This window comes from Gobio gobio, assembly GCF_949357685.1.
Source record: "Gobio gobio genome assembly, chromosome: 7".
NCBI classification, from domain to species: Eukaryota; Metazoa; Chordata; class Actinopteri; order Cypriniformes; family Gobionidae; genus Gobio; species Gobio gobio.
The window spans coordinates 4766128-4838216 of NC_137103.1; the positions used below are offsets into that span (position 1 = coordinate 4766128).

Here is a 72089-nt window from a genome sequence, read left to right on the forward strand (position 1 = left end):
ACTGTTGAAGACACTCTTTACAGAAACTGTGACTACAGGACAGAAGAACAGGAGCCTTGAAGATTTCATGACACACAGGACAAGAAAAATCATCTTCAGAGAGAGAAGCCATTTTCACTGTTTGACCTCCAGGAATATCAACTTTACTTTCACTTTCTGAACAACGGTTTCAGAAATGAATAACCACGAGAATCACAAAGATCTGCGGTCTGTTCATAAACAAACTCTTCAAAAATCCTTCCTGAACGCTTTTCTCTTTGTTCTTCATTGATAGCCGATCCTTTTGTTGCTTTTGTCGAGACAAAGTTAGCGAACAAAAGGAAGGAGAAAAAAAACAAGTCAGTCTCTTCCTGGCAAGTGTTGTAAGAGGGTGGAGTTTCGGAACATGTGTTTAAACAGGGCAAAGTACAACACAAGTAAAATTTGAGCTAAACGCGTTTAAACACTTTAGTATAATGATATAAAACCTGAAGTTCCAGTCATAACGTCTGCTCATCTCGCTGATTGTCAGAGAAACCTAAAAACTGAACTATAAACTATAAACTACGTTTTATTTATATTTTTTTCATCCAGAAGTGGAAGTATAAATGTTAATAATTACTTAAGTATGAGTAAAAAAGTAGACAATAGCCACGTTTACATGCACACTTTTTTGTCATTCCGATTAAAATCATTCTGATTGAAAGATTCGGTGGACTGTTTACATGAGACGTTATCTAAACCGATCTGGTGTTTACATGTGCTGACTTTCAGTAGGAATCATTTTGTGACATGCGCACACAGTTTGTCTGCCGCCTCAGATTCGTTACGTATCGTGGATCAATAGTTCTGTGTTGGTAATTTTTATATTTATTTATTTTTCTGTGGGCGGACATGCAGTTTAACCTAATTTATGTCCTATACAATGGCTATTTCAACAGCTGTGAATGATGAATGCGGAATCAAAAATTAATTCAATTCATTTATTTTGAAAAACACAAAATTAACAATAAAATGCACTCAAATTATTAATAAAAACATAGGAAATACGGTGAAACATGAATGAAGCATTAAAGACGTGCTCAGCATCATTACTAGTAGTACTAAACATACATATTTCAGATGATTAAGGAAAGATATCATAATCACAAAGGTATAAATATTAACAAAAGTAATTAAAGTAGACTGTGGGTAATGTTACTTAACCAATTTGAAGCAGTTGTTGATTCAATTTTTTTTTATAGCTAACTTAACTAACGAGAAACAGAGAGCAGCTTGAATGTTCCCCGTTGAAATGGCAGCTCTCAACGGCCACCAGGACTTGTAGAGTTTTATAAAAGCTATTTATTATTTGTCGTAAAGTGTAAGAATCACCTCAGAAAAAAAATGTATTCTGTCAGGCGCAGTTGAAGCCTCGGACAAACGCTGTCAAGATGAGATGCTGTAGCCAGGCTATGTCTGTGTCATTATTCCAACATCATGTTCATAACATGTTACGAAATAAAAAGTTTAATACCTCAGAAAAATGAACTTTCCTTTCTTGTCAACATTAGACTGGTGTGTTAGACATTAGACGCTCTTCAGTTGTGGAGGCGCGCGCTCTATATCACGTCACAGAAAGACGTGCACTCAAAGTAATCGGATCAGATCGTTTACATGGTGGAATTTTTCGTTTGATCGGTTCATGAAAAGGTTTATCCCACCCCTCTCAAACCGATTACAATTTCATTCGGTTTGGCCATTTTTATTCCGATTGAGGTGTTTATATGGAGTATTTTTATTCGGATTGGACTTTTAAACCGATTACAGTGCTCCATGTAAACGCACCTATTGACTAATCAAGAATCAGGTTATAAGTTCCTTCAGATAATGATGAGGGTGAATCAATGAATCATTTATAACAATATTAATGTTTTCTCCCTATAATCTCCAAGCATGAGAGATTGCGTGCCAAAATCTTGCTGTACTTTTTTAAAGTATGAGTTTCAGAAAGTTTGCAGTTGTGCAAGTGTGTTTGTTTGTTCCATCCTGTCAGATCCAGGGAAATATATATTTTTGAACTATACTATTTTCTAACGTTTAACAATGATTTATTATTATTTATTTTGTCATGCATTAGAACACTATTCTAATATTAATAATAATAATATGCTAATTCGTCTCTTCAGTTACGTCACGCCAGTAGTAATGTTATGTTCTTTTTCCTGCCAATATTCGGATTCAATTTCAACTAGAAGCGCCTTTTTGTTATTAAAAAAATGTCTAAACTGCCATTTATGACACATTTAAGAAAGAAACACGTCTTGACAAAGATGACAGGACGCCATAAAACTTTTGTCGTTTGAAAGTGAACTACCAGATAATTAGGATTATGATGATATTATCAACATCTTCAATTCAAAACCCAGCCAACTCCGACTTTAGAACAGACATCAGCCATACAAGGTAAGCTATGGGTAGGTTTTTAGTCTGGCCTGCCGTGGCATGGCTATGCAATATTTGCATGTAATATTTGTGAGCAAGTGGTTTTCTGAAATTCAATTCAATTCAATTCAAATTTATTTGTATAGCACTTTTCACAATACACATTGTTTCAAAGCAGCTTTACAGAAAGTGCATTTTATAAATGTACATTGAAAAATGTTAGAAAGAGAATGTTAAAGAAAAATGTTAGAATAAGTTAATCAATCATGTATTAATTTAGGCCATAACAACGCTGGCGTTGAGTCGTCTCTTCACAGGCGTCGAGTCGTCTCATCACAGGTGTTGGGGCATCTGAAGTCTCCATGAGAGGCTGGATACAAACTGGAGCTGACGAACTAGTTACCTCAGGACTAGTGTCCCCAGATAACAACAGAAAAGCAGATGGGAAATAATTAGCATAGCTGCTGTTCAGAATATTAATGCTTTTGATACGATTTAACTGTAGTATAAAAGGTAATTATAATGTGAATGCTTGGCTAAAGAGATGCGTCTTTAATCTAGTTTTAAACTGGGACAGCGAGTCTGAACCTCGAACAATATTAGGAAGACTATTCCAGAGTTTAGGAGCTAAATGTGAAAATGCCCTCCCTCCTTTAGTGGACTTAGATATCCTAGGAATGACCCGAAGCCTCGAGTTTAGTGATCTTAAAGAGCGCGATGGATTGTAGGGCGATAGAAGATCCGTTAAATACACTGGAGCTAAACCATTTAGGGCTTTATAGGTCAGTAGCAATACTTTGTAATTGATACGGAACTTCACAGGTAACCAGTGTAGAGATGATAAAATTGGTGTTATATGATCATATTTTCTTGACCTAGTAAGAACTCTAGCAGCTGCGTTTTGGACTAACTGTAGCTTTTTTATTGATGATGCAGGACAACCAGCTAATAAAGCATTACAGTAATCTAGTCTCGAGGTCATGAATGCATGAACTAACTTTTCTGCATCAGAAATAGATAGCATGTTACGTAGCTTAGCAATGTTTCTAAGGTGGAAAAATGCTGTTCTTGTAACATATGAAATATGATTTTCGAAAGACAAGTTGCGGTCTAATATAACACCCAGGTCTTTTACTGTAGTGGATAAATTGATAGGACATCCTTCCAAGTTAAAGTTGTATTGTGTGAGGTTTTGTGGGCAGTTTTTTGGACCAATAAGTAATACCTCCGTTTTATCTGAATTTAATTGCAGAAAATTACATGTCATCCAGTATTTAATATCTTCAACACACGCTGTCAGTTTAGATAATTTAGCGTTTTCATCTGGTCGTGATGAAATATATAATTGAGTGTCATCAGCATAACAGTGGAAATTAATTCCATGTTTTCTTATAATATTACCAAGTGGCAGCATATATATTGAGAATAGCAGAGGGCCTAGCACGGATCCTTGCGGCACCCCATAGTCTACTGACGTTATCTTTGATTTTTCCCCATTTAGACAGACAAAATGGTAGCGGTCTGATAAATACGATCTAAACCAGTTTAATGCCTGTCTCTGAACACCAGTGTAATTTTGAAGTTGATCTAAGAGTATTTTATGATCTATAGTATCGAACGCAGCACAAAGATCGAGTAGAACTAGTATTGAGATACAGCCTTGGTCAGAAGCTAGAAGTAAATCATTTGTGATTTTAACGAGCACGGTTTCTGTGCTGTGATGCGGCCTGAATCCTGATTGAAATTTTTCATAGATATCATTTTCTTGCAAGAAAGAGCACAATTGAGTGGACACAACTTTTTCTAGTATTTTAGACATGAATGGAAGATTTGAAATTGGTCTGTAATTTGCTAGGTTATTATGATCTAATCGTGGCTTCTTAATGAGAGGTTTTATGACTGCCAACTTGAATATTCTTGGAATATGACCTAAAGATAAAGACGAGTTAATAACATTGAGAAGAGGCTCTTCCACTACAGGTAACAACTCTTTCAGTAGTTTAGTGGGTATTGGATCTAATAAACATGTTGTTGGTTTAGATGCAATGATAAGTTTATTTAGCTCTTCCTGTCCTATAGCTGTAAAGCGGTGTAGTAGTTCTTGAGGGGCGATAATTGCGGTTGAATCATAAGACATTAAAGATTGTACATTTACAATTTTGTTTCTGATGCTTTCTATTTTCTCAGTGAAGAAATTCATAAAATCATTACTACTAAACTGTAACGGAATATTTTGCTCAGGCGATGCTTGTTTATTTGTTAGTCTAGCCACGGTGTTCAATAAAAACCTTGGATTATTTTGGTTATTTTCTATTAGTTTGCGGAGATGCTCAGCCCTGGCTGCTTTTAGGGCCTTTTTATAACGTGACATACTATCTTTCCACGCGATTCTAAAGACCTCTAAATTAGTTTGTTTCCATTTACGCTCTAAGTTACGAGTTTCTCTCTTGATAACATGTGTAGCACTGTTGTACCATGGTGCTTTAGTTTTCTCTCTAACCTTTTTTAATCTAATTGGTGCAACAATTTCTAATGTACTAGAGAAAATGGTGCTCATACTGCTAGTCATTTCCTCTAGTTCATCTGTTTGTTTGGGTTCACTGAGCAGCTGAGACAGATCAGGTAAGCTATTTGAGAATCTATCTATAGTGGTTGGAAGGATTGTTCTGCCTGGTCGATAACGTGGCGCAACATGACAGATTTCAGCAGTATGTGATTATGACGATGAGTGGGACCAGTGACGTTTTGCTTGCCCCCAAAGGAATTTAATAGATCTGTAAACGCAGCCCCTAACGCATCATTTGTGTTATCTACGTTTATGTTATCGCATTTCACAACCTGAAATGGCCACATGTACTGTATTAGCAATGGCAGGTTGTCGATACAGAACTCAGACATTGTGATTTCTCTTCGTAATATAGTTATCAGGACTCGGGTTGGATCTCTCTCCTGCTTTGTTTTTGTTTTAATTGTTTTCACGTTGCAGCCGCTCACACTTGATCGCACGGAGCTCAGTGCTAACAGTATTTTGTTTCTGAGACACTAGTAGCACTAGCGGAATTTAAAAAATAAAGCAACCTTGCGAATGGTCCTTCCGTACATCGCGCTCAAACATCACAAACACAGCTCATACAGGGGCTTGAGAAGGCATCAACATGTAGAAGTAGACTATATTAAAAGACAATAGACAATAAAAGGTCTAACACATGAGGAATACTTTAGCTGTGTTGCTATGTTTCAATCAGATTTTTCTTCCAAATTAAGGGGTAATGTGAATTATTCCTGCCCACCCACACTATTAGAGACCCACTCGTCATCCACTTTATGCCTACGCCACTGGTTTGTTACCGGCATTTCAGTGGCGAACGTTTTATACACAAGTCTCAGTTCGACGCTGGATTTATAGTTTGAAAATGAAAGATGGAGCGGTCACAGCGATAAAAGATCCCGGTCATGAGTGATACTGCATCAAATGTGTGTGTTTTGTTGGCAATCGGCGCATAACTACATATAATGTGAACAACACAAACGTATAGTGAATTGAGTGTTATCCAGGGATAATGCCATGATTTGCTTTAGCTCCGCCCACGGCACGCCGCCATGAGCTTGTTGAAAATGAGCGTTTGCACCGGCTTCCCGTTTCACAAGAGGAGGATAAAAGAGCCATTCAGAAGAGAAGGGGTGTGAAGTTCAGTTCAGTTCAGGTCGGGTCAAGGCAGGGTTGAGGTCGAGCTGGTGAAAGTCGACCGGTGTCCAGTTAATCAGCTGTTTGGCTGGGTCTCTGTCATTGTGTCTTGGGGTAGAAGATCTCCTGGGTGAGCGCTCACGTTGGACGCTGTCGTTTAGAGCTGCTTGGAGAATATTACTGGATTGAACGGCTGCTTGGATCTGTGCCAGAAGAGGAAGAGAGAAAGATAAGTGAATTAATTACATCGTTGAATCAAATGTAAAGCTGGAAGAAAAGACTGTGAATGTGAAATTTACTATTGAGGAGGACATCTGTTTCAGAGACGCTGGAGAAGAATTGAGAGTTGAATATCCCCATTCAAATGCATGGATGAAGCGAGGCTTCTGATCAGCCCTACTGTGTGAGTGATTTGCAGTTGTTTGCCTTACCTGATGCACGCTGAATTAATGCTGTGGATTTGTAGTGAACACGAGTGCTGTGTGATATGCTGAGAAGAGTCTCCCAACGCCTGCTTCCATTCTTGTGAGATGATCTACTTGTCTCCATCTAAATTCCAGAACGAGACAACTGAACTGGTGAAGTAACGCTTTGTATTATCCTCTCTTCCACTGAGTATTGTCGTGAAGTAATCCCTCATTGAAGGCTCCGGTTAACCCTCTCTCTCTCTGAAATTACAAGCCTCGTGAAGAACCGTATGGCTGTGGAAAAGTCTGAACTGTTATACGTATTGATGGAGCTCTGAAGATGTACAACATCGCTGGTAAGCTGCTTATTGAGTCTCTCGCTAATGTCTGATAAGAGAATCTGCTGTTAAGAGAAGAAACCTTACCTGGTACCTACCGTCTGAGTCCTGCAGATGCGCAGCAACGCTGTGAAGTGAGTTTTAAAGTCACAAATTCCCGTTCATGTTCTGATGAGAGAATCTGCTGTTGAGAGAAGAGACATTACCTGTTCCTTACTGTTTGAGTCCTGCAGATGTGCAGCAACGCTGTGAAGTGAGTTTTAAAGTCACCATTCCCCTCTCACGTCCTGATAAGAGAATCTGCTGTTAAGAGGAGAAGCCTTCCCTGGTACCTACCGTCTGAGTTCTGCAGATGTGCAGCAACGCTGTGAAGTGAGTTTTAAAGCCACCATTCCCCTCTCACGTCCTGATAAGAGAATCTGCTATTGAGAAAGTGAACATTACCTGTTACTTACTGTTTGGGTCCTGCAGATGAGCAGCAACGCCGTGGAGCAAGCCTTCCTAGCCACCATCGCTCTATTGTCCCCCGAAGACAGTGGAATATCGTTCCAGCGGCTACTCTGGTCCAATAGCCTGAGAAGACAGGAGTTGCTCATTCTTTCCTCAAGTTGATTATCATTCAATAAAGACTATTATTTTTTTAACTCAATTACTTGCCTCCTCCTTTGTCCGTTTGTTGCGTGCCTGTCGTGTCGGCTCCTCACGGTGGTGTCTGGAGTCAGGGGCGGCTGGGCATTCGAGTCCGCCCCGGCCTGCACCGGTGACACATATTCTGTAATTCTACTCTTGAAACAATACCACATTTGTTTTTTGAATGTGATTGAGAACATTTTCTTTTCCTGTCTCAAGTATTCTTCTGTGATTTATATATATCCCCTGTGATCTTTGTTCAATAAAAAAAAATCTGATTGCCGTCAAAACACAGCCCAGACTAAAACAAGGCAAAATATTGGCTGTCAGTGAAACAAAATAATGGCTAAAGGATTCTTTTCACTCAAATATAACGGGTTCTCATAAATGAAAATCCATCCAAATAAATTAAATATAAAAGGTTTTATTTAGAAAAACAACATAAACAACTTTAGACAACTTATTTCCACAAGCAGGGTTGCCATATTGGGCGGTTTCGCAATCTATTTTGCGGGCAAAAATGGGTTTGGGCGGGTGGATAAAAATTGGGCTGGTTTTGGATCAGTTCGGCGGGTTTTTTGTAGCCGAGATACCGGCACTTCAGACCCCTCTTCCTGCGACCCTCTGTTCAGCAGGCAGCAGTCTCACACACACACACACACACACACACACACACACACACACACACACACACACACACACACACACACACACACACACACACACACACACACACACACACACACACACAGCTCTGGGCTGGCTGACGTGCCCTGACATAAACTCACAACAGACACTCCCTCCCACTACCTTCAGCTCATATCGGTTCGTGGAATAAAGGCTATAGCTTTATGATATTAGGCCTAATTGTTCAAAATCACAGGTGTTAAACTCAAGTTTGCTATTATATTTAGCGTATGAAAATATTTTTTTGTGTAGAGATGGCCCGACATGCGCCAACGTTCTGCTTCTGCAAAGAGAGCACTGACACGTTCTATAACTAATATGTTCAACGCGATTTTCCTGTAATGTTATTCATGAATATGCATGTTTCATGTGGCTATTTGAAATAATTGAGTGGATATATGGACATACAAAATAACCCACTTTAACATTTCAATGTTTTTATGTTAGGCTGCTTTTGTTCCAAGCGACTTTTATTGACAATAAACAATAAACTGACTCATTGATCGCCTAAGTTGATCGCATTATTTTCCGTAACATAAGCTTACAGTTTCATAGTAGCCTATAATGGTCAGACTGAGGACGCTATTGCGTCCATTCCGTTTTCCTTTTTTAAACCAGAAATAAAATATGGAAACGCGGTTTCTTCTTTTTTTTTTTTTAACACTGATTAAAAGAATTAGCAGATACAAGGTAATTTTCCTAATACCTTATTATTTTATTAAAAATAATATAAGTGATTTATAACTTTTTTTTTTTTTTTATGTGTAAATATGCTCAATTTAATTTCTAGCGTTTTTGCGTCAATAGGCCTACACAGATTCTAAAAGTGCCCATAGCGGTGCCTTTTCTTCTGGAATCAATAGAATGTCTACGGACAGCACAGAAGGTCCGTGTACTTTTTTGTTCATTCATTATTCTATTTCGGAATGAAAGATGAAATTTAAAAAAGGGTGCAGCTTTGCTTTTTTTTGTTTAAAAGAAAAAAAGCAGAAATGGCTGTATTTTGTTTTCCAAATGTATTGTTGTCATCGTTTGACAACAACCGATCGTTTTTTAAGTTGTAATCATTATTTGTAAGTTTATTGTGTTTCATTTGACTGATCCTATCTTTACCAGGAAATAATTTTACAAAAGAACATTTGTAAATTGACATTTTTTATATGAATTCGTTTGTTTTTAGTTTATAAAAATGCAAAACGTAATTTAAAAAAATATTTTGTGTGCATGGAATTTGTGTATAGCCTACGTTTTGATTTAAATTGTTATTCAACATAGCATTTAAATACAACAACCATTCCATTTGTTTTTTGTTTCCATGGTTAAAAACAAAAATGGGCACAAAAGTACACAGACCATTGCGTTCATTTCATTGAATGTTGATTCTGAAATCGGATAGGCTAGTCGATAAATGGGTCATTTTAAAGCTTGTTAATGATTTCAAAGTATTTAAACGAGAAACAAGCCAAAAAAAATTGGGCGGTTTTTGGCGAAGTTTTGGGCTGGAAAACCCTGCTGGCATCTGGCAACCCTGTCCACAAGTACCTACAAAGTCAAAAAGTTATTCAAATAGAAATATGACCTCATAGTGTCGTTGTACTCCAGAGTGCATTCGACTTCATATACAGTCCTCTGTCGCCTTCTGTTCATTTCTCCATTCATCAAATAAAGTGTAAACTATCCCCATATTACATTGTTTGTGAAATATGAGTGGTGAATGCTGCTTTTGAAATATATTTCCCACTTGATATTTGATTAATTGAGAAATTAATGGAAGGCAGCTGAGTGCAGCATACAAAGTTAACTGTGCCCTGTTAGCACAGAACAGCATCATATAAACTGAATTCACAGTTAGGTCTGCAATGTCCTATTTTGTGGTGTAGACATTTGGGGGTCATCCAATGGAGTACCTAATTGAGAGATTATAAAAACATTTTTTCACTAATACACTATGTACACAAGGTTATGCTTTGAATAATATGCAATCAATTTACTAGTCATGTGAAACCATTATGTATGTATTTATATTTGCCACAAGTCTACTTACAAGGCTTTGAGGTAGGTGATGTTGCAAAAAGGTCCTCAGAAAAGTTCAGCTGGAACTAGCAAAATAATAAAATATTTAATCATAATAAAAGTTCTTCAAGCAAAGTGCTTTACAAAGAACCCCTGTCATTCACCCACTCACAATAAGAGCAGTTAAGCTTTAGGTCTGTATTGCTCAAGAACAGACATGTTTTGCCATTAGAGGGGATTGAACCAGCAATGCTCCTCCAGCTTTCCTTAGGGCAAAAAATTATAATAATGAAAAGACCAGTACAAGGAAGTGAACTCACCCTTTTTTGCATGGACATGTTACTTTTGACAGAAACCTGGCTGGTGCCCAATGACTTTTTCAACTTAATGTTGTAATAAACCAAAGATTGGATACCACCAGCCACTTTGAAGTATGCTCCTCCGCTTCTCTGGCCGCTCTGTGTCTGCGCTGTGGCTGCCTCCCCATTTCAAAAGATTTTGAAGTATGTTAGGATCCTTTTGGAAAATCTTGGTTTAATTGACGCGTGGAGAGATATTCACCCTCTAACCAGAGATTATACCCACTATTCATCACCACACAAAGTTTACTCACAAATTAATTATTTCTTAATAAGTAAAGAGAATCGACACAAAGTGAAAGAATGTAAAATTGGTGTAGCTGACTTATCTGATCATAATGCTATTCAATTAAAAATAGACATGAACATTCAGAAAAAGAACACTTTATGGAGGCTTAATGTAGGAATACTAAACTACAAAGAAATTGTGAAACAAATAAAAAAAAATATATAAAGCTACATATAGAGGAGAACGATACTGGGGAAGTTAACCTGATTTTCGTATGGGAATACTTATGTACATGTGATTTTTCGAATGATATTTAATACATTTGCAAAGATTTCAAACAAACTTCTTTCACATTGTCATTATGGGGTATTGTTTGTAGAATTGAGGGAAACATTTTTATTTAATAAATTTTGGAATAAGGCTGTAACACAACAAAATGTGGAAAAAGTGAAGCGATGTGAATACTTTCCGGATGCGCTGTAGTTACTAGAATGTATAAAGTGGACAATCAAAGTAGTGTAACCAAACAATTATCATAAAAGAAACCATATGAACTATTAATACCTTATGTTTGTTCTACAGGTGAATGTCAAAGCCAAATGCATTCAATTGCAAAGTGAAGGCCGTAACATTCTACAAGATGGCATTTTCCTCGAGAGAGAGAGAAAAAAAAAAGTTACGCACACAATCGCAGATACCACTGGGGTGGTAGAACTTACTGTTTGGGGATTGCAACACAATCTTAAAATTGAGTCTTGGTTCAACATGACAGACCTGTCGAACCTTCCAAGGTCAACAATTCCTGTCAACCACCAAAGACAACACATTTGTACCAATCACTTGCACAGACAGCACATTTCCTATGGAGCCAACCACATCTGAACACATCACAGCCAACATCCTATAAAACATCAACTGAAAGACATGCAGCGGAGTCCTATGTCCCAAATGCGACACATTCTACAAATCAGAAGTGATTTTTCTGTACACATATGTAAGACTCACAATAAAAACATCTGACAACATTAAAATTCTGAATATTGAAAATAAATGTCATTAGATCAACCATTGAAATACCACAAAGAGCCACTACAGACACAATTAGGGATTCACTTTTAGACCTCCCAACAATGACCTTCACACTTCACAACACCTACATCACCCAACTCACTTATCCAGAATCACATCCACATACCACTCCACTGATCACTTTCTCACCACCTACACAATCAGGTTCCCTTCCTCCAAATGATGAACTTGAAGAACAGAGGGCTATTGCACAAAGGTATTAAGAAATTAAGAAAGCCAGGATAACAGCAAAGGCGCAGCTTGACCTAGTTTAATGTTGGACGTTTGCTGAGCCAGGATGAGTATGTGCAGCTATGTCAAGCCAGGTGTAGATTAGAGGATGACACGGGAGTGGATTTTCACTCCTGTCCCGTCCCACTCCCATAGAAAGAAATCTTGTCCCGTCCCACTCCCAGACCAAAGTTAAAAAAATAATCCCATCCCATCCCGCTCCTGGTAAATTGACTCCCACTCCCATCCCGCTCCTGTTTAAACTGACTCCCGCTCCTGTACCGCTCCCATATATTTTTTTCTTCAATTAGTGTTTAGTTAATACATGGAATTTGATTTAATCTGCTCTCCATCCTGTTTTAGACCAGCTGCTGAGCCCCTGTTTGTAGATTTTCTCCAGACAATGGAAGACAGCAAATAAAAGAAAAACAGTACATAGTTCACACCATGTCTACAATAGTTTAATAAACCCAAACAGCACATAAAGCTGCATTTTACTCATTTATTGTTGAGTAAACAATACATTTATAGTTTTTTTTAAATTAAATGTTAACAATTTTCATCAATTATGCTTAATATTTCAGACTTTCCGACCAGTTCTGTGAACTTAATAGACATGTCATTACTTCTGACTTTGCGCTGTCAATCATTTTTTGCCACATCGACTTCTCCACGGCTGTTAGCTTCCTCCATCACTGCTCTTTGAATTCCGGCGGGAAGCCGTGACAAAAAGCACTGATGGCTTCTGGGACGGCTGGGTCGTGTAGTTATTTTTTAATTGCGTTACATTGTAGGCGCATTAAAAGGAAACTAGAAAATGGTGCATTTACTTTTTTTGTCGTCTTTGCTATTGGTTGATTCCCGCTCCCGTCTGCTCCCATTAACCATTTATCCTGTACCGTCCAAATCCCGTGATTAATAGCAAAGATGACTCCCATTCCTGAAAAAATGTCAGCCTCTAGTGTAGATAGCTGGGATAAGTGCACGTTCACGGCATTCTTAAACAAACCACAGAATCAATGATGCAAAAATGGATAAATCCCATGCGGTAGCCTATACTTCTAGCCAACTGAGCAACAGATTATAATGCAAACATATGAAGAGGTGAAACCTATAATATGTAAAAAGGGAAATACGGCTGCTATAATAAAACAAAAAGAAAAAGCCTGGCAGACAATAGGGGACCGACCGAATACCTAAGTAGTCCAAATAACCATTGCTGAAACCATCATAATTACAATTCAAGAAGTTACTTGTCATTTCCACAAATTAATAGTTGTACAATTTGCCTTAAATGTGACCAGTGGACATGCATATTACTCGGGAAAAATTATCATGAAGATTAATTGCAAACACTTATCCACTATGCACAGCTATTTTTATCTATTTAGTTTATTTTATGTCTATTTAATCTCTCATCTATCTACCCTTATTTATTTTTATTAAGGTTTTTTCTATCTAATGATTTGATCAAATTTTTTATCTATCTATTTTAATTATATTATCTATCTATCCTTATTAAAGAACAAACATGTGTGGCCAAAAAAGGAACTGGCAGCAAGTCAGGCTTAAGTACAAGAACATTTTGCAGGCTGGTAAGTGACTTGATTGCTGAAAAAAGTACAAATTAGGTGAATAGTGTCTGCTGACATATTTTATATTCTGTACTGATTTTAGCATTAAAAAAGGCTCATTTATCTGGCACGGGGGTGGCCCTCCAACCCAAGACTTCACCACAGCAGAGGAGTTGGCCCTGGAGTTGAATAAAGGGAAGCCAGTGATGGAAGGGATCCAGGGAGGGACAGCCACTGACTCTGGCCCAGCAAGAGAAACTGGCCTCTTCATACAAGGTACATTATTGCCGTACTACTGCACATGGAAAACAATCAAATAATTCGATTTTGTTATGTGGACTGTCTTGACTTTGTCTTACCTTGCAGTGTCTGGTAACACACTTACTCTTCTGGAGCCACTAGACTATGATCCGCCGGTGAGTACTCTTTATTAAAATCATAGACTTGACATGTCCTGTCAAAACTATCAATACAAGTTCTATTGAATATGGCAGAGGGAAGGCACATCTGCAGCAGTGGAGTGCACTTCTGCCAATGACGAGACTGTGTCGCTGGACTCCAGAAGGCTTGAGGTACCATGGCAGTTTTGTGGAAATATCCAAATGTTTTATCCATAATGGATAAGAAGTCAGCGATGTGGTGCTAATAGAACATATATTTGTAGCAGGATCCAGACACTGTGCAGCCTGATAAGCATCATGGTAACATAGTGAGTATTTCCTTAAGTAAATCTCATTATGCACAAATCCAGCTGTGCTAATTGATAGGTGTTTTACAGAATTCTTAAACTGTCAGACGTCTCTACACAAAGCATCTTAAGTGACAGATTGAGCTGGCAGAAGTCAAGATCGAAGCCATGGACCTTGAGATGGAAATGAAATGCAAGACATCGAGGAAACTGGACTTGGAAATCCAAAACCTAGAAGTGACTTCAGTTTACACTGTAACTATGACTGTAACACAATGTATTAATCATCTTTATTTTTTCTCTCCAAAGCTCCAAGCTGACAAGTGATGACAGCAAAATAAAATAAAAAAATAAAAAAATCATGTAATGTAATTCAAATAAGTAATGTAATTTTGAGCTTTCCTATAGATCAAACAGTAGAGCATGGCTCTAGCAACGCCCTAGCAACGCCAAGGTCATGGGTTCGATTCCCAGGGAAAGCAAGAATTGACAAAAAATGTAAAATGTGTACCTTGAATGCTATGTAAGTCGCTTTGGATAAAAGCGTCTGCCAAATGCGTAAATGTAAATACATAAAACTTACATTTAGACCAAAATATTTTTTTGAGTGTGGAGTGACTGTAAAACGCATTAATTTCTAGTCCTATTCATTTCAAGTAGGATTGACAGCAGAAGTAACAGATAAACTAGGAATAATCTTAGCCTGGTTGTTAGCCTGCTCTGGAGTGACAGTGAGCCCAAAAACCATATAGACACACAACCTGTGAATATATGTTTTATTTATTATACTGCTGCTAAAACATAAGTGTTATAGATTCACTTTTCTGTTATGAGGTTTAAAAACAAGTTTAATAATGTTATGAAAAAAAAAATTATATTATATATATATATATATATATATATATATATATATATATATATATATATATATATATATATATATATATATATATATATATATCCTGCAAGAAAGACTCAGATGCCAAACTTTGATTGCGTTTGGTTTACTCTAAGGAAGCACTGCAAAACTGAACTCACAAATAATCTTCATATAGAATCCAAGCTGTTGCTGGTGGTACATATCATTATTTTGGTGATGTTAAAGCTCTTTCCAAAACCTTGGAAAAAATCTTCTGTTCCAGATAAGTTTGAATTGAAAACTCAACTGAACATGGATGGCTTACCTCTGTTTAAATGTTCGTCATTGCAGTTTTGGCCCATTCTAGGGTTACTGCAGGATTATACAAAGAAACCAGTTGTTATTGCTCTGTTCTGTGGTAAATCAAAGCCAACATCATTAACAGACCATTTAAAAGATCTAGTAAGTGAATTGCAAGAGTTAAGCAATGGATTTGTCATGAATGGAAAACAATTTTTCCGAGAAGTCACATCTCTCATCTGTGATGCTCCAGCTAGAGCTTTCATAAAGGGAATTAAAGCACATACCGGTTAATCAGGTTGTGACAAGTGCATCCAATCTGGCGTGTACATTAACCATAGAATGACCTTTACTGAGGTCAACAGCCCATGTAGGAATGATGAGTCTTTCCTCAACATGTTGGATGAAGAACTTTTAAAAGATGTAGGAATTGGCATATCATGCTTTCCACATGATTACATGCACCTTGTATGTCTTGGTGTCATGTGAAAACTGCTGGATTTATGGCTTGATTCTGGGCCTTTATGCTGTCGTTTGTCAAAGTGTGACAATCTCAGATGCTCTCATTAGCTTGAGATGTTATATTCCTGTTGAATTTGCTAGGAAACTTAGGCAACTCTCAGAGAGACTGAGGTGGAAAGCAACAGAATTGCGGCAGTTTCTGTTATACACAGGTCCAGTGGTTCTTCACAATGTGCTGACAGAACCAGAGTACAACACTATTATGTTGTCATCTGTGGCTACTTTCATTTTCTCCAGTAAAACTCTGTGTATAAGTCTTAGTGACTTTGCTCACAGCTTGCTAGTGTCATTTGTAGAGCATTTTAGTGAGTTGGATGGTCCTGAATATGTTAGCTACAATGTACATGAGCTAACCCATCTTTCTGAGGACGACAAAAACATGGAAGACTAATATCTGGGTTTCCATTCGAAAACTTCTTGGGACAAATAAAGAGAAAAATCCCACACCATCCCCTATCACAGTGGACAAAATGACCCAATCCCCCCAGGTTTTAATGAAGTTAGTCAGTTTCAGGAAGTTGATATACGTAGCACCAGATTTAATCTGTCAAGTATTGGAGATGGCTGTGTCAAAATCAGAGACTGCCTTATGAACATGAACATGTGGAACCATTCTTTCACTATCCCATAAACTCTGTTCAGACCAGGGGCTATTTTGTAGATGACCTCTCACCTAGCCTGAAATACATGGAGCTGAATGGAAATGTAATGAAGTATGTGAGGTTACCATATCAAGGCCGATTTGTTGCAGTGCCTTTACTGCACATGGAGTGATGATGTAACTGAGAATAACACAGCACTGCAGCATAAAGATCATTAATTTGTTTAATTCATTATTTAAGATTAGACATGTACAAAGTGGTGGAGTTCTTAAAAACGAAAGGAGTGGAGTTGGTGCCAAGTGTTTGGATACAGAATGGAGTTTGCTTTTGGCCACATCTCAAGGGAATCTCCCTACACTCTGCAATCAAGCAGCAGGTCCTGGGAAATTAGAGCTGTTCATCACTGGTATGTTGGATATCTCTTCCATCATGTATTCTTAGGAATGTTTATAGTGATTTAAGGTTTAATTTATCTTTTATTTATTTAAACAGACAGCTATGAGGAAGGAAGAAGGAAGGTTCAGGAGGCTGAGGTTCAATCTGACCTTCAGTCAGAAGCAGAGGAGCCAGGCCGAAAAAAGCCAGGTGTAAAATGTAGGTGAAAAATGTTTGGTAGTATTTGTTTTCTATTGTCTCATAATAAAGTGGTTTCCACATTGTATGATTTGCTCAGTGCACTGAAGTGACATAAATTACTTTATTAATATTTTTAAATTATTTTAAAGGCCAAGCACTCGACTTTTGAGCTCTTTTGTGATGGACTCTTAAGATGATGCTTTACAGCAGGGTAGCACAGGCCTTCCTATTGCTCCACCAGTCTACCAGTCTGATCGACCCACACAGAGCGTGACCTTGAAGAGCATATCCTTTACGGAAATGCTGACTAGTAACCACGCCATCTATCCACCTGAGGATTTCACATGTGACCGTGAGTTCATACAGCATATGATTCTATATGAAATTTAGGATATATGTCAGAGATCTATTTGTTTTTTGTTTTTTTTACCTCTCAAGCTCCACAAGAGCCTGCAAGATCCTGGTTCCCAGAAATACCTCTCTGTGGAAACAGAGCTTCGCAGCCAAATTAACTTATTGCCAGTAAGTTGGTGTAGGCCAAAATGATGTCATATAAATTAATGAATGGTTTACATTTCTTTTCCTTAAGGTCCAAACCCAAAACCACCTCAACAGACTCCAGACGGATGCCAAAGGACTCATCAGACTCCTACTCCTGAAGTTATTGTCTGTAAGTATGTTTTTCTTAAGGTCCAAACCCAAAACCACCTCAACAGACTCCAGACGGATGCCAAAGAACTCATCAGACTCCTAATCCTGAAGTTATTGTCTGTAAGTATGTTTTTCTTAAGGTCCAAACCCAAAACCACCTCAACAGACTCCAGACAGATGCCAAAGAACTCATCAGACTCCTACACCTGAAGTTATTGTCTGTAAGTATGTTTTTCTTAAGGTCCAAACCCAAAACCACCTCAACAGACTCCAGACAGATGCCAAAGGACTCATCAGACTCCTAATCCTGAAGTTATTGTCTGTAAGTATGTTTTTCTTAAGATCCAAACCCAAAACCGCCTCAACAGACTCCAGACGGATGCCAAAGAACTCATCAGACTCCTACACCTGAAGTTATTGTCTGTAAGTTTGTTTTTCTTAAGATCCAAACCCAAAACCGCCTCAACAGACTCCAGACAGATGCCAAAGGACTCATCAGACTCCTACTCCTGAAGTTATTGTCTGTAAGTATGTTTTTCTTAAGGTCCAAACCCAAAACCACCTCAACAGACTCCAGACAGATGCCAAAGGACTCATCAGACTCCTAATCCTGAAGTTATTGTCTGTAAGTATGTTTTTCTTCAGGTCCAAACCCAAAACCACCTCAACAGACTCCAAACAGATGCCAAAGAACTCATCAGACTCCTAATCCTGAAGTTATTGTCTGTAAGTTTGTTTTTCTTAAGATCCAAACCCAAAACCACCTCAACAGACTCCAGACGGATGCCAAAGAACTCATCAGACTCCTAATCCTGAAGTTATTGTCTGTAAGTTTGTTTTTCTTAAGATCCAAACCCAAAACCGCCTCAACAGACTCCAGACAGATGCCAAAGGACTCACCAGACTCCTAATCCTGAAGTTATTGTCTGTAAGTTTGTTTTTCTTAAGATCCAAACCCAAAACCGCCTCAACAGACTCCAGACAGATGCCAAAGGACTCACCAGACTCCTAATCCTGAAGTTATTGTCTGTAAGTATGTTTTTGTTAAGGTCCAAACCCAAAACCGCCTCAACAGACTCCAGACGGATGCCAAAGGACTCATCAGACTCCTACTCCTGAAGTTATTGTCTGTAAGCTTAAAAAAGGCTACTTCAGTGTTAAAAGAAATATAACACAGAATTTAAAAATATCAAGACATATCAACATTTATTGTACACTGATGAGCCAGAACATTATGACCAGTCACAGGTGAATGAATATCATTGATCATGTCCTAACAAGGCCACATATTAAGGTCTGGGTAGATTAGATGGTAAACAAACAATCAGTTCTGGTAATCATTGTGTTGGATGCAGGAGAAATGGGCAGGAATAAAGTTCTAAGTGACAGTGCATCATACTCTTCTGCGAATGGTCTGCATAGAGAAGACCAGTCAAGAGTGCCTATGATGACCCCTGTCCACCTACATTGGGCGAGTGTCAGACATGGATCTTGGAGCAGTGGAAGAAGGTCACTTGGTCCGATGGGTCCCGTTTTCTTTAACATCATGTGGACGTGTGCGCCTTTTACTGTATCTGGGGAAGTGATGGCACCAGGATGCACTGTGGGACGAGGACAAGCCGGTGAAGGGAGTGTGATGCTCTGGACAATGTTCTGCTGGGAAACCTTAGGTCCGGCCATTCATGTGGACGCTATCCGAATCATGATTCGACTCGCTGATTTATAACGCTTCGAAGCTTCATGATGCAGTGTTTTGAAATCGGTCATCACTATATAAGTCGTTATTTAGGTTTTTTTTTGCGCACAAAAACTATTCTCGTCGCTTCATAAAGTTATTGTAGAACCTGCACTGTCTTTTATGGGTCTTGAGAGTGTAAAGTGCATTGAGCCAATGGAGTCCTTTCTGAGCCAATTTTCATTTTTGGGTGAACTAACCCTTTAAAAACAACACAAAGTCTGGAACTGACCCAGCACTAGGGTTGGGAACCGAACTCAGTACTTTTAAGGGCACCGACCGAATTACGTCGGTATTACAGATTCACATTAAATCAAGTGTCTGTGAATATTAAACATCAAACATCAAAAAGACAATTTAAATATGAATCCTGGATGTCTGTGCGAATGAATGTCGCAGACGTGCGGTTTAATTTACCTCACACACAAACACAATCGCGCATGACGGTCACATGTTTCCATCTCTGCCATCTCATATGAGGACATGAACGCACGAACGTCATCTCCAGAGCCACTGAAAGTCACTTTATGAGCATTTTACCATTTAATTTGAGAAAAACGAACCGTTATATCGTAAACACACAGAAACTCAAAGCTCTTCACAGCAACCCGTCAAAATAAAAGTTTGGTTTAACTTGACAAATATATTACTTAGATGTGTCTCAATGTAATAATAATACTAACCCTAATGAAATAATACATTATCAAAACGTTATTTTTTAAGTAATAAATTACACATTTTCTTCATGTTTAAATTTTTTTTTAAAAGGACCCATTTTCAGGTACCGGTACTGGTTAAAATGTGAATGGTACCCAACCCTACCCAGCACAGTCCTTACTTTTTCGAAATGGATGCGGTTTTAGGTAAGCAATTTTATGCATTTTTAATCGAGTAGTAACCTGATATACATTTTTATAGAAAGTGCTGTTAATAAATGATATGTGATGCATCATTTCACCAAACCCTGTGGAATTAGCAGCCAGCCTAAACATATTACACATTTGCGTACCTCTTCAATCATGACAGCTGTACAGATTTGTGCATTTCATTCAGAAATAACAGTGTCTTTTGCAGGGTGTCGTCCAATGAACAACCCGAGTCAAGGTCATTAGGATATATCCAGCTCTGATGATCAACAGCCCAGTAGGTTTATCTATTAATCATTACCTGAAACTTTTGTAAATACATTTATTTATTTTAAAGAAAATGTTGTGACGACAAGTTTGTAATTTACTCTGATACCCTGTATAGCACCAAGTGCCAGTGCAGTTGTGCCAGAAGACGGTGAGCAGGAGGAGGACAGCCCGACAGTGCTTCAGCAGCTCATGATGGTGTGATGTCTTCAAGACAAGGAGCACAAGAAATTGTATTCTTCTTAATTCAACTTTTTAATAACTGTTCTCAACGAGCGGGGTAATATGCACGCCCATGCTCAGCATTCTCTCACTCACTCACTTCACATGTATCAACTCAAGGAGCTGGAGTGCCATCTAGTGGTGCACTAATGTAAGGACATCACAGATGGTAATCTGCAGTCTTCAGAACAGCTCCAGTGATTTGGAATAATTTGTCTCAAAAAAACTTTTTTTAACGTAACTTAATAAAACTGAATGTAACTTTTTCAGAAACTATCAAAATTATGCCATTACAAAAGAAGAAAAACACAATGAAAAAAATGAACTCAGTCGCTCAAATTTAACAGCCTCTTCAAATATACTTCATTCTTTGTTTATGTTTTTCAAAGATTCGTTTTCGCAAATCATAGATTCCGAATGCATTGCCACAGATTTCGCTTGCATCTCTCAGTTTTTCGTTTGCTGTTTTGACACAAACCTCTCATGGGGGCGGGCTTAACATTGATCTACTCTGATTGGATAGTGAGGTTTTGATGGACAGGTGCTCTCTGGCCTGGAAGTACAGACGTCACTCAGTGGCGCGCATATTGGAAAGCTCTGGTGTGATTTGTGCGCAATATGTCGTGCTTTGTATTACTAAGTATGTAAATCATATTATATCAGTATTGAGAGGACCAGCACTGTTTTTCAGTATTTCCTCTGTGAACATGCACTAGATGGATGTCTGACAATTTTGTTGCTTTTTGCAGTTTTCAGATTTAAAAATGTTTAAAACGTCTAGAGATGAAGCACTGACAGGTGAGTAATAGTTAGGATGCGCTTATGTAACTTTACAGTGTTAAATAAAAAACCTTTTGTGCGCTCCGTCAGATGAAATGCAGTGTCACACACACAGAGAAATTGGCTATAGGCAAGCTACTGCATAATAACTTTTTAACAAGCAGAATAATAAAGCATCACGATACACACCTTTAGCTATGTTTAAAAAAAAAAAAACTATTATAGTATTTAGAAGGACAAAAACATGAACTTTAACTATTGGCTTTACATCATCAAGTCACCACTTTACTTTTGCGCGAGGCCCTGTGCGGTCGCACACTTGGCACAGCCCTTGCAATGGTACTGAGTAGAGAGTAAGGGCCAGTCTCTTTTGCACTGGAGATTTCATAACAGTATTTTGGTTTTGGATATTGGGACTGAGCCACAGAGATTCAGAAATGCATCTGAAGTTCTGATACCACTCACTATCTGTGACGTGTCTCCCAGAAAATGCTGCTTCTTTTCACTGGTGCCTCAGTCACAAGATTGTCAGCTGTAAAGAAAATGACAAATAATAAATTCATGTTTTGTTTTGTTTTTAAAAAAAAAACTTTTTTGTAAATGTAACATATAATAGGAAATAATAGATTTATGTTTTAATTCACATATCATATTTAATAATGGGAAGCATTATTGGTTTTATATGATTTTCTGTGCTCTCTCAAAATTATGGATGCCATTGTAAAAATGTGGAAACTAGCAGACACAATACAAAATACATGTTTATTTATTTATTTATTTATTTGACAGGGACAGTGTACATTAATTGACATTGCTGTAAATGCACCAGAGCATTTCATCCGTTGTCCCTGGACAGATCTTAAAATTGTCTACCTAAAAACACAATAAAAAAGATTACAGAGAACAATACAAATATAAAAAGCAGTAAAACAGATATAACTCTTCAAATCCTGTTGCTAAATACGGTGTACAAATTTACTATAAAACAGACATGTTGAAAAAAAGAGAAGAGAGAAAATAAAAAGAATTATTATTATTATTGTATGTTTTAAACTAGTATTACATACCTGTCGCTGCTATGATAATGGCCCATTTCAGATGTTTTCGTGTTTTTCTTCTGTTTTTTTTGTTCTGGTTTTATCAGCTCCCACTCGCTGTAGTGATGGCAGATTATTGATGTAAAAACTTTCCAGCATTACGGTTATGAATGTGCCCATTTTGAAGTGTACAGAAAGAAAGCCGCTTCTCTGACGCAAAATACCACGAATCGTTACCATACGGTGTATATCTTATGACCCCACGAGAAACAATTACCATCCCAATAGGGCTCAGGACACCAATTATGAAATTGAAGATGGACTTTTGCCTTTGAAAAATCTACAGAACCTCAAAACACTGGAGCAAAAATTGTGAAGAACAAGTGATTTCAAAGACAAACTGGTGAGTTTTTGTTTTCTCATGAAAAAGAGAAAGTTTGTGCAATTTCAATTAAATATTAAAACAAATAAAATAGTTATTTTGTGAAAAATACAAAATTAGACTGTGTTCAGATCGCCTAGTGTGTGTGAGTGGTAAATGAAACGGTGCGCATGACCCATTCATTCACACAGAGACAGAACATCCATATCTAAATAGTCTTTTATGGTTTAATGTTCACAGACACTGGTCTACATCACGATTTATTTAAGTGTCCTGGCCTGCTTTTTATTTATTCATCAAAATTTTTTGAAATTCCGCGTTATACAGTAAATTCTGTTTTTATGACTGGATTCCGCGTTTTGTCCGTGTTTTCTGCTCTACGATTGCCCTTCATTGTATGGACACAAACTCTGAAAACGCTCTTCAAATATCTTAATTTGTGTTCTTAAGATGAACAAGTCATAATGATTGAACCATCATGAGAGCTGATAACAGTATTTTAATTTTGATGTGGACTCTAGTTATCAGAAGTGTTATCAGTTCATGTCACGAAGATAATTGATGATAAGCTTATGTTTCCCTTAGATTAATAACCTTGGCCTGGTTGGAGGGTTCAATACAAAGGACACTGTGTGGCGAATAATGCAGAGAACAGTTTCAAATGATTGAGCCAAAAACATCAACTGGAAAGGGGTAAATGGAAAAATATCCCTGGCGGCCCTGCAACTAAAGGATGTTGTAATTGGTAGAGACACCATACATTTACAAATTTCAGAAAAATGGCTTAAATAAAGAACATGTTGAATGCACAGGGATTATCAGAAAGCCTTCACACTGTTTTTGCAGAGTTAAATCATGCCTTCATTTTATTTTAACAGTGCTACCCTGATGTTTGATTGTTCATGTTATAGCTTATGTTAATTATTAATACATGTTTATGTTATATTATATTTGTTAATTTTTAATAAAAGCCCTTAATCTTTTTTTTTTAATGTTTGAATTTGTGTTTTCCTGCTAAAATGAATTATATTTAGTAGCATCCACAGATCTGTCTTACAGTGTCTGGGCCACATTAACTGATAAGAGTCATTTTACAGGATGTGGGCCTCACCTGGGCCAAAGGAAAGTTTGTCCTCAAACCCAAAAATTGGCATTTTCAATATGGTACATTAAATGATCTGTGAGGAATTTTGATGTGAAACTTCACAGACACACTCTGGGGACACCTCAGACTTATTGCATCTTGCAAAAAGAGGCATAATAGGTGCCCTTTAACAATAGAACTTGTTGGCTAATTATGCTTTTGGGAAATGCACCCCAAGAAAAATACATGCACAATTGTTAGATCAGTTTTTTTTTAAAGTATGTAACCGTTTACCAAGAACAGTTTTGGAAAATAAGTCATTCTCTGTTATTGTTCTGGCCTCTCTGTTACAGCTCCGGTCATTGATGCAAACTAACAGGCCTGAGTGAATCTGTGAATGACTTGAACTGACTACATGTGTGCATGTCAGTCAGAGAGAGAGAGAGAGAGAGAGAGAGAGAGAGAGAGAGAGAGAGAGAGAGAGAGAGAGAGAGAGAGAGAGAGAGAGAGAGAGAGAGAGAGAGAGAGAGAGAGAGAGAGAGAGAGAGAGAGAGAGAGAGAGAGAGGGGTCTTATTACTCTTCGTCATCTGCCATCTGTTTAAAACACTCACAGTGACACTCACGTACATGTACAAGGGTTTGCTCCTCAGCTCAGACCGGTCTGGTTATTAGTGAGTTAAAGTTAATTCCCACATCTAATGCAAACATAAGCGTAACATGCTGTAGGACAACATCTCATCGGTGGAAAACTCACTGAAGACATCCGGTTATAGGAAAACAAATCATCATTAACAGGTATGTATATTTTCATCTTAGTTTAGGTCACATTCTTCACTCCTCTTATTGAGAATGTGTGCATTTATATGTGACAATATTGAAATATATTTGCTATACCCATCCTAGAAAACATCATATTTTGCTCTGTAACTCTGCCTGGTGAGAGATACTAATTTTGTTGGCCTCAGATAGTGTTTCCAGCCCAGAAATAGACATGTGAGTGTGTGTGTGAAATTAAATTGTTTAGTTGGTGTATATGATTGGACAAATATTCCATTAGGTTATGATGCATAAACTTCTACAACATGCTGTACTTGTTTGTTGTTTATTCAGTTATGGAAGAGCATTAAAAATTAATGTTCCTGTACAATCTGACGTTTCAGAAGCTGTGAGGGAAAACCACTTTTTATTGTGTATTGTAATGTAATGCTTACCAACTAACAATTACCACACATTTTAAGCCATTTTATGCACTTACAATTAAAATCAATTGAAAGCAGTATAAATAGCTGATACCTGTACGCCAGACTTTAGTCTCCTGTTATACAGTAAAGTTTTCCCTGATCACTTTCTAAAATATCAAAGTTACCGATAATTCAGGTGTGCAACAACTAAAAATAATAAAATATACCAGCCAGTATTTTGTGTAAATGTGTGGTGAACACATACATATAGAATAAACATGAATAAAAAACAGATTTGGTTTTAAGAAACTATTTGATGTTAACATGACTGATTTGAAATGTGCCTTTAAATATATTTGGTTATTTTACAGTATGTGCACGTACCTAAGAAAGTACTGGGTAATGTACACTTATCGCCTGAATGATAACTCAAATATATTTAACTCACAGCGCTCTACTGCTGGCCATATAAACATGTTTGATTTATCAATGATGATATTTCATGTCTGCTAAGCTTCAACAAAATTCAACCATACAACAATTTACATTACTTTTCTTTTATTAAATGCCACACACTGATTTAATTTATAAATAAATTAGCTGTGCTTTTACTCTGACTAAATCACATTAAAAAAAATGAAGCATCTGATAAAAATGACAAATTGGAATAAGAGACATACATGCTGTTATAGTTGGCAGCACTGCTTCTACATTTTACATATGGCTATATCCTAAATATATGCATTGATATTTTAACATACAGTGATGCTTGTCAATGAAGCAAATACAAAATAGAGATTCAAACATCTATTTAATAAATCATATGAAGGGATGATCCATGTGATCTCTCAGTCCTCTCTCAAACATTGCAGTTGTTTCATTAGTGGTGACAAACTTGATGTTGTTACTTTATTGAAAATAAGTAAACTGCACTTTTTTGAAAACGTTTTCTAATATATGCGCGGATTGATTCTGACACCTCGAGCTCGCAGCCCCATTGTCTGGACACCATTCATTGGCGAGAAAAATCCCTCGTCAGTTGCCCGGTAAACTTTTAATGAATGGCTGGATTTGAGAATGTGATATGGTTTAGTGCGAATATCTTATCTGACGTGCTGCATGTTTTGAACGGAGTATACTGTACAGCATAGCTTCCAGTTTCTGTTCACAGTAAATGCTTCTCTGCAAGTAATAAATGCAAAATTATAATTTGGGAATGAAGCAAACATCTTCCCAAATTCGTAATGAGAATCATTTATAAATCTGTTGACAACAAAAGTCTCTTCTCACCAAGGCTGCGTTTATTTGACCAAAAATACAGTAAAAACAGACAGTAATATTGTGAAATATTATTGCAATTTAAAACAGCAGTTTTCTATGAGAATATATAGTAAAGTGTAATATATTCCCGTGGTCAAAGCTGAATTTATCATCATTACTCCAGTCTTAAGTGTCACATGACCCTTCACAAATCATTCTCATATGAGGATTTGCTCATGAAACATTTCTGAGTATTATCAGTGTTGCAAAAGTTGTGTAAACGAACTGACAATAGTCAATCGTATTGGTGGCACCGAGGGGCCCCCCAAATAAAATTCTGCTTAGGGCACCATAAAGGCTTGGGCCGGCCCTGATCATACCCCTTCATGCACACACTGTATGAGAGATCAAACTGATATTACCTTACAATCAACTTGAAGATCTTCCTTTTCAACATTTTAATGGAAGTCTTTGGCCTGCTGTGCAATTTCCAATCCCGAGGGCCAACCCCCACTAGAGGAGGGATGATATGGTTCTCTCACAATGGCCCTCATTTATCAAAAGTGTGTACACCAAATTTCCAGCGTACACCTGGCGTACACCCAAAACCAGGATGACTTTGAGATTTATCAATATGGACGTTGGCGTACGGCACGCTCAAATCCTACGCCAGCTCAGGAGGTGGTGTACGCACGTTTTGAGTTAGTGCGAAAATGCGCAGAAAAACAATTCCTAACACCACAAAACGCACTGACAAAGATATGCTATATTATGACCCACTGTAAAAAAAAAAAAAAAAAAAAAAAAACAACAACAACAACAACAACAAATAAAGCCCTATTTGCACGGGATAAGTAGGCTAGGCTATTATCTGGGGACCTCGTGTGATTTAGAAATTACTCCCCCACATCTGAATTTTGCGTGGCGCATTCGCACGGGATAAGCTGTGATTTTACTCGAATTTACTGACTTATCTCCTGGATATGATGTTAGGCCTACTTGAAAATGTTTTTTCGTTATATAGCTGTATGAAATTATAAACAGTCGTATCGATATCATTTTGATTGTTTTATAGTAACACAAATAATTTCGTTCAGTTAGAGAACAGACGCAATTAAAAACGTAACTAAGCAATAGCCTATCCTATAATAACACGGCGGAAGATTCAGTTTCAAAGCTAAATGTAAAAGTGCCCATTTAAGCGAGTTGTCATTGTACTGTTCTGTTTTTGTGTTTTTCATTAAGAATAATATTAAACACACCATTCAAGCAATTTACTCCCAAATTGTGCTCATTCTAAAGTGAAAGTGGTAGCCTATAATCCGCGCGGCCGCTCATGAAGTCATAACGGTGCACATATGCAGTCTAGCGCCATTCTTCGTGAAAGATAAAGATAGAAATGCTCACAGGACACGAAAACCTTGCAAAAATTATATACGATCGGCCTGATATCCCGGCCAAATAGATGCCGATTCGCACGGGACTAATATTATCACCTCGGTGTTCGGCGAAATATGGTAATTTGCGGGGGAATTTTTACTTTAGGCCTACATATTACAGACATGGCCGATTCGCACGGGATTAAGATCACAGACATTATCTGCGATTATTAGCCTACAAATCACCAGAGCTCCCCGCATATACTAATAATCCCGTGCGAATAAGTAATTATAAACTTCAGTGTTTATTTTTGTGCAACATGAACTTCAATTTGTGTGACTTTACCAAAGCATTTGATTTGTAGGCATGTATTCGTCCAGTTGCGAGCCTGTGCGCTTTACCTGACGTTGGTTAGGCCCGGCAGCTGCGCACGGACTGGACTGAAAATAATTCAGACTGACAAAATAATAAAAATGACATTCTTCTTCTTTTAAATAATAATAAAATAAATAATAATAATGATAATAATGACATTCTTCTAAATAACAATAAGCGTCATTAATAATACAAATCATAATAATAAGAATCTTACAAATTGTCATGCAATTATATTAATGTGAATGAATGGTACTCCACATCACATCATCATCACTATTGTACACATAGGCCTATTATTTCTAAACACGTGCTGTAAAATAATGAATTGTGATAGGTAATTTCTCATCCAAAAAGCTATTTAAACTGGATTTCCACCGTACACCTTTTTGTGGGCACCTTTAATCCCACTCTTTAAACTCCCAAATAAAACAATTTTGTTTTTTTCCACTTCCCTGGTGATGGTCTCGATCTCTACTTCAGAGAAGTTTCGCTTCTTTGCCGTCTTCCGTATGTCCATGGCGTAAAATGAGGGCGTGGGGGAGGCGGAGACTTGAATATATAGGGGCGTGTTAATCTACTGACGATCGTTTTCAGCCGCGGCATTTATCAAGGGCAGGTTTTGCGTACGCCTGGATTTCAGAGGTGCGCACAGCTTCATAAATCAGGCGGTGAGAGGAGTGTAAGCATAATCTTACGCCAATATATACGCCCGTTTCTACGCAAGATTGATAAATGAGGGCCAATGTGTTTCTATGATATGAGATTGACGGTTCAAATATAAAATCAGCTAATGTGTCATGGTGTGTAGGTGCTGAACTGCGGCTGAAGAGGCTGTATTTATGGCTCAATATGACCAGTGAGTGTTCCCAAAGATTATTTCATCTTTCAGGAACATTATTAAAGTGTACAACCATCTAAATGCCGATTGTGTTTCAGACTCGAGGATAAAGACTCACTGGATATTCATGATAATCCTCCGGCGCCAGACAATGTCGTAAAGGAGGATGATAACACTGTACGTATGTCAGTTTCTCTCCACGTCTGTGTCATGTGCACACAACTCACTTCCTGTCCTCCTCAGGTGTATTTTGTGTATGATGAAGAGGTGGAGGAAGAAGAGGCTCCTCCTCCTCCAACCCCTGAGCCAGTGATCCAGATCAATGACAGGCCGCACAAATTTAAGGACCACTACTGCAAGAAGCCCAAGTTCTGTGACGTCTGCGCACGAATGATCGTTCGTAAGTCCTCAGTCCTCTCTTTGTTAGACCGCTCAAGCAGACCATCCTAACTAAATTAGCTTTTAAAACTTTTTGTCATCCTAACAACGAACAGAGCAGAGCATAATAAAGTGCAGCATCAAGAATTTCCAATACTGGGGGACCATTTGGCCATATCTGATTATTGATCTGTCATGGTTACGGTCCTGGAATGATGTGTTAGATAGTTACTAAACTATAATTATTAGTTTCTACCTTGATCAATGTACCTGTAATAGAGTGGTGCAGGTATGACGTCACTTTGTGGGCCAACCGGCATTTCGCATAGCACTGGTTCCCTCGAGAAAAACCCACTAGGATTTTCCCGTAGGCTTTTGGATTAGGGGAGAGTGGGGTAAAATGAGCAATTTGTTTTACTTATGTAGTCCTCAAGACAAGACAAACTAAGGCAGAAGTACAATGAAAGTATCTAAAGTAATTTCAGGATGTTTGCTATCATTTTTAAACTCTTTTTTTTAATGAAAAACTAAACCAGTTGTGTAACATTACATTGGAATTATACCAGTATATACTTCAAAGATTTAACTTAACTACAGTGCCTTATGATAAGTTAAAATGCTGGCTCAATTTACCCCATATCATTTGGCTCACTTTGCCCCATAGCTGCCATTTTGGATTAAACTAGCTAGCTTACCAATTCAGGCTAATATTTAGCTTTTATACATTACTAAATCACCAATATGGATCATAAATAGTTGAATAGACCTTAAATAGACCTGGACAAATTTGCTTTGATACAACAGCCATTACATCTGTTATGCTAAAATGTTACTTTGACAAGCCAACAACAGTTTTTACAGTAAATGTGTGCCTTCCATGTGCTTCTCATTTTCACAGTCTGGCAGAAATGATGAGTGGTTCCAAAATATATGGTCACACGACAATAAAGGTGTACCAAGATAAAGAGGGTGGGTGCACTTACCCACTGGCTCATCTTACCCCACTCTCCCCTATCGCTAAAAACAAGCTCTGTGATCAACAAAAGTGTATGATACTCACATGTTTCGTCCATCAAGATAATTATCACAGATGAACACAACTTTAATGAATTTTGAAGCTTAAATGCAGTCGCCAGAAGTAAAAAGTATAAAACGAACTGCGCCATGGTCGCTCGACTTCAACGTCACCATCACTAAGCTTCTGACAACTCCTTCCGTTTTTATCTCAAAACATTTTCCCATAAGGTTTGAGTTAGAATAGTTTATCAGAGCACAATTATAAGCATAAAGAGGCTGTAAAAGCGGACTGGGCTCACCTTCCTCGACTGTCTCTGTAGTCCCATTAAACACTTGTTAGCAACAGCTTCAAAAATCACGAGTGGGGTAGTGCTGATGTATTTTATGTCGTAGAATAAAACGTGAAAGTGTCTTGAGCTTATTTCAGCCATTTAAACAAAACCCCATTCAAAAAAACTCAAAAAAGTGCTAAAATGCTAACTCGCTTCCATGCTTTGGCCTACAATGTCGTCATACCTGCACTACTCTAAAGCCTGCTAGCCAAATTATAATCAACTTGTTTTACTTTATCTGATATGAATAACTATCATACACAACTTTTGTGATGTTATAAATGATGTTTAAAAAACAAAATACTGATTTCTTTTCCTTTACTTTCAGTCAATAATAAATTCGCCTTGCGCTGCAAAAACTGCAAGACCAACATTCACCACTCGTGCCAGTCGTATGTGCAGTTTCAGAGATGCTTTGGGAAAATAGTGAGCTGACATTCTATATGCATTATATTGAACAGTTATGATACAATCACACTGACAGCTTCACTGTTTTCATTAATATCCCTGTTCCCGTCAGCCTCCTGGATTTAGACGGGCATACAGTTCTCCTCTCTATGATCAAGAGATCAATAACCCCGGTGAGTATGATGTATTTATGAAAGTTCATTTTTAACAACATGAAAAGACTCTCGATTATAACTAATTAAACAAGCAGTGTTTAACAAAGAAGGGCGAAATAATCCAATCAAAGCATGTTGGGAATTTCAAGCATGTGCTGACCACAGAACTGACCCAGATAACAGGGAATATTCTCGGAATATGGGATAACGGTTCTCTCAACAATGAACAAATGCTCTTTCAGTAACGTTAATAGAAAGTTTGTTCAAATAATTGTTTTCTATTGTTTAGTGGGACGTTCATCTAACATTTTATAGGTGTTACTACTAGAGCCTGACCGATAGGGGTTTTTGGGGGCCGATATTCTTTATGTGTATATTATTGTACAGAACCAGCAAAAAGTTTGGACACACTTTCTCATTAATGTCCAAACTTTTGACTGGTACTGTATATATAATACATTATGTACACAATATAAATACATTGCACATAAAACAGAATAAACATACAAATGAAAAAGGTTTTCAGGTTTTTCAAAGGTCTAAACTAGATTTTCAGGTAGGCTACAGATATAGTAATCAAATGTAAAATATCACTTCATAGTCTTAACTGTATAAATATAGATGAACCATTATTAAAGTTATTCAGTCGAGCACTGGGTGATTTTTTTTTCTTGTCTTATGAGAAAACGATCCCCTGCCATTGATGATTTCTGTGTTTTCAGTGTTATATGGTAGGGGGGGGGGGGGGGGGGGCGCTATTACTCATCTCCTGAACGAGTACAGGATCTCCTGATCAAAACACAGGCGAAGAAGAAGCAGAAAAGAGCGATCTCATATAAGAAGATGCATATGAAAAATAACGCGATCATCAACATTAAACAGCATATAAATCAAAACAGCTATGATATCGAATGAAATGTCGACCCAGGACTGTGGCGTTTTGAGGTGTTGATGGACTCAGATGGAGTAACAGATGTCCATCAATACCTCAAAACGCCACAGCTGTTTAATTTTGATGGTCGCGTTATGTTTCATATGCATCATCTTATATGAGATTGCGTGTTTCTGCTTCTTCTTAGCCTGTGTTTTAATCAGGAGATTCTGCACTCGTTCAGAAGATGTGTAATAGCGCCCCCTACCATATAACACTGAAAACACAGAAATCATCAATGGCAGGGAAGCGTTTACTTAAGACATAACGGACATATGTTTACAATGATACTCGCCAAACCGGCATTTTGACTTAATTTTGTGTGAATATTCATGCGCTTGTCAGATGCGTGGACATGCTTGGGTGCGCGTTCATATCGGTGGCATATCTGCGTCATATACGCCGGTGCCGAAATATCTACGACAGGCTAATCTCGGCTGATAAAATCGGTCAGGCTCTAGTTACTACTATGATGAATGATGAAATGAATGATACTTACAGAATTTAAACTGCATGTGTGCAGGTCAGCAGAACCGCACCGATCCGGTGTTTGACACACTGAGAGTGGGTGTGATCATGGCCAATAAAGAGAGGAAGAAAGGGTCAGAGGACAAAAAGAATGTAAGTGACCTGCTTTTAAGAATTATCCGGCGTGTGACTGAGCTCTCTCCTCTATGAAGACTGTAATGAACATCCTTCCTTTCACAAGATGATGATGATGATGATGGAGGAAGAGGAAGCTCAACAACCGAAAGAGGATGAAGAGGTTGGGGAGGGTAAGTTATACCAGCATTTTCTCATTGTTTGTTGTCTCTACAGCTAAAATACAGTCATCTCATTAGGGATCCAAGCGACTGGGAATGACAAGTGAGGCGAACCATTTTCCCATGCGGATGTCGCATCAGATTCAACTTTGCTGACATTTTAACAAGCACATTTGGCAGAATATAGATACTTGGTTTTGAAATTACCTCAGTGATTTATGTATCACTACACTAATGAAACTTCCATACACAAAACTCAGAGCAACCCCATGGCCATGAACTCAGATGAATATGCTTATCATTCCTCTGCTGAAGGCTTAAACCTGTTCTAAGTTTAGTCATTTACAGGAGTGACAACTGCATATGTATCTGTGCTCGCTTTTATTACGTTGGTCAAAACATTACACACAACAGTCACAGCACTGGTCCATGAGTTCATAGATAAAAGGCAACAAAGCTGAAGTTTTCACTATGTATTGTGGGAATATACATGAACTGTAAGTGTAGACTGTAGGGTCCATGATGAGGTCAGAGGGTGTTATTGCCTGGGAAAGAGAGGACTGCGGTCAGGCAAGTACTTAACCAGGAGACTTTTATAGGTCTTCATGATAATTGAATGCAAAAATAAAGTACATATTAGGAATGTCATGGTTTACATTAATACATTTTATGGTTACACAGGTGATAACATGCATATGATCCTTTTTGTTGACTTTAGTTCAGAAATTGTGAATGTAAATGTGAATGATTTAAACTGTTTAACATCTGATTTAAACATTTAGATTAAATATGCCAGTTAATGCCATTAATGGAGTTAAGCACTGAAATTTAATGAAATCATTATCCAGAAGTTACAAAATGTTTTTATTTTTTTTTATTTACATATAAAAAATGTATTTATACATTTACATACATATATAGTGGATGCGCTATGTTTAAACACTTTTCCTGTGGCAAGCTGCGTTTTAATGTTTTAACTAGCGAGGAATGCATGGCGCTTGATAATTCCGCTTTGTAACTAAATTGTGTTCAGAACTCATGTTCTGTTCAAATATTTCTGCGCAATGATGCGCACGTACTCAGTCTAAGCAGATGGCTTAGCATCAGATGGCATAATGACAGACACCGAAGGACTCGCTCTGTGATTGAACGGTCCATTGGCTGGTTTGAATAAGTCCATTGACAGAGTAATGTACAACCTCTGCTGCATGCAGTAGCCGAATAACTATTTTCGTGCTCTACCCAATATTATGAAAAATAGTATTGTATTTAAAGGATAATTTTGAAGGAAACTGTACGATATGTATGTTTTGTTTTTTAATTGGTTTGTTAGTGACGCGCAGAGGAATTTTTATTTTATCAAATTTGTATTTATTATTCTAAAACAAGGCAAGGATATTGAATGATAATGTATGTGACGACATCCATAGGCCTATCTCATATTTCCATAATGTCTTGTACCGTTGAACATGGTGTCACGTGGATGGGAATATGCATGGAAATGATATGCAGATGAGGTTATGCATAGTAAAACTAGGCATTGTAAGCTCCATATATGGTGATTTCGGGGAGGAGAAGGGAATTTTGCACAGGTTCTGGTGTACGCATGTTTTTATAACTCTGAAAACCTTTGTGCATAAAGGTTTTCATAAAGGTGCATCATTTCTTTTATGATGAAATCTACAGAAAGTTTTATACATGAGGCTCCTGATGTTCTTCTCTGGTGCACCTCAAGCCTCTCTGCTATTTCCCTGGCATCAGAGTTAAATCCATAATTTTGAAATTCCTGAAGGAATTCTGTCAATGTCCTAATTTCTTACCTAAATATTTGGGACTATTCAGGATCAATGGTACTTACCTCAAAGGCCATCTCTGCAGCTACTGGCAGTTCCTTCCAATTCTTCACCAATATCTGCATCCCATTTCTCTGTGGCCTGCTTCTTTAGAGCAGTCAATACCTTCAGCTTTAATAGCTTCAACCCTACACCTGGTTGTTGGCAATACCTTCTCATATTCTGTGAGAATGGTCCAATGGAGTGGAAAAGTGTAAAGTCTGATAGATGTAATGTACTGCTCCGAGACACAAAGGCTGAGGATCCAAACACAGCTTTATTGAAGGGTAACCCAAAAAAGTTCACTACTGAATCATTTCCACAGATGAGTAGTACTTTATCCATGCACTGACACACAGTATTAGGAATCCAGTGTACAGTATATAAACTTTTGAACGGGGTCATTATTTTTTTAGCTGTTTGTCTTAGGAACTGCATATAAACTTCTTTTATTAGAAATTTCATGATCCCTCTTTTCTGTTAATTATTAAAGGGATAGTTTACCAAAAAATGACAGCATTTACTCATCCTAATGTCTACATCCTTAAGAATTTTGGTAATTTCCGAAATTCACTTTTAATGAAATCGAAATGATTTCTGTTCGCCCATAGAAATTCCATTCCAAAAAAAGTTCATAAATAAATACATCAAGCCATTTAACCCAAATCTCCTGAAGAGACACAATTGTTTTATATGATGAACACATTTAATTTAGGCTTTCCAAATTAAAACATTGATCGACTGAACACACTTGCATCTCATGCAAATAACAAACATCATTGGTTCTTGTGGAAGCTCAATGTGTACCAAAACAGAAAACAGCCAAAAGATGGCAACACTTCACCAGTGTAACCGCTTACTGATCTCTTGAACCTGACATCCTTCACACAATATGAGATTGGCCTGTTAATTCTGATATTTTGAGGGAAAGGCAGTTTACATGTGAATCAATCTACAGTATATTGGCAAAAGAAAAAGAAAAATGTTAAATGGACAAACTATCCTTTATTATTAGGAAAGCAAGATGGAGACAAGAAAGACAAAACCGCAGCAGATGACAAGGTAAAATACAGCTGTGCTAGTGTTCATGCGGTCAGAAAGATTGCATGGACTGGTTTGTCAACTTTATGCAGCATTTTCAATGTTTCTAGTTCCAGCTCTGTCCAGAAGATTGAATACGATTATTCTCTTATGAGTTTGGGTTTGTACGTGTGTGCCCTTGAGTTTGTCTTGTCATTTGGTGTTTGCTAGGTAATTTTTAGTTGTTGATTGTGGTGCTTGTTAAAGCATGTATCACTAATACTATTGGGCATATGATGGGTTAAGGATTTGAACACACCCCTAATACTGAACTATAGTGCATAACTTGACCTACAACATTTGTGCTATGGGCATGATTTATACCTCAAAATGTGTGGTTTGCTGAAAAGACTTTTGCCTAGCAGGTGATGAAGTGAGTGTAAAAATCCTATAAACTTGGAGCCGTATTCACAAAACATATTAAGGCTACTTAGGAACTGCAAGAGACATTGTTGAATGAACATGTGCTCTGGCATGTAGTGTACGCGCTTCAACAGGTGTAACAGCGTCTGAATCTGGTTTCTGATCTCTGATTGGCCCATAATAGAGGCAAATAAAACCCTCTAACAGTCTGTATTTGGTTTGCAGAACAAGAAGCAGCAGCAGACATTAAGTCAGTCTCACTTTTATATGGCTCTGTATCGCTTCAAAGCCATTGAGAAAGATGACCTGGACTTCCAGTGAGTCTATTCACATATTTGTTAATATTTCAATTAGTCATAGTCATAACCATCATAAATGATTTGTTAATTTGTTTAATTGCTAAATGTGATCAGGTGTGTGTTTGTGTTTCAGTCCAGGAGATCGCATCACAGTGCTGGATGACTCTAATGAGGAGTGGTGGAGGGTGAGTTCATTGTGGTGAAATCTAGAAGAAGTTAAGGTTAGTACAGGAGGACATGATCGAGTACAGTTTTTCCTCTTCCACACGTTTAATGCAGGGCTGGGCAACTCTGGTCCCCAAGATCCACTTTCCTCCAGAGTTCAACTCCAACATAGTTCAGGTTTCTTTATTTTATATTATATATAGGTAAATTAGTTTTCAGTGAACAAGTTCAGGGTGTTTCTCATACACATCATAGACAATGCAACATACAACACTATAAAAAACAACACTAAACACTAAATCATCATAAACCCATTACTTAATCTTGTACATTTGAAAAATCACGACAGGGACACAACTGTTCTTATACCATTTAGTTGTGTACTGCGGTACTCTAAACCATCGATTAGACGGAAGATGCTGGAACTCATGATGCAGGGGATGAAACACCCATTCGCTGTACCTCCCTGATATACAGTGAAGCAGGCTTAAGTAGTGGCTCCCCAATCAACCTACAGGACCATTTTACGATTTAGTTAACCTCTTAGCCCGCAGCGGCGCTTGGACGGGGGCGGGCTTGTTTGTACTTATATTTACTTTTGTTCTATAAAAAAAATTAAATCAACTATCACAAATTATGCATCATTCCACTCTTCAAAATGCTTCCCACTTTTTAATCCAAAACAACCTCCTTTGTTTGCATGAGCGTTTTGAGTTTGAGTAATTATTAATGTCCATTTTCAATTAAATATATCGATTCTAATCCATACTCTATCATTCTCGCCTGTACTTTGGACTCTTGCACTCAAGTTGAGCTCTCCCTCGTCTTTCTCCTTCAATCACAGGTGTTTGGGTAACCAATATATCCAGGAAGTGCATTAAAGGCTTTGTGAGGTGTCAATCATAGCACCCATGGTTTTCGTTGGATAAAGCCAGTCAATGCCTAGCCAATGCCCTGCCAGCAAAGTTTTGATTGATGGATGTAGTAACCAATGAAAAGGCGTCATCTTGTGCAATTTTTTGTAAACAGCTTCGTGAATACTACTAGTGCTGACATTTCAAATCACGCCAGCACGCGTCTCTGTCAGTTTACTCACACACCTTAGCGCAGCTCGCATACTGTAATGACAGACAGTTCTTATCAACTAAATTATTTAGTTTAGTAGTATTTAGAGCAAACGACAGACACAGTGGGTATGGTGTCAGGCAAGAGGCATTTATTAACACAAAGAAAAATAAAATGTTCAAAAATGGGAATAAAGGGACAAACAAAACAGGGGATCTGGTGTCCTCTGTGTGCCAGGGAATAGTGAAGGAAGGGTAGTGAACGGATAGGATGGGTCCAAGTAAGGGGCAGGGTCCGACGGCCTCACACGCTTCTCTTCGGTCCGAGGCGCGTATGTATGTTAACGTATGACTCATGAAGAACTAAACCACTTATTAATGATTACTGCATCAGCAACTAATAAACATTCTATATGATCAATAGATTAAATAATATATTAATTTCTATTAATTAAATGTGTCATAATGTGTTAATTCCCTAATAACTATATTATAATATAGTTAATTATATTAACTAATAGTGTACATTCATGTGTTAATTACCACAATGGGTCAAAGCCATGCATTTCAACTTCCAGTTGTCTGCTTTAATTAATCATTAACTAATGATTTGCAAAGGTATCATTATGCTACGACTTTACTTGTTGAGGCACATGACTATTAACCTCTTAACAAGCGCCCCATTTTTTAGGAATTCTTTGAAAACGATATACCCAAATGAAAATGTCTGCAGCTCTTAAACCCTATGGTCTATATTCATAAACCTGGTCTTATTTTAAACTAGACACTTGAAATATTGCTACCCAAGAGTCATAATAACTCAAAGTAATATGGGAACAGAGTAATATACATGTAAATATACATGTAAGTGACTCACGTTTTTTGTTTTTTGTTTTCACTTAGGGAAAAAAATATAATTTAATGTTAAGAGCCTGAAAATAACTTAAATATAAAACTGAATGTCTAATCATGTCATGATTCAAATATGAGGATGATTCTCTCAGTAATGTAGCTTCTGTGAGCTTTTATGTCAAGAAAAGTCTAGGCGTCATTTCAAAAAGGCCATTTATTTCAGAACATTTGCTATTGTAAAGAGTAGTTTTTCATTCAAATAAATCTGCAATAAACTGCAATATACTACTAATTAAAATGGATAAACAGTTACTGAAAAACTAAAGCAACTATTTACAGAGATTACAAAGTGTAAAAAACTAATTTAGCTGATGGGAAGCGTCAGTGAGAGACTGCGCGCTCCACTGCAGTTGCGCCATGGAGAACGCGCAGCCAGCGCACAAACAGTATTCACCAAAGCCTACTTACGCAAACTGCGCAAGATAATGCCTTTTGATTGGTTACTAAGTCCATCAATCAAACCTTTGTTGGAAAGGCATTGGCTGGGCACCGAGTGCCTTTATCCAAGGAAAACCATGGGCGCAATGATTGACAGCTCACCAAGCCTGTAAGGCACTTCCTCTATATGATGCATCCCAGAAGAGTCTCTGATTGAAGGAGAGAGACGAGGGTTGAACCATTGCACGTGGGAGAAGCTATTCTAGCAGGGGGAGTTTGCCAGACACGGAATAGAATCGATATTTCATTGAAAATGGACATGATTGATCACGCTAACTCAAAACTCTCTTGCAAACAACGGAGGATTTTTAGTTTTTTCCCTATTTTTTCGTTGTTTTGGATTAAAAAGTGGGATGCATTTTGAAGAATGGACTCTTACACAGAGATGTATGCGGGTGTTTATTGGATTCGTCCGATCTGATCTGACGACAGGAGATGAAAGATGAGTAACGCTGATATTATGCTAATGTTTACATGGACGGTCCTTTAGCATTTCATTTAACCCTTTCCTCTCTGGTGTATTTATTGCAAAAACAAGTTCAGAACATGAATCTTGAGTGTTTTAGCTTTCAAATGATGCATAGTTTGTGATAGTTGATTGAATATTTTGTTAACTAATTGTTAAGTAATATGTAATTGTGGTTATGGCTTTTGAATTAGTTAATATGTCATGTGCTTCAACAAGTAAAGTCATAACATAATGATACCTTTGCAAATAATTAGATAATGATTAATTAAATTCATCATTTTTACGGGCCAGACTAAGACCAGTTCACAAACCCATTATGAAGAAAATAAAATCAAGGACCGAGACGTCGCCCGGCATGGCACAGCCATGTGGGCTCACCACCTGCAGGAGGGATCGTAAGAGGCCGGTGCATAGTGGAATCGGGCAACAGTTGAAGGCGAGGCCCCCGACGACCGGATCTCTGGACACAGAAACTGGCTTTAGGGACGTGGAATGTCACCTCGCTGACGAAGAAGGAGCCTGAGCTTGTGCGGGAGGTCGAGAGGTACCGACTAGAGATAGTAAGGCTCACCTCCACACACAGCTTGGGCTCTGGAACCACATTTCTTGAGAGAGGCTGGACTCTTTACTACTCTGGAGTTGCCCATGGTGAGAGGCGGCGAGCTGAAGTTGGTTTGCGTATAGCCCCCTAGCTCAGCCGCCATGTGTTGGAATTCACCCCAGTGAACGAGAGGATCGCTTCCCTGCGCCATTGAGTCGGGGATAGGTCTCTCACTGTTGTGTGTGCCTACGGGCCGAACGGCAGTGCGGAGTACCCGGCCCTCTTGGAGTCTCTGGGAGGGGTACTGGAAAGTGCTCCGACTGGAGACTCCGTCATTCAACTTGGGGACTTCAACGCCGACGTGGGCAGTGACAGTGACACCTGGAGGGGCGTGATTGGGAGGGATGGCCCCCCTGATCAAAACCCGGGCGGTGTACAGTTATTGGATTTCTGTGCTAGTCACGGCTTGTCCATAATGAACACCATGTTCAAGCATAAGGGTGTCCATCAGTGCACGTGGCAGCAGTACACCCTAGACCGGAGGTCAATGATAGACTTTGTGGTTGTCTCATCTGACCTCCGGCCGTATGTCTTGAACAGTCGGGTGAAGAGAGGGGCAGAGCTTTCAACTGATCACCACTTGGTGGTGAGTTGGATCTGAAGGTGGGGGAGGAAGCTTGACAGACTCAGCAGACCCAAACGCACTGTGAGGGTCTGTTGGGAACGTTTGGCTGAGTCCCCTGTCAGAGAGATCTTCAACTCCCACCTCCTGCAGAGCTTCGACCGAATCTCGAGGGAGTCTGGAGGTACTGTGTCCGAGTGGACGGGTACGGCCAAGCGGACTGCAGCCCAGGTAGTTGTGGAGGCAAACAATCGGGCCTGTGAGGAGTTCAGTGAGGCCATGGAGAGATTCTGTCAAACCGCTAGATGCCTCAGGAGGGGGAAGCAGTGCCCTACCAACACTGTTTACAGTGGAGGTGGGCAGCTGTTGACCTCAACTGGGGATATCATCGGACGGTGGAAGGCATACTTCGAGGATCTCCTCAATCCCACCGACACGTCTTCCATTGAGGAAGCAGAGGCCGAGGGCTTGGAGGTGGACTTGTCCATCACCCAAGCTGAACTTACAGAGGTAGTTAAAAAGCTCCTCGGTGGAAGGCACCGGGGGTGGATGAGATCCGCCCTGAATACCTCAAGTCTCTGGATGTTGTGGGGCTGTCTTGGCTGACACACCTCTGCAGTTTCACATGGTGGTTGGGGACAGTGCCTCTGGACTGGCAGACCGGGGTGGTCGTCCCTCTTTTCAAGACGATGGGCCAGAGAGTGTGTTCCAGCTACAGGGGGAATCACACTTCTCAGTCTCCCTGGCAAAGTCTATGCTAGGATACTGGAGAGGAGAATTAGGCCGAGAGTGGAACCTCGAATTCAGGAGGAACAGTGTGGTTTTCGTCCCGGTCGTGGAACACTGGACCAGTGTCTATTAGGGGTGTAACGATTCATCTACTACATCGATGTATCGATTTATTTTCCTATGATCTAACTACATCGATCTGTGCTCGGCAAGATGGCCTTCCGGACGAAATATATCGATCTAACATCGTTTTAAAAGGTAATCAATCGATTGTATCGATCATGGGAAATAACGCATTGGATTTAAGCACGTCATTCATTATATGGATATTTTTTCTTAGCACTTTTAATGATAAAGCCGTTAAACGTTACTCGATTAAGTCTGCCTATCTGTGACATCATCGCAACGCACGCACCAGCAGCAGCGCTAAGAAAACAAAACATAGCATGGCGGATGACAGAGAAGCCAACGTGCGAGAAATTATCAAGCCACCAGGAGAAAGAGCTAAGTTAATAACGTTTTACCTGTCCTTTCAACCCTTGCTAAATGTTACCTGTGAATTCCTGACACCAGTTTGCCTACAGAGCGAGTTTTAGTACAGCTGGCGACATAGTGAACGCACAGAGAAGTGTTCTGCGGTCAGATCATGTTGATATTTTTGAAAAAGAAATCTGTAGAGTCATTGAAGAGTAGTTGGTTACATTTTATCTTTGTTAAATATTGTTTGTTTATTAAACTGAGAGTAGTAGCAGGTTCAGCCAGTTTATTCAACCTGAAGAAATGTTGGTTGCACTTTATTTTTGATATTAATATTGTATTTGTATTTTAATGTTGTAAAACAACAGCAAAAGTAGCAGGTAAACCTACTATTAATTAAACCTGAAGAGTAGTTAGTTGCACTTTATTTTTTATACTAATATTGTAATATTTTTATGTTGGAACACAAAAGCAGAAGTAGCGGGTTAACCTACTGTTGAAATGTTGGTTGCACTTACTGTGCTGTAGCAATTATGGGTGCAGACATAGTTAACGAATCTTCCAATGATTCGATCAAATTAACATCCTTTTCAACAAAGCACAATTCAGCTCCAGGAAATCGATCATCATCACGAGGGAGATGGGGGCTTGATTCTGCCCCTGAGCTACTAGTTCTGACTTCCTATGGACTCGCCACCAAACTCAGTTAAAAGAGGACAAAGGGCTCGTGGTTGTCACAAGACAAAGAAACAACCAGACCTCTGTCTTTGCAATGACCGGTAAATGAACTCCACGACACAGCTAAAACTCCAAGCAAGCTCACAGAAACTGTCACATATGGAGTGCAGCAAATCACGGATTATTGGACTTTTTCATTTCAAATAGCCTTCGACGTAGGCTATAGTTGTTTACAACTAATACACGTTAGTTAGACTATTAGGCATGTATATTACTCACAATTCATGCAATTATGTAACTATTGAATGAGTGGATGAAAAAGCATTGTGTTTGATACCGGTGTGTTCGTATGGGTATAATCCAACAGATGAGCTGAATGAAATCTTTATAGAATTGATCATGTCCTTATAGTAAGAAATTAGGTCTAAATTTACTCTCTGCTTAAGAGGAGGAAACTAAATTCTATAGATAACCCAATTTTGTGGGAGGGGTGGAGACACAGTCACCCCTGAAGCCTAATTGGCCAGAACCCATCCAGGGGATGGGCAAATGTTTGAGTTTAGTCTCAGAACACGAACGAAAAGTTTAGTTGTCTACAGTTCCGTGCAGTTCTGTACAGTTCAGACCAGAAGCAGTGCAGAGTTCAGCTCAAGTTCGGTTCCAGTTCGGTCCGAGCTGGTTCGCGGCCTGTTCGCAGTTCAGAGATGAGCTAAGTCCTAGCAGTTTGACCAGAGTGAGTTCTGAACGGAGCTCCCAGGAGACGGTCTGACTATCGTGACAGACCAACATCAGAGAAAATGGGTTAACAACGATTTCATTCAGGCCATCTGCTTTTCTCTCACTTTCCTTTCTTTTACTTAAAGTTTATTTTATTTCCGTTAAGTCTCGGGTTCTGTTAAGTTTCGCCGCAAAAGTCTCTCAACAACGAGTTTCTAACAGCGCGCTCCAACTTCAAACAACGCCCACAAGACTTCCATCCAGCCGCCAACACCCCACGTGGTTGGCTTCCCCAGACGTCAACCAGACCTTCAGCGAATCAAAGATCCGGGAAAATCCCTGTACAGCCAGGAAAAGGGAATTCCCCTTTTCAGACGACACGCGAAACCCAAACGCAAGTAACGCCTTTTTGATTCCAAGCTGAACTGGTGCATTAGATCAAATGTAATAACCCTGCCTAAGAAACGATAGGAGGTTAAATTACTGATCAATGGTTTCTTCAGGTCATGTTTCATAAATGCATAGATTGCTTAGGATTTCATAATTTCTCTCTCTTAGAACTTATTCTTTCCTCACCTTCTTCCTTGCTGCAACGTGTGAATGTGCGAGTGTGTGTGTTTATGTTAGATATTAGTTTGATGTGTTAGATTAATCAATAAAGTTCCGTTTGTATTCAAAGATAACTGTTCTTGTGTTATGTGCTTATCAATTTAATGTCTTGAACTGCCGATCTAAGTTACCTGGCTATTAAATAGTGTTTCACTATTGTTCGGATATTAATATCCGCTGCAGAGTGGATATTTACGGCCCGTTCAAATGAACGCTAGAAGAGTCATTTGCTCGGCTGTAAAATAGACTCTCAAAATTCCCTATGAATTCATTAATTCATTCATTTGAGCTAAATATACATGTTTCCCTTTAACAGAGCCCCCTTTAAGTTCTTACATATCGGCGGACAAATAAGTAAAAGGGTAAACATTAATTCTGAATTATTTATAATATATAGTGTCATTCGAGTCTTTCATTTTAATTCAGTTCCCCGTTGAGTTATTACTTTATCCAGGGGCGTAAATCATGGGGGGGACAGGGGGGACAGGACCCCCCCAATCTGAGGGCTGTCCCCCCCTAAAAACCAAGCTGAGTATTGTAAATAATATAATGATGTATACTTAAAATACATGTGTAAGTAGTAAAACAATACAAAAGCAAACAGGACAAAAAAAATGCGTTTAAGTTTAGAAAAATGTTGAGTTCCCCCCTCCCCCCTTGCCCCACAGTGGTTTGATCCACCGCGCACCTCAACTAACTTAACGTTACCCATGGAACGTAAAAAAAACTACAACACAAGTTTGTGGAGACAACAAGCCCTTCAGACAGCAGTTATGAAACTCCAGTAAGCTGTCAATACTATTTTATTCACTTTAAACATCAGATGAACTCTTTCGGACTCTTTTCTCTTTAATACAGATTAGGCAAAACACTGTTAACATCACTTGCCCACCGTCGTTTTCATTTTTATAGTAATAAAATAATTTTGTTTAATTAGAGAACAGACACAACAATTAAAAACTGAATGTGTCTGCTCAATACAGCACGAGCCGAACGAGAGTCAGATTTCATTAATCACCAGAGCAAACAGCTGACAGACAAGATGATCGCGGAACATTTGGTTTCAAAGCGACATGTAAAAGTGCCTATTTAAGGGAGTGTGTCATTGTCCTGTTTTCTTGCTGTGTTTTTCATTAAGAATAATAGGCTAATGAACCCATAATTCAAGCAACCCGAACCCGCCCTCGAATTGGTGCTAATTCTAAGTCTAAAGTATACGCGGACGGCCGCTCCGCCAGATCTGTGTTGGGCTTGCTGCAGTTGAATATCTAAAGATCTGAATATCATAGTATAAAATACTATGTGTAGGATACGAGATAATTTAATAATTATAATATGACTGCGTGGGGAACCTTACTCATATTTAAACAACTATCGCTTTGTGTTGTTGGTCAGATAAAATGACAGAGAAAAGAAAAACGGACATTAGATCATTTTTCAGTGCACCAAAACGCCAAATAAGCACAAAATGTTTTTTTTTTTTTTTTTAAATATTATTATATATATTTTTTGTGGTACACATATCCTTACAAGTACGATTTTGGCTGTATTATTTGTGTCCCCTTCAAAAATTGCTTTTGAGAAATTTCATGTTTATCGCCCCCCCCAACTGTTAGATGAAATTTACGCCCCTGACTTTATCTGACTCATAGTCGCTACAGTGCTTTTATTGAAAATGTATTGAAAATTGAAAATGAGAGCAGAAAAGGTTAACTTCCTTTTAATTCAACCTAAACTGTTGGTTGCACTTTATTCAAATAAAATTTTAATGCATTTGCCATTAATTGTTGTTTACTTGTTTGTTTATATCCATAATTAATTGATACCTGATTCCCTTACAAGAAACAACAGGAATCTAGGAAACTTCACCAGCATTGACCAGTATCCAGATATTTATTTCAGTCACACAATTTTTGGCTAAAAAGTTACTGAATCGATTTCAAGTCACTGAATCGTTTCGGATCGTATCGTTCTAAATGAACCCATATCGTCCTTGAATCGTATCGACAACCTCAAATCGTGATACGAATCGAATCGTTGTTAAAACGAATCGTTACACCCCTAGTGTCTATACTCTCTCCAGGGTGCTGGAGGGTTCATGGGAGTTTGCCCAACCAATCCACATGTGCTTTGTGGATTTGGAGAAGGCATTCGACTGTGTTCTTCGTGGCGTCCTGTGGAGGGTGCTCTGGGAGTATGGGGTCCGGGGCCCCCTGCTTAGGGCTTTTCGGTCCCTGTACGACACAGCAAAGGGCCGGGGAGTGTGCGGCTTGGGGACCACATGATTTCATCACTGCTTTTTGCGGATTATGTTGTCGTTTTGGCCTCTTCAGACCAGGACCTTCTGTGTGCACTGGGACCGTTTGCAGCCGAGTGAAAAGCAGCTGGGATGAGAATCAGCAACTCCAAGTCCGAGGCCATGATTCTCATTTGGAAAAGGGTGGCTTGCCCGCTTCATGTTGGTGGAGAGTTCCTGCCTCAAGTGGAGGAGTTCAGGTATCTTGGGGTCTTGTTCATGAGTGAGGGAAGGATGGAACGGGAGATTGACAGACGGATCGGTGCAGCTTCTGCAGTAATGCGGTTGATGTACCGGTCTGTCGTGGTGAAGAAGGAGCTGAGCTGTAAGTTGACGCTCTCGATTTACCGTCCGATTTATGTTCCTACTCTCACCTATGGTCATGAGCTGTGGGTCATGATCGAAAGGACAAGATGCAGGCGGTCGAAATTAGCTTTCTCTGCAGGGTGGCTGGGCGCTCCCTTAGAGATAGGGTGAGAAGCTTGGTCGCTCGGGAGGAGCTCAGAGTAGAGCCGTTGCTCCTCCACATCAAGAGGAGCCAGCTGAGGTGGTTCGGGATCTATTTCGGATGCCTCCTGGACGCCTTCCCAGGGAGGTGTTCTGGGCATGTCCCACTGGTAGGAAACCCCTGGGAAGACCTAGGCCTGGGAACACCTTGGTATTCCCCCAGAAGAGCTGGAGGAAATGTCTAGGGAGAGGGAAGTCTGGGCGTCTCTGCTTAGACTGTTGCCCCCGCGACCCGGCCCTGAATATGCGGAAGATGATGGATGGATTAATTAAAGTAGACAACTGGAAGTTGAAATGTATGGCTTTGACCCATTGTGGAAATTAACACATTAATTTACACTATTAGTTAATATAAAGTATTATTAGGGAATTAACACATTATGACAAATTTAAATGCACCCCAGGTTAGCAGATTCAGGTGTGTTTGATTCAGGTTGGAGCGGAACTCTGCAGTGCATTTGTTCTCTAGGAGCAGGGCTTCGGACCTAGGCTTTAAAGTAACTACAAGCCTACATATTCTGTTTTAAACTGTGTTTATGTGTGTGTCTTATAGGGTAAAATTGGTGAGAAGACAGGCTACTTGCCCATGAATTACATCATCAGAGTGCGAGCAGGCGAGAGGGTGTATAAAGTGACACGCTCCTTTGTGGGAAACAGAGAGATGGGACAAATTACCCTGAAGAAAGATCAGGTCAGTGTGTGTCTGTGTAGTGAGGACTGAAGAGAGTCAACTGAAACAGTCAACAGGAATACCTCTGTATGTCCCACATGGTGCACCAAAAATCTGGCCTCCCTAGTTAATGTTTGTAATTAAAGGGTTACTTCACCCAAAAATGAAAGTTCTGTCATTAATTCCTCACCATCATGTCGTTCCAAACCCGTTAGACCTTCAGTCATCTTCGGAACAGAAATTAAACAAACCAATAAATGACTTTATTCAACAATATCTGTGTGGAACAACATGAGGGGGAGTAATTGATGACAAATTTAATTTTTGGTTGAACTAACCCTTTACGTAAGTATAAAAGAACCAAATCAAAATGTATTTAAGAGGCAGTTTCTTGAAAGATTACTGATCGATTTTTCTGATTTATAACTATGTTCTGCTTTGTAGATTGTGGTGAAGAAAGGAGAAGAGGTGAATGGATATCTGAAAGTAAGCACTGGCCGTAAACTGGGCTTCTTCCCCGCTGACCTACTACAGGAGCTCTGAATGATGGACATTCATTCCTGAAGAAAAAAAATTAAGCTCAAGAATGGACAGAGAAATAAATGATACAGAAGAGAGATATGACAATATCTGACCTCACTGGCACTGTGAAAGAGATATGAACGCATGTGGGCATGTACACAGGGTCTAAATGTAACTTTCACCAAGCACTGTATATGAATAAAATGTTCTTTGCTGAGAAAATAAAAACAAAGTTGCTCATTAGTTGGCTGGTAATTTTATTAGAAACTGCAAAATAAGAATTGAATAATTCATACTGCAAAAGTGACAGTCTAATCCTAGCTGACGGGAGTGACATACAAACAGTTTTCTAAACAAAATGTGTCAAACTGTATTATAAAAGTTTGTTTTGTCTAAAACCCTTTGTGGCGACATATACATTACACATTAACAACAGGTGTAACAACCAAATCAATGAGAAACCAAAGCAACAGACTGAAAACTAGCTCACTTGAAAAATCCTTAAAAGAAAGTAATGGAGGTATAGTCAAAAGTTTCCAAAAAAGTTTTAATGTGACCTTCATATAACAAAAAGACTTAATGTATATATATGTATATTTTTAAAAGTTGAAGTTGAAGAAACATGTTCATGTTCCTCATCATTCATCATTCAAACATTCATCATCAGTTGAATGAACTGACTTACTGAACTAGGAAATAGCTTCTTATTTCTAATGCCATGAGCCACACACAGATATTCAGCATCTCTTCTTGAGCATTGAACACATGCAGTTACACATGACAGTCTGTGAGAAGCAGCAGACGCCTGTCCTAACAGCCATTAGAAATGATCACCCCTCCCACCCTTGAGTGCCTGTGTTCTGGCCATTTCAAATCCCTTACACATTATTAGGGGGGAATAAACCTTTATGTATTTTTTACATAAACCTGCAGTTCATGTATTGACTTATTTTAAAATGACCTCAGAGATCCACTGAATTGCACGATTACATGGAAAATCAGCGAATCCTGGCCCATAATTTACAGCACAATCTTCATCAGTTCCATGGTAACTATTTGGCTCTCCAGACGCCCAGAACCTGAAATTAAAGATCAGCATTTTCTTTCTGTGTGATATGATACTGGTGTTGATTTATTAGACAATAATGAGTTCAATTCAGTGGTTTCTCACCCAGAGGTCAGTGTGCTGCCATCAATCCATTTCCATGTGCCCTCCACATCACGGTCAGTCAGACCAATCCAGACTTTAACATCAGCAGATTTTTTGTTAACAAAACCCTGGGAAAATGAAACAATATTTATCCATCCATCCATCTTCTTCCGCTTTATCCAGGGCCGGGTCGCGGGGGCAGCAGTCTAAGCAGAGATACCCATACTTCCCTCTCCCTAGACACTTCCTCTAGCTCTTCCGGGGGGACACCGAGGCGTTCCCAGGCCAGCCGGAAGACATAGTCCCTCCAGCGTGTCCTAGGTCTTCCCTGGGGCCTCCTCCCGGTTGGACATGCCCGAAACACCTTCCCGGGAAGGCGCTCAGGAGGCATCCGGAACAGATGCCCGAGCCACCTCAGCTGACCCCTCTCGATGTGGAGGAGCAGCGGCTCTACTCCGAGTTCCTCCCGAGTGACTGAGCTTCTCACCCTATCCCTAAGGGAGCGCCCAGCCACCCTGCGGAGAAAGCTCATTTCGGCCGCCTGTATCCGGGATCTTGTCCTTTCGGTCATGACCCAAAGCTCATGACCATAGGTGAGAGTAGGAACGTAGATTGACCGGTAAATCGAGAGCTTCGCCTTACGGCTTAGCTCTTTCTTCACCACAACAGACCGGTACATCGACCGCATTACTGCAGAAGCTGCACCGATCCGTCTGTCAATCTCCCGTTCCATCCTCCCCTCACTCGTGAACAAGACCCCTAGATACTTGAACTCCTCCACTTGAGGCAGGAACTCTCCACCAACCTGAAGTTTCACCAGCATGTTTCCTGCCACACCAGAGGAAACAAAACCTTAGACCATGTTTACACAAACATGGCTGGCGCTTACGTTGCGACACCCCTCCCCCACCTGGGACAGTCAGACCACCTCTCTTTGTTTCTATCACCCAAATATTCACCCCTCATCAACCGTGTGAAGCCATCAGTAAAGACCATCAAGGTGTGGCCTGCGGGGGCAGACTCCACACTCCAGGAAAGGTTTCTAAACACAGACTGGAGTATGTTTGCTTCTCAAGCCACCAGTGGCGCTCACACGGACATTGACTCATTCACTTCCTCTGTATTGGATCATATCAATACCACCATCGACAGTGTTACAACCCAGAAACAGATCACCACATACCCTAATCAGAAGCTTTGGATGAACAGGGAAGTTCGACTCCTGCTTAAGTCACGCAATACTGCCTTCAGATCAGGTGATGCACAAGCCTACAGTACATCCAGAGCTAACCTGAAGAGGGGCATCAAAAAGGCCAAGCACTGCTACAAGCTAAAGATAGAGGGTCACTTTTCCAACTCTGACCCTCGACGCATGTGGCAGGGCATCCAGGCCATCAGTGACTACAAACCCCCCCACTCCACCCCCGCAGCCACTGATGTCAACTTCCTGAACGAGCTAAATTACTTTTATGCTCGTTTTGAAAGAGACAACAGAGAAACTGCCACCAAGCTCAAACCCTCAGCTGACCACCCACCAATCACACTCACCTCCACAGATGTCTGCAAGGCACTGAGCCGGATCAGCGCACACAAGGCTGCTGGACCAGACAACATCCCTGGACGTGTGCTCAGGGCATGTGCGGAGCAGCTCGCTGGGGTTTTTACAGACATTTTCAACCTGTCTCTTGCCCAAGCAGCTGTACCGACATGCTTTAAACGCACTTCCATTGTGCCAGTGCCGAAACACTCTAACCCAAGGTGCCCTAATGACTACCGCCCTGTAGCACTCACACCCATCGTTATGAAGTGCTTTGAGCGGCTGGTCCTGGAACACCTAAAAGACTCTATACCATCCACATTGGACTCACACCAGTTTGCCTACCGCAGCAATAGGAGCACAGAGGATGCCGTTTCCATGGCACTGCACTCTGTGCTCACCCATCTGGACCATAAGAACACGTATGCACGCATGCTGTTTGTTGACTTCAGCTCAGCGTTCAACACTGTCATCCCATCCAAGTTAATAGCCAAACTTGGAGACCTGGGCATCAACACTTCAATGTGTAACTGGATTTTGGACTTCCTAACTGACAGACCCCAGAATGTTCGTTCAGGATTCACCTGCTCCACATCCATCACTCTCAACACTGGTGTACCACAGGGCTGTGTACTAAGCCCGTTTCTCTACTCCCTCTTCACCGCCGACTGCAAGCCTGTGTATGGATCTAATTCCATCGTCAAGTTTGCGGACGACACTACGGTGATTGGGCTCATCAGCAACAACGATGAGACTGCCTACAGGGAAGAGATCCAGCACCTGGCCACATGGTGCGCTGATAATAACCTGCTCCTCAACACCACCAAAACGAAGGAGCTCATCGTGGACTTCAGGAAGGAGTCAAGAGGCACACACGACACCATCCACATCAATGGAATGGCTGTTGAACGTGTCTCCAGTTTCAAGTTTCTGGGGATCCACATCTCGGCGGACATGTCGTGGACGACCAACACCTCCAGCCTGGTCAAGAAGGCTCACCAGCACCTCTTCTTCCTGAGGACACTGAGGAAGAATCAGCTCTCCTCGGCTATCCTGGTGAACTTCTATCGCTGCGCAATAGAAAGCATCCTGACCAACTGTGTGGCAGTATGGTATGGGAGCTGCTCTGTTGCGGAGCGCAAGGCACTGCAGCGGGTGGTGAAAACTGCCCAGCGCATCACAGGGACTCCACTACCTGCCATCGAGCACATCCAGAGGAAACGCTGCCTGCATCGAGCTCGCAGCATCCTCAAGGACTCCTCTCACCCAGCCCACAGACTGTTTTCTCTCCTGCCCTCCGGCAGGCGTTTCAGGATCCACCGGACCAGGACCAGCAGACTAAAGAACAGTTTTTTCCCCAGAGCTGTCTCTTTATTGAACTCAAACCCCCGTTGATCCACTTCCCTCATAAACTGATAACTCTCCTACCTCACATCTTCCTTCACTTTGTTATTTGCACTACCGACTGTTTATCACAGTAACAACTGTTTACATATGCATCTTGCACTGCCATATCTTAACTGGATTATGCTCATTTGCACTGCCGACTGTATTTATAGTACCAATGTTTACATTTGCATTTTGCACTGTACTTCTAACTGTAATATGCAACCACTTTCCACTGCACTTTACACTTTTTTTTCCGGATAGCTCTGTCCATAATTTATTGCACTACCCTAATCCACTGCTATTCCTCATATTAGCCTAGCATATTTTTGTATACCTCTATCTGTAAAATTCTGTTTATAGTAATAGCCATCTGTATATTGTATTCATAGTACATATTCACCTGTAAATTCTGTTTATAGTAATAGCCATCTGTATATTTATTCACTGTACATATTCACCTGTAAATTCAGTTCTGTTTATAGTAATAACGTCTCTCTATTTATACATATTTATACATATTCAGTACATATCCATGTCCTGCACTTACGCATCCATTGTATATCCTGCACTTGCTGCTATTGCACTTCTGGTTAGACCTAAACTGCATTTCGTTGCCTTGTACTTGTGTAATGACAATAAAGTTGAATCTAATCTAATCTAATCTAAGTGGGCAAACCACCCTTTTCCGACTGAGGACCATGGCCTCGGATTTGGAGGTGCTGATCCTCATCCCAGCCACTTCACACACGGCTGCAAACCATCCCAGTGCATGCTGAAGGTCCTGGTTAGAAGGGGCCAACACGACAACGTCATCCGCAAAGAGCAGAGACGAAACCGCGTGGTCCCCAAACCTGACACCCTCCGGCCCCTGGCTGCGCCTAGAAATTCTGTCCATAAAAATTATGAACAGAACCGGCGACAAAGGGCAGCCCTGCCGGAGTCCAACATGCACCGGGAACAAGTCTGACTTACTGCCGGCAATGGGGACCAAACTCCTGCTTTGGTCGTACAGGGACCGGACAGCCCTTAGCAAAGGACCCCGGACCCCATACTCCCCGAGCACCCTCCACAGGATGCCGCGAGGGACACAGTCGAATGCCTTCTCCAAATCCACAAAACACATGTGGACTGGTTGGGCAAACTCCCATGAACCCTCCAGCACCCTGTAGAGGGTATAGAGCTGGTCCAGTGTTCCACGACCGGGACGAAAACCAGACTGTTCCTCCTGAATCCGAGGTTCCACTATCGGCCGAATTCTCCTCTCCAGTACCCTGGCATAGACTTTCCCGGGGAGGCTGAGAAGTGTGATCCCCCTGTAGTTGGAACACACCCTCCGGTCCCCCTTCTTAAAAAGAGGGACCACCACCCCGGTCTGCCATCCCAGAGGTACTGTCCCAGACCGCCACGCGATGTTGCAGAGGCGTGTCAGCCAAGACAGCCCCACAACATCCAGAGACTTGAGGTACTCAGGGCGGATCTCATCCACCCCCGGTGCCTTGCCACCGAGGAGTTTCTTGACCACCTCGGTGACTTCAGCTTGGGTGATGGACGAGTCCTCCTCTGAGCCCCCAGCCTCTGCTTCCTCAATGGAAGGCGTGATGGCGGGATTGAGGAGATCCTCGAAGTATTCCTTCCACCGTCCGACGACATCCCCAGTTGAGGTCAACAGCCGCCCATCGCCACTGTAAACAGCGTTGGTAGGGCACTGCTTCCCCCTCCTGAGGCGCCGGACGGTTTGCCAGAATCTCTTCGAGGCCAGCCGATAGTCCTTTTCCATGGCCTCACCGAACTCCTCCCAGGCCCGAGTTTTTGCCTCCACAACCACCCGGGCTGCAGTCCGCTTAGCCTGCCGGTACATGTCAGCTGCCTCAGGAGTCCCACAAGCCAACCAGGCCCGATAGGACTCCTTCTTCAGCTTGACGGCATCCCTTACTTCCGGTGTCCACCACCGGGTTCGGGGATTGCCGCCTCGACATGCACCGGAGACCTTACGGCCACAGCTCCGAGCGGCCGCTTTGACAATGGAGGTGGAGAACATGGTCCATTCGGACTCAATATCTCCAGCCTCCCTCGGGATCCGGTCGAAGTTCTGCCGGAGGTAGGAGTTGAAGATCTCTCTGACAGGAGACTCGGCCAAACGTTCCCAGCAGACCCTCACAGTACGTTTGGGTCTGCCGGGTCTGTCCAGCTTCCTCCCCCGCCATCGGATCCAACTCACCACCAGGTGGTGATCAGTTGGCAGCTCTGCCCCTCTCTTCACCCGAGTGTCCAAGACATACGGCCGCAGGTCAGATGAAACGACCACAAAGTCGATCATTGACCTACGACCTAGAGTGTCCTGGTGCCATGTGCACTGATGGACACTCTTATGCCTGAACATGGTGTTCGTTATGGACAAACCGTAACTAGCACAGAAGTCCAATAACTGAACACCACTCGGGTTCAGAACAGGGGGGCCGTTCCTCCCAATCACGCCCCTCCAGGTGTCACTGTCATTGCCCACGTGGGCGTTGAAGTCCCCCAGTAGAACAACGGAGTCCCCAGTCGGAGCACTTTCCAGCACCCCTCCCAGGGACACCAAGAAGGCCGGGTACTCTGCACTGCCGTTCGACCCGTAGGCACAAACAACAGTGAGAGACCTATCCCTGAGCTGAAGCCACAGGGAAACGACCCTCTCGTTCACCGGGGTGAACTCCAACACATGGCGGCAGAGCTGGGGGGCTATAAGCAAACCCACACCAGCCCGCCGCCTCTCACCATGGGCAACTCCGGAGTGGTGAAGAGTCCATCCTCTCTCGAGGAGTGTGGTTCCAGAGCCCAAGCCGTGCGTAGAGGTGATTCCGACTATCTCTAGTCGGAACCTCTCAACCTCACGCACAATCTCAGGCTCCTTCCCCGCCAGTGAGGTGACATTCCATGTCCCAAGAGCCAGTTTCCGTGTCCAGGGATCGGGTTGTCTAGGCTCCTGCCTTCGACTGCTGCCCGATCTTCTCTGCACCGGCCCCTTACGGTCCCTCCTGTGAGTGGTGGGCCCACGGGAAGGTGTCCCCACGTCGCTCCTTTGGGCTGAGCCCGGCCGGACCCCGTGGGGGAAGGCCCGGCCACCAGGCGCTCGCATACGAGCCCCAACCCCAGGCCTGGCTCCAGGGTGGGGCCCCGGCTGCGCCGTACCGGGCGACGTCACGGTCCTCTTTTTTTTGGTCATCATAAGGGTTTTTTGAACTGCTCTTAGTCTGACCCGTCACCTAGGACCTGTTTGCCTTGGGAGACCCTACCAGGGGCATATAGCCCCGGACAACATAGCTCCTAGGTTCATTCGGGTACTCAAACCTTAGGTTGTACCTCCACCTTAAGGTGGCAGTTCAAGGAGGAGTCAATATTTATTTAATTTAATAATTTCCTTCCTATAAACTATCATCCAGTTAGAAAATGAGTTTACTCACTTGTTCTTCTCTGTTGTTTATGATGATCAGATCTGCTCCTCTCTCTGTACAGTATCTTCTGCTCTCAGTCCAGCTCTTCTCCTCAGAAGAAAAGAAGTAAAGACTGGACTTATAGTAAATCCATCCATCTGTAAACACAGCCAGATTAGGTTTAAGCACTTTATTCCCATCACACTGATCTACAAACTTATATTAATCGGTTTCACCTAAATAATTAGTCATGTATCCTGTAAAAAACTTGATTGTTTAGTTTTAATATACTTCATGTTTACCCTTTTCTTGAAGCCTTTTTGACAGTTCATTTTTCTCCTTATTTAACTGGTCTCTCTCTTTTGTGATGTCGGTGATCTTGGTTAGTAGCTGGTCTCTTTTGTGATGTCGGTGATCTTGGTTAGTAGCTGGTCTCGCTCTTTTGTGAGGTCGGTATTCCTGATGTCTTGCTGGTCATGTCTCTTCTGTGAGGTCGGTGATCTTGGTTAGTAGCTGGTCTCTCTCTTTTGTGAGGTCGGTATTCCTGATGTCTTGCTGGTCTCTCTCTTCTGTGAGGTCGGTGATCTTGGTTAGTAGCTGGTCTTTCTCTTCTGTGTAGTTTGTGCTCTTTGTATGGATGTGGACACACAGCACTATGACGGCAGTCAGCAGAAGAACACACAGCAGCACCAAACACACTCGAGCTGCTCTGGAGCTTCTGTTCCTCACAGTATCACTTCCTGAACAGCACAGATATGAAGATCATTAATTGCTCATATGACTCAAATGTGTGTGTTGTAATGAAATGAGTCTCCGTACCTGTGTGTTGAGGTGTTTGGTGACGGAGTTCTTGATTTCTGTCCTGACATCTGAACTTTTTATGGGATCAACATTACAATAGATATTCATCTCTTCTTCATCTTCTCTGTCCATGTCATGATTCCTGGGAATGTTAATATTGCCATAATAAGACATATTCAGTTAGTTGCGAGGTTATTAGAAGTTGTTTCTTCAAGTGGATTGCACTGCTCTGAACTTCTGCTTTTGAGCTTTTAGTTTTAGAAAGCACCACTGAAGTCAAGAACACATATCCTGTTAAAGGGCTAAAAACAACTCATTTGTGCTTTGTCCTTTTTAGATGTATTGTCGTGCTCAACAGTTTACACACCCCTTGCGTGAATAATTTTAACAAAATAAGAGGGGGGTCATACATCATTTATGTTATATGTTATTTAGCACTGTCCTGAATAAGATATTTTAAATAAAAGATGTTTACATATGCCACAAGACAAAAAATAAATAAATAATGAATTTAGAAAAGGGACCCAATTCAAAAGTTGACATACCCTTGGTTCTGAATACTGTGTGTCGCTCCTGGATGAGACACGGCTGTGTATGATTTTTGTGATGGTTGTTTTCGAGTCTTTTGTTTGTCCTGAGCAGTTAAAATGAACACTGTTCTTCAGAAAAATCTTATAGGTCCCGCAAATTCTTCAGTTTTATTTGAACCAGTTCTAGCAGTGACTGTATGATTTTGAGATCCATCTTTTCACAGTATTAAATAAACATGCATTTTGAATGATCCCTCTTATTTTGTTAAAATAATGACAGTACTGTATGTGACGTTGTCCATGTACTTGTTACAAACAGACGTGCAGGCAGGCAATGAGCTCACGGAAACGAGGATACCAGGAAACAGGAAACTTTAATAAAAACTCAGGAACATACATACATGTCCAACAAGAAACGACAAACACAGAAGGAGAACTGAGAACTAAATACACAGGGGCAAACGAGATAATGGCCAAGACACAGGTGATAGACAATCTTAATTAACAGGACACAGGTGATGGAATGAACTCATAAGGACAATGGCGGGAAAACTGAACAAAGGAACATGTGACAACTCAGAACACAAGAAAAACAGACTAGACATGTGACATTACGCCCCCTCCGAGTAGGCGCGTAATCGCGCCGTAACGGGAACATCTGAGGAGGGAGGGTGGGGGCTCAGGAGGAGGGCGTGGAAACAGACAGGAGAACAGTAAACAAAGAAGTCCAAAACAGTCCAACAGAAAGAACAAGTCCATGGGGGCGTGGAAGGAAGGAGGAGCCAGTGGGGAGCCTGGAGCAGGAGAAGCCAGGTGGTGTGCCAGAAACCAGCCAGGACGAGGTCCCAGGGCGGAGTTGATGGTGGGAGGAGCCATGGAGGATATGACCAACAGAGAACGAGCCGATGAGCCCCCGCGAAGCTGATGGTCCAGGAGACCGAGGTGGCACCGCAGCGACGAGCACCCGAGGTGGAACCGGGAAACCAGAGGACAGCAGCTGAACTGGAGGGACCGAGGACAAAGGTGGAGCTGAAGGGAAGGCGGAGCCAGACAAAGCCGCAGGTGAAGGTAGGTCGACGACTGACCAAGGCGGAGCCGGAGAGACGAGGGAGCCCGGAGAAGCCGAATGGCCGCTGGTTTCCGGTGGAGCCGAGGGAGGGACGAGCCAGGGAGGCGCTGAAGTGTCGACAGGCCGAGGCAGAACAGAGAGCACGGAGGCTGGAGGCGGAGACAGGGGAACCTCAGTGCTGGACAGAGCTGGTGGCCTGAAGACACTAGGCGTGTCCACACAGCGTGTGGGTGGAGCAGAGGGGCAGAAGTGCAGCAGCGAAGGGCGCACTGAGGAATAGACCAACTGAGGAGGTGGGAGAGGGAGGCTGGGCGGGAATTCCTGAAACTCTGGAGATACTGGGGACGCTGGAGACTCAGAAAACACAGGAGATACAGGAAAAACCTCTCCATAAAAGTCCATCAGCTCCTCCATGTAGCTGCCAGTGACTTCCTGCAACTCATTCACTGCGGCGGTGTTGTGGACGGGGCTTTCCTCCCAGCCCTCGAACTCCACAATAACTACCTCCGCAATGTACGGCGTTGCCGGCTCACGCACCTGGTCAGACCTTTTTGGTGGTCCGGGCTCCGCGGCGATGACACTCCGTCCGTGTCACCGGTACGGGCTCGTCACTCGCGGGTGGCCGGTCCCCACGGTTTGCAGGGGGCTCGTGCAACTTCTTCGTTGCATCACTCGCTGGTGGTGGTTGGCTGGTCTCTGTCGGTGGTGGAGTGGGACTGGTACTGCTGTCCTCCTCAGCGGGGCCGATGGTGAGTGGCGATTTGTTGGATACCAGTACCCACTCCACAAATGCGGCGAAGTCTTCCGTTGGACCGACCGCTGGAACGCGTGCCTTTGACTGCTCGGCGTGGTAGAATACACAGATCGAGCGGTCTGGGAAACGGGTAAGGCACGCAAGCTGTAGGAAGTCCCTAGGTCTCCCTGCTTCAGGCAGAAAAGCTGAACCTCAGGAAGGGCCATGGGGAAGATGGGGAAAACAAAAAGCAAAAAAGAAAATGCCGCAAAAAAACCTATTTCGGTTGGTTCTTCTGTTTTAAACAGACGTGCGTGCAGGCAGGCAGGCAGGCAATGAGCTCACGGAAACGAGGATACCAGGAAACAGGAAATTTTAATAAAAACTCAGGAACATACATACAAACATGTCCAACAAGAAACGACAAACACAGAAGGAGAACTGAGAACTAAATACACAGGGGCAAACGAGATAATGGGCAAGACACAGGTGATAGACAGTCTTAATTAACAGGACACAGGTGTTGGAATTAACTCATAAGGACAATGGCGGGAAAACTGAACAAAGGAACGTGACAACTCAGAACACAAGCAAAACAGACTAGACATGTGACAGTACTATCTTCATTAATATGGACAAAGCATGTTTTCATACAGTAGTTTTCATACACCCGGCCTGGTTCTACGGGGGTGTTAATCTCCCTCAAACACAAGCAAGAGCACCATCAGTTGATACTGTAATAATATATTGGCGAAATAGATTTGGGTGATTTGCAAATTTGTGTTCATGCTCTGGAGAGCATCAAATGCATCTATTTACAGCATGTTTTTTCAGCAGTGAGCAATGTCACAGATCAGTTGTTAATCTCTTGAACGCGATCTGAGGTGTTTAATAACACCGTGTCCTAACTACACATGGTGATAAAAGGTGTCTTTTCCATGTTAATTAGAGTTTTTGTCCTAACCAGCCGCGACGGCCACACACAATGATTGCAACAACAATGGAAACAAGAACGTTCAAATTGTGAACAAGCAAGTATATTCTATGACAAAGATTGTTTTAGTAACTCAGTATGTATTTTCAGTCATTTTTAAATGGTGTAATATTTGTGAATTTGATTATGTACTTATCTCTGGTGCCGTACACTTGCCGCGAGAGCCCACCCACACGATGTTCTGATTGGATGTGCTTTTTGATTGATTTGTTGCATCTCATAGTCACGTTGAATCTGGTGTGGACAGAAAAAAAATTGTGACACGGTGTTAGACAGAATCTTTATTCAGTTCTGAGTTGATACAGGCTCACGAAACTTCTCATTAACAAAGTCAAGACACAATGTAAATAAAAGATTTATTGTTGACACTTTTTATAACGGAACTTCGTGAGATCTGACAAAGCAACAGCATTTTAGTGATCGTATAGCGATCTTGGCTCGCTTTCGAGGCTATACTGTCTATAAAATCCATTGATTAAAACTATTGATTTTCATGCTGCTAAGAGGAAGTTTCGGAAGTGACATCTAAATAATGAAGGGTCAAGGGTCAAGCCAAACATCACTTGTCTCTTCATCAGACACATATCCTTCAAGAATGATTTTATGATCTAATATCAAAATAAGAATGAATGATAATCAATTTATAACCATTTCCTACATTTACTAAATCAATTCACATATAACCTCTTTATATTTAATCCTCTCTGTATTCAATGAGTGATTTTGATGATTGAAGTGTTTTTGCTGTGCTTTTGAATTCCTATTGTTGAGGTGCTGCTCTGATGTCTGTGTCAAGACGTGCTGGCAGGCAGATGCCCTTGGTGTAGTAATAACACTCCAGGGAGTCAAACTAGATCAGCATGTGTTAACTATATGTCTTCCTGAGGTGACCCCCCCCCCCCCCCCCCCCCGGGGTCATCCCTGTAACATCTGTGGGATTCTTTGGGGACTCAGGGAAAAATGTACCTCTTTGATATATCTTCTTTCTTTATAGAATAGAATAAAGTCACTTCTGAAGTAGAGTTAGTATCAGCATGTTTTGAAGAAGGACTTTGTTGATAGTTAGTTAAGATGTCCCGACCTTGATGAAAACTGGTATTCTCTGGAGTATTGTGTGTGTGCGTTGTATGATTTGTGCAGATTCAGTATTGGATATGGGCCTTCCTGCAGGCGATGCCAGACCTTTAGACGCTTTTCTGTGACCTCCGAGGTCACTGGAGACTAATCTGGGCCTGGGCGACATCAAGTCTACGCATTTTTAGAGATATATGTCCCTATCTGTCTACGTGTGGAAAGTTGCTTACGCTGCATGTTGTTAGAACCAATCAGAATCATTCTACATGGCAGTAATGACGTGTCTAGACCTTGAAAACAATATAACTGTTCAGAAAATTGTATGTACGTTAGACGGAGGCGGGGAGACTGTTAGAGGTAGCGCGGCCTACGAACTCCTCTTGAAGCTGGCTTCTGCTGATGAAACTGCAAACTATTCTTCAGTAAATTTTCTTTAATTAATCTGACTCCTGACTCCTGGTCTTCATTTTTCTCTACTGGTCCTGGGTCCTAAGCTGTTACCCCAACAGTTTATGGTGGAGAATTTGGCAAGCAATCATTCCTTGGTACACCTCTGGCAAACAAGTAGATAAGGTAGTATATTTTTATTATTAGACTTGTCTGACTGGAAGAGACTGGGTTGGGGGTACGGGAGAGCCTTTAATTTCGAGAGGAAATAAGGATTACTTATACTACGGGTTGTGTTCAGCTATCTCGAGTGAGTCAAGAAGCTTTGTTAAGAAACACAAAAGGGTATAAGCGGGCGCTCTGGGTTGCCAGTAGAACTGTTACCAGAGTGAAATAGTGGCATGCGGAAGGAGAGCTGATTGTTGAAGCTAAGGTGAGGTCACCACTCCTCAGGGGCATGCGGCACTGGACAAAGGGGGCCAGTGCACACCGCAAACCTTCTCCGTCTCTTCCAACTCAGACAGGGGGCCCCCGAATTTAGGACAATAGACAGTTAGGGATTAAGTTATTAGTTAAACAAAATAAAAATAGATTCAGGGTTGTTTGCCAGGGATGCATCAGGAACGATCCCGAGTAAAATGTAAGGTATGACCCAAATTGGAATGGACCAGTAAGTAACTTTTTCGTATAAGTGTACTTTGCAGTTTCATCACGCAGAAGCCACAGCTGTGTTGGTTAAAGATCTTCGCCTCCATCTCTGCTGGTATAATTTCAGGTGAGTATGAACTTTGACTAAAAGGATGGCTAAAAATTTGAGTGACATAATCAGTCCAGATAAAGATTTTGAGACGAAAGACAGCAAACGCTGTAAGCAGCGCTGCTCTGAAGCCCTGACGTCAAATAAATTTGAAAGAATTATTAAGTAAATGGGCAGCAAAAGTTTTAATTCTAATTGGGAAAGTTAATCAGAAACTTGACTGGCTAAAAGCTAAAAGACTGGAAAAAATTTTAATTCCTAACTGTTTGTGAGATAAATTGGCAGAAATCACTGAAAATTATGTAGGATTTGGTCTGTGTAGTCTGAGTAAAAGGACTTGTTTTTAAAAGTTGTTTTTGAAAAGAAAAAGGTAAAAAGCAGATATAGTCACGGACACGGAGGGATTTTAAACAGAGGTACACAGATTGAAAATAAGGAAATAAGGAATAAGTTCAATAAATTGAAGTCTTAAGGAATTCCTTTTAAAGGAAAGATCCATGATCATTTTAAAATAAATTATGAGGTTAAAAATGAATGGCAGTAACTATATAATTAGAGACATAGAGGGTTTAAATGATAAAAATGTTAAAATGATTCGTGAAAAATTCTGATAAAGTTTATTTGACTGGATGTTGGTAAAAACACTGTAGGAGAATTGTGTTAAATGTGTAAATAGTGTTAAAAGCTAAAAACCCTAGAAGCTGATGTTTTGTTTTCAAAAGATAAGCTCATGCAGAGCTGTAATAAAACAATTCGCTTATCTGAATCTGCCCCACCATGTCATTTCTGGTGCTGTGGCTAAAATTGGAAGAGTAACTAAGACTCAATTTGGATGTTTGAAGTTTAAATTTATTGTTTGGGCAAAAGACAAATATAAAATTATGGTTATTTGGAACCGTCAATTCTGGCAAAAGATAGAGTTCAAAGGAAAATGTCTGTCGCTTATTTGAAAACAATTTTAATTTCTAGCCAGGTCTTACGCTGAGCTAGTGTGAAGTCTGATGTTTATTGGAAGATAAATGTGATCTCTAGCCAAGTCTTATGCTGTGTTAGAGTGACAAGTTAAAAGAATGCATAGAAGTCTCTCTCTCTTTCGAAACCAGCTCAAGGCTGATATCTGAGCCTGTGCCACAGAGTAAAAGCACAGGGCATCACTTGAAAATAATAAGACATGTTTTAGGGAAAACATAGTGTTTAAAAAGGTATGAGATGTTTTTACACATAGACCTTAAATGAGAATGAATTTAACATTAAAGTTAAAGTCTTATGCTGCGTTCACACCAAACGCGAATTGAGCGTCTGGCGCGAGTGATTTCAATGTTAAGTCAATGGAAAGGCGCGTTGACGCGCGTCTGGAGGTCCCGCGGCGCGGAAGGCGCGTTATGCGCGGCGCGAAGGACGCGAATCCGCCTCATTCGCGCGTCCAGTTCGCGCGAATGGCGCGAATTGGACGCGAATTGAGCGTCTTGCGCGGTACGCGCGTTACACGCGAATGGTGCTTTTGTGCATTCACGCGTTTGAAGCGAATTCGCGTCTGACGCCCGAGTTGAAAAATTTGAACTTTGGTGTCAATTCGCGCCGCGTTAACCAATCAGGAGCCTGCTTGCTGCTGTCACGTGGTAAAGTGACGTGTATGAGAAACCCTGCATAAATTAAAAATAGTACTATTGTGTCACAAAATGTAGTTTTAAGACTTTTTCAGGTGGGAATGTAGTTGTTTAAAGCTCAATCTGTGGTTTATTTATAAAGAGAGCGCCTATTGAAAAAAAAAATTCTTGTGTTTTTGGAGTTGTGAGATCCAGGCGATCACCGGGCAATCACCGCTCATAACCCCGGCGAAGGCAGCCTTTCCTTGGCCAGTCCTTCTGCCGTCTGCCGCTGGCTCTGATGTCCTGTAGTGGTTCGTTTTGTGTAGATCTAACGGCCGATCTTTGCTCTCATGAATCTATAATTTGTTGTCTGCCAAATCGTTTTGACTGAGGGCAAAGAGAAGTTTCATAACTTTATATTTTAAGGATATTTAAACATACATGCAGTGAAGATGATGTAGGAGTTGCCTGGACCACATTTGTGTGGCTATTAATGCTTAATATATATTTTTAATGAAAATGAAAAGAGGCAGAGTGGTATTTTATGACATATTTCTCCTGGAGTGCCTTGAACGCGCGTCAATTTCGCTTCCAGCGCTCGATTTCTACGCGCGTCCAATTCTCTGCGGACGCGCGAATGCATTCAAAGTGTTCGCGCGTGAAACTAGACGCGGTAGACGCGATTTTGACGCTCAATTCGCGTTTGGTGTGAACGCAGCATTAGACGACTTTTGAAAAGGTTATCAGAGAGGGAGAGAGAGAGAGACTGCTTGTGGAAGCAGGGATGGTGCAATTTGTTATCGCCCTGCTAAAGCTGAAACAAAACAAAGAAATGATATCAGAACCAAAACAATCCAGCTGACTTTTGTAGAGACAAATTAATAATAAGCAGACGTAAAAGCTCAGTTTAAATAATAATTTGAGTAAACACTAAAAGTAGAATTTGCGAATGAACAATTCATGTTTAATGTGTGTGTGGGTGTGACTGCTCTTTATGTTTTGTATGTGTTCCTAAAACTGTTCTGTCCTAATTGGGTGTCATTAACCTCTGGAATGAGTATTTGACCATTACAGATGGGTTAAGGTAAACGCCAACCTTTAGAGAAACTGATAATTTTGAAGGAATCTGGTGAAAAGATGATCCAGAACACGGGACGAGCTTTAAATGGATTGTTATCCAGCTCTGTCTGTTATTTTGTCATTTATGATGTTGATTTGAATTACTCTCTGGATTAGTTCAAGTGGAATTATAAAGTTAAAGATTGCCGTCCATCATGGGTTAAAAACCATTGTCTAAATTCAACTGAGGGCTTAAATTTAATAATGTCAATTGATTAAAAATGGTAGGCGTAAATGTTATAGACTTGACGGCAGAGACAAAGTGACAAATTGGCTGAAGTCACTATCTAAATTATCCAGAGACCCCCTCAAAATTCTGAAAGGCCGGAGGGCGACCAAAGAGATAACTTCTAAAAATGAAAAGTTTTATTTGTACTTTATTTTAATTTTTTTTTTTATGATATTTTGATTTATATAGAGAACCACAATTAATGTTAAAGAAGCAAGTGACTTTAAGTCTTTCTGTGTCACTGGGATTGAGATAAGAGGAATATAATATTTTGGTTTCTGCAGAGCAGTAGAGATAAGAAACCATAATGACGATATTGTGTGGCATCTGCAGATTGATAGAACAATAATGAGAAATAGCCCAAAGATTAATGATGTGAAATAGAATTTAGGAACACCCGTAAAGTTAAATGGAAAAACAGCTTTAAAGAAATTGACGATGACTTATAGTCCAAATTTAAAGTAATATGGGAAATTATGAAATCTGTAAGTTCTTTGTAAAGTTATGACACGTTTGGGTGTAAGTGGCAAGATAAGGCTAGTGAGGATTTGATGAAGTATCACTACCAAGTGACATGAATTAAGAGGTTTAATATTTTGGTCATTTGGAGCTTACACCTGAAGAGTTTTAATGAACAAGACATTGAGAATAAAAGAAAATTAAAAAAGGGTACTTTAAGGAAAACCCTGATGAATGATTTTATAATGTTTTACTAATAACATGGTGATTAATAATTTGGTATTTGGTATGATAAAGATGAGTGAACAAACTTATTGAATGGAATACGAATTGATAATTAAGTCATTTTGATGAAAATGTTTTAACATTAACTATTTTCTTTTTATGGATAAGTTCATCAACAGTTATGTGGGCTATGAGGGGAGAAAATGAGTCTGTTGGAAAAAGTAAATTTAGCAAAAGGGGTCTTGAGTAAAAATTAGGAACAAGTTTATGTTTTAAGTGGAAATAATGAGATGGATGATATGAATGTTTTCTTTTCTTTTTTATTCTTTTGATGTGGCGCATGCTATATAAGACTGAATGCAATTGAATGGACTATTCTGTTGTTTATTTTTATTTATTTACTTTTTATTTTTTATTTCAGGCCACTATTGAGTTTTATACCTGAAAAGGTCTGTTTTGAAAAAGTAATTACAATCCTATTTTTAATTGGAAATTAGGAACCAGCCTAAATTGGTAGACCATTAATACCCCCACTTTGGCTTCAGTAGAAACTTAAAGGGTGGGTTCTAGAATCCACTGCCTCTCCAATATAATTGTATATATATATCTTAATTAAATTTATAATCAAAGACTCAGTCAATATTTATCTTTCTATATTATTATCATGAATTGAATGATCCTCCCTAGGTATGATTTTGTTTCTTCCTTTATATTTTCTAAAGTTTGTATTTGCTCTCTGAGTGGTGACTGAGGGTCTGTCCTAGGCGTGTGTGATGTCTCACGAGAACACTCGTATCAGGAAAACTGTGTGATCAGGAACTATTATTAACCTGTCTCCATGTTTTTTGTCATTTGAAATCAGACCTGGGGCTCTGCTGACTCTTGAATGCACTTTCCAAAAGGTTCCAGAGAATATCTGATCCTGTTGAGGGTCAAAGATCTTAAGCGATGACCAATGAGCATGAGGTGATTCACCGATGACGGGTAAGCTCTTCTGTTGGCCAGCGGAGGACAACCTAAGCCAATGGGGGTCACCGCCATTGGGGCACCTCCCAGAAAGGGGGGTGTTTTTATGTGAGGTGTGTATGAGAGGTGAGGCAGATGTCTGTGAGGCCAGCAGCATCACTGTGGGGAGGGGAAGCTGTGTTTCGTAGGGGCCAAGGTCAAGACTGGACACGGCAGCCCCTGCCCTAATATTGGCCCCTCTATACCGCTCACCAAATACCGCATAATTGAGAGCCAGGAAACACCTTAAAGATTGGCATTCAAGGGTCAGCTGAGATCATTCTGGTCACTTTAACCTTGCAAATTTCAGTCATGTGTTCAGATTTTAGAGGCATCACACACCTCTAACTTGATGGGAATGCAGCAACAGAGATTGCTCATTTAGCCCGGCTTCCAGAGATTAAATATGGATTTGTCTTTCATTTTATTTTATTTTGTTTTATTTTATTTTATTTTATTTTATTTTATATTTCCTTTTACTGAAACCCTAAAAAAATTGTATGAATACTATTGTACTATATTGTCTGTTCCCCTCTCAATGAGAGAAAGCACGTTATCAGTTTGTTGATCAGGAGTTTTGAGAAAAGAAGAACATTGGGGCCCTGTTGGTGAGTGGAAGGGGTAAAGAGCCTCAAAACGGGGACTGGTCTTTTTAGTGGCCAGCATGTCCGTGATGAGGTGAAGAGACAATTGTGACCCTAAAGGGAAACATGCGTCACCACTTGACCTTCCGTAGTGACCTCACTTGTAGACCAGACGTGGCGGTATGGGACCCCCACATATGGTCTAAAAGGGGGGAATGAAGGGTCAAGGGTCAAGCCAAACATCACTTGTCTCTTCATCAGACACATATCCTTCAAGAATGATTTTATGATCTAATATCAAAATAAGAATTAATGATAATCAATTTATAACCATTTCCTACATTTACTAAATCAATTCACAAATAACCTCTTTATATTTAATCCTCTCTGTATTCAATGAGTGAAGTGTTTTTGCTGTGCTTTTGAATTCCTATTGTTGAGGTGCTGCTCTGATGTCTGTGTCAAGACGTGCTGGCAGGCAGATGCCCTTGGTGTAGTAATAACACTCCAGGGAGTCAAACTAGATCAGCATGTGTTAACTATATGTCTTCCTGAGGTGACCCCCCCCCCCCCGGGGTCATCCCTGTAACATCTGTGGGATTCTTTGGGGACTCAGGGAAAAATGTACCTCTTTGATATATCTTCTTTCTTTATAGAATAGAATAAAGTCACTTCTGAAGTAGAGTTAGTATCAGCATGTTTTGAAGAAGGACTTTGTTGATAGTTGGTTAAGATGTCCCGACCTTGATGAAAACTGGTATTCTCTGGAGTATTGTGTGTGTGCGTTGTATGATTTGTGCAGATTCAGTATTGGATATGGGACTTCCTGCAGGCGATGCCAGACCTTTAGACGCTTTTCTGTGACCTCCGAGGTCACTGGAGACTAATCTGGGCCTGGGCAACATCAAGTCTACGCATTTTTAGAGATATATGTCCCTATCTGTCTACGTGTGGAAAGTTGCTTACGCTGCATGTTGTTAGAACCAATCAGAATCATTCCACATGGCAGTAATGACGTGTCTAGACCTTGAAAACAGTATAACTGTTCAGAAAATTGTATGTACGTTAGACGGAGGCGGGGAGACTGTTAGAGGGAGCGCGGCCTACGAACTCCTCTTGAGCTGGCTTCTGCTGATGAAACTGCAAACTATTCTTCAGTAAATTTTCTTTAATTAATCTGACTCCTGACTCCTGGTCTTCATTTTTCACTACTGGTCCTGGGTCCTAAGCTGTTACCCCAACAATACAAATCCTGGATTCACTCCTAATATCCTCCTGAGACCCAGAATGTTTTGCCTCTGTAGAGGACATTATATTTTAGTGAATTTCTATGAAAACATACAGTTTCTGTCAGGTCAACTTAAGTCAAAAGACACCATAGACAAACATTTACTCAACTTTTTATTGCATATTTTGCAAAGATTTACATTTGGCGGTATGGCTCTGTTCTAAATTCCCCATCCTTTTCATGAGCTGCATGAAAAGCCAAGACAGGGGACAGCAGCAGATTCTGGGGACAACCTCCCATTTAACTGGGAGGGCAGAGCAAATCCCCCAACAGACCATACCAGGCAATCCTCCCTGGCTCTTCCACCTGATTGAAGAGACAGCAGAGGATACAAAAGCAGTTTCATCTATGTGAAGCTAGCACAAGGAATGTAGCTACCGTTAATGCGATATGGCCCTGTTCTAAATTCCCCTTCATTATCATGGTGAGCTCCATGAAATCCAAAACAGGGAACAGCAGCAGCTTCTAGGGGCAATCTTCCTATTTAATAGACTGGAGAGTAGCATAAATCCCCCCAACAGACCATACCGGGCAATCCTCCCTGGCTCTTCCTTCTAATCGAAGAACCACGGAGGATCCAAAAAAAAAAAGCGTTCTGAGAAGGCCGTCTAACTGATTTTAATTGTAAAGATCTAATCGATCTACGTGAAGCTAGCATGATGAATGTAACTAGCTAATAATAGAAGTAATATATATATATGGGTCAAAGACGAAACAGGGGTTTTCAAGCATCAAAAAAATTAATGTGTACATTAGAATGTGTCCTGTTTAATTTTATATTTTCTTAGCAAAAAATAATGACTATCTCACATTTTTTACCATGATTTACAGAAGACACCCACTAAAATGTCATTCAGTGTAACAATATTTATGTATCAGAAAATCTTATTAGGCATATTTAAAACAGGAATCATTTGATGGCATATTAAAATACTCTATTTAAGTATCAAAGTCCAGCCCACAAATACTAATTAATTGTAATTTTTAGATCTTTATACTTTGCCACTATCCTTCAAACCACTAGGTTTACCTATTTGCCAGCAAGAAGTTTTTGTAAGGAAGTGAAAATCATTTAAAATATAATAAAATTTTGTATGATCACATTATTTTATATATTTTAATGATTACAGGTTAGAATAAGTATATTGTTAAATTTTTTACATAAATATATCTGTTACACTGAATGAAAAAAGCATTACCCTGAATGACGAAACTTCTACTTCAGTTTATATTGCAGGCCATAAGCTGGCCATCTATATCAAAAAGTGAGCTTGACCAGTAAAGTTAATCACAATTATTCACAACATCTACTTATTTTTAAAAAATTCTAACAATATAAATGTTTTTTTGGCATTTCACTGAATGACGTGCGGTTTTGTAACTTAGGATACCACACCATGAAAAGGTGGAATTATTAAATATTTAAGAGCAATAAATTCACTTTTCTGCTGCACCACATGGTCTTCAGGGGGCCGAGCATCGGGCCAGATATAAAGATCATAAGCGCTGAAGACAAATCGCCTCATGGCCTTCAATGCAGAGACAAGAGTGGAGGAAGCTGCCGTTGTAGCAGCCTCTATGCACAGAGAATGAGCTGTATAACGCTCTGAGGGAAGCTTGCGGTATGCATATGTAGTGGGATGTACTGTGGCCCTGTAATTAAACTAATGTGCTTGGGGTAGTGCGGGTCCAATCACGAACAGGATGGGACGGTATAAAAATAGCACGAAAACCACTCTTTGTGTGTGCTTACCATTTGAGTGTCGCGTCGTTGCCCGTGGGACTGCCCCTTGTTCCCGTAACACTTCCGCTCTGAGGTAGGTGTCGTTTGAGCTAGATAGTAACACAGGTGTGGGATTTTGTGTAAACGATTGTTTTGCTCATAGTTCGGGATAGTTGGCGGCTCCAGATCTCATCACATGTCTCTCTTGCAGTCCCCTGTCTCATGATGCTTTGAGGTAACCGTATGCGTGTGCGTTGGCTGATTAACTAGTGCACAGGCATATGATGTGTCGTAACGTCTATATGATTTATAGCTGCGGGGATAGCTTACAGTGTGAGCTTTTCGTGCCCCTCTCGCATTCCCGTGCTTTGGGGGAGGTTGTGTCCCGTGTCCTGTGTATGCGTGGTGTGGATGGGCGACGGGTTCATGAATTAAAGGTATGTGAAACCTCCACTTCGTACAGCACTCGTGTTTTTATATATTGCAAGTATGCTTGTATTTTTAGGAGGAATCGATGTTCTGTGACGCCTGGGGAGCAACGCGATTTGACGCTGCTGCTTTATATATTAAGATATCTTGACCACAAACTCTTCTCCACGCATGTGTGTACACAGCCTATGTGTTGTGTGTGTGTGTGACGCTCGCTCGTCCTCTAGTATGTGCCATCGTGATTGCTGGATATCTTCCACCTGACATTTCCTAATTGTTTTGTATTGGGTTTGTTTTCATATATTTGGGTTTTTTTTGTATTTCTTTGATTTTTCTATTATATAAATTTTTTTCATTGTTTGTGTGATTTGTTTTGATTGGTTTACCTTGAGTGTTTTGCAGTGTGGTATTCGTTAATTTTGTTTGATTTGTTCTGTTTCTACGATGCTGGTAGAAGGCCAGTGAAGGTAATTTCGTTGGCACTGAACCTTCATATTCTCATTGTAGTATTGTTTTTTTTGTTTATTAATTTAAATGTTATTTGTGTATGTTTGTGAGTGTTATTGTATGAGACCTGTAGTAATGTTTTGCTCTCGTTACTGGAGCCGAGGCTTTAGGGCGGGCCACTTGTGAGCCTTTACGCGGTGGAGGGCTTGTCACAGAGTGCTGCGTGGTTATTTCTTGATGTTATTGCGGTGTGTGTGTGCTGACATTTGTACACAGGGGCTGAGAGTGATATAGAAGCCTTGTGCTTACTAAGTTTGGGCATCTGCCGTTAAGCCTCGGCTTCCTTTATCTCGTGGTCTCCCCTTTTTATTGTGAATGTTGATGACCCAGTTTTGATACTCTTTTAAAAACAATCATTGAGTAATTAAATAAATCTTTTGATGATTGGTATCCACGTCTCTAGCCCTTCTTGACAATTTCGTTCCTGTGTGTCTTGTGTAAAATCTTAGATCCATAGTATTAATGTTTCCCTGGTAACCAGGGTGGCGTAGTCATGTTTAAGCTAGAGGTAGTATCACTGTAATCGCTCCTCGTGTAGGAGAGGGAGCTCCGCTACGCATAGCAGGCGGAGACAGGAGGCAAACCAGGCTCTGGACACAAGCTTTCCCTCCTCCAAGGCAAGTAATGGATCCTGCTGACCAGCTTGTGGATGACTCCTCAGGTAGGCTAAGATAGATGACAAAGCAGAGTCAGATTCAGAGATAAAACGCCGTTCATCCCCTTTCCTATCAGTTTAGTGTGCTTAGGATTATGCTGAAGTGCTAGCAATAAATTGATACATAAGAAATGTGAGGTCATGTGACCGTGAGTAAAACATTACCAATATATCAGGATAAGCCCAAAAACCAAAACACCTCTATCAGGTTTAAACTACCGCTTTAATAATATCA

General features: G+C 40.5%; 2 protein-coding genes across 3 annotated transcripts in view; one reads left to right on the plus strand and one right to left on the minus strand.

Moving 5' to 3' along the window:
* The window catches only part of LOC307128955 (zinc-binding protein A33-like), a 10819-nt gene extending 10449 nt beyond the window's left edge, over nt 1–370 (minus strand). The window contains exon 1 of the mRNA XM_079821045.1: nt 1–370. This exon is cut by the window's left edge and continues 284 nt beyond it. Coding sequence (XP_079677171.1) covers nt 1–112 — 112 coding nt within the window. The 5' untranslated portion in view covers nt 113–370.
* Nucleotides 371–24652: 24282 nt separating this feature from the next.
* On the plus strand, nt 24653–48600 carry stac3 (SH3 and cysteine rich domain 3; the record flags this gene model as incomplete). Of its 2 annotated transcripts, XM_079821048.1 has the most annotated exons (13): nt 24653–24991; nt 29204–29251; nt 29332–29410; nt 29477–29633; nt 31289–31386; nt 31481–31541; nt 32978–33075; nt 33164–33230; nt 36066–36112; nt 36719–36810; nt 36926–36977; nt 47570–47707; nt 48131–48600. In XM_079821048.1, the coding sequence occupies 12 exons, from the start codon at nt 29235–29237 to the stop codon at nt 48227–48229; spliced, it is 1005 nt and encodes a 334-aa protein (XP_079677174.1). In that variant the 3' UTR covers nt 48230–48600. The 2 variants fall into 2 exon arrangements, with proteins under 2 accessions (XP_079677174.1, XP_079677173.1); XM_079821047.1 differs by lacking the exon at nt 24653–24991 and having other exon boundaries at nt 29235–29251; nt 29332–29633; nt 48131–48450.
* Nucleotides 48601–72089: the final 23489 nt, after the last annotated feature.